The sequence below is a fragment of the Crocodylus siamensis genome, chromosome 5, assembly GCF_052110815.1.
Source record: "Crocodylus siamensis isolate JL-2025a chromosome 5, ASM5211081v1, whole genome shotgun sequence".
In the NCBI taxonomy this organism is placed as follows: Eukaryota; Metazoa; Chordata; order Crocodylia; family Crocodylidae; genus Crocodylus; species Crocodylus siamensis.
The window spans coordinates 199,821,916-199,894,004 of NC_143399.1; the positions used below are offsets into that span (position 1 = coordinate 199,821,916).

The 72,089-nt window shown below is 44.5% G+C and overlaps 1 protein-coding gene across 1 annotated transcript; it reads left to right on the forward strand.

Annotated features, from left to right (window-relative positions):
- The first annotated feature begins 24,614 nt into the window (after positions 1-24,614).
- AQP1 (aquaporin 1 (Colton blood group)) lies at positions 24,615-51,269 on the forward strand. Its single transcript, XM_090047839.1, has 5 exons — positions 24,615-24,632; positions 25,909-26,374; positions 46,042-46,206; positions 47,751-47,831; positions 49,463-51,269. The coding sequence occupies exons 2-5, from the start codon at positions 25,985-25,987 to the stop codon at positions 49,640-49,642; spliced, it is 816 nt and encodes a 271-aa protein (XP_089903965.1). The 5' UTR covers positions 24,615-24,632; positions 25,909-25,984; the 3' UTR covers positions 49,643-51,269.
- Positions 51,270-72,089: the final 20,820 nt, after the last annotated feature.

A 72,089-nucleotide genomic window follows, 5' to 3' on the forward strand; every position in this document is an offset into this window, starting at 1 on the left:
TAGTAGCCCACATGGAAAGAAGAACTGCAGAGTCTACCTTCATAGATATCAGGAAGGAGAATATTTTATTCTCTTATTTTATTTATTAAAAATAGCCTTTTTTTCCTGCGGTGTTTGAACAGCGAAAGTAAAGCAAGTCCACGCATGAGCTACAACGATGTTTACTTTCCCTGTTGTTTTGGTTCAGATAGTCTTTCTGATTCACAGTTCAACAGGCAAGCCTCTCGTCCAAATGTGAATATACTAAGTCTTATACCTAATCGGGATTCTCTACATCGTTTGGAATTTGAACAAAACCCAATATACACAAATGATGCTTCCTCTGGAAAGTCTCCAAAGCTGATTCTGATGAAAATGACTTTTCCTTCCACAAGGACAAGTGACAACATGTGGTTCTTTCCGATTCCCATTGAGATGTGTTTTAGTTTCTCTAATCATGATTTGTGAGTGGTCCTCATTAGAAAACAGAATAGGATCCAGATGTCATATGAAGGTAGAGGTTATCTAGGAACATATTGTTCCTTTCCAAGGAGAAAACATATGGGTCAAGATCCAATTTTGCCTCTGAGATGGGTCCAGTTTAACTGCCCTTTGTTCCAAGCTAAAGCAGCCACGCTCAAGGGAGTCACTTGTGGAGGGGCACAGCTTACCTGTTATCTCACTGAGGATCCTTGCTGTGTCTTCAGAGGCAGATCCAGCTGCACCCTGCAGAGTCACTGGGCTTGCTAATGTTTTAATGGACAGCTGCAACCTATACTACCCAGGAGGCCCATAGCTCTCCCATACTCTCAATGAAGAGCCTCACTACAGACTAACACCCGGTGTTGTGATCCAGCTTGATTCTGACGGCTAGGAGGGGAGAGCTCCTGTTTGGATTCAGGACCTAAGTAAGGGGAAGTCTGTCTGAAGCAGTGTGTTAATTTGACAGGCAGGAGCACTGACTTCAGTGTTAGGGAGAGTCTTCCATCATCTTGGATTAGTTTAGCTTTTAAGTCACTTGACTGAAATATGGTTGATCTGGGTTTTAGACCCTTCTCAGCCTCAGCAGTGATGTAGATGCACCTGTAGTGAGTGGCTAAATGCTAGTAGGCATGGTCCTAATTTGCCTATCACATTGGGATTACCCAGGGCTACTTGGCCAGATCCTGCCCCTGTTATCATAGTTTAGACCAGAATCTACTAGTTACTTATAATGGTATAATTCTGGAGGAATGACTTATGATGATGCCACTCCAGATTTGCAGCAGTGCACATGATGCATCTGGCATTAAATAGTCACTGAGTAAGTGACTCCAGATTGTTAGTAGGCAACCTTACCATTTCTGTAATGCTCCTTTCACAACAAGGAAGCTCATGTGTGTATAATATTCAGCATTATCCAGCCCTGTTAACATTGATAAGGGCAAAGTAGTCCACATGGGGAAAAAATAACCCTATTTATACATAGTTGGTGATGGACTCTGAATTAGCCATCACCACTCAGGACAGTGACCTTGCAGTCATTGGGGAAAACTCTAAAATGTCAGCTCAATGTGCGGCAGTGATAAGCGAAGCACATACGATGTTTGGGATAATCAAAAACAAGAAGGGAAAACAAAAGAGAAAGCAGCATTATGGCATCATATCATAGACTCATAGAAGTCGGGTCGGAAGGGACCTTGTAGATCTTCAAGCCCGACCCCCCGCCTGGGCAGGAGAAAAGACTGGACTCAGATGAGTCCAGCCAGGTAGTCATCAAGCCTCTTCTTAAAGACCCCCAGGGTAGGAGCCAGCACCTCTTCCCTTGGAAGTTAGTTCCAGCTCCTGGCCGTCCTGACAGTGAAGTAGTTCTTGCAGATGTCTAATCTAAACCTACTCTCCAATAATTTGTGTCCATTGTTCCTTGATATGCCAGGGGAAACAGTGTCTCCCCTAAACCCTTCTGGTCCCCCCTAGTGAGTTATAGACTGTCACCAGGTCCCCCCTCAGCCTTCTCTTGTGAAGGCTGAACAGGTTCAGGTCCCGCAGTCTTTCATTGTAGGGTCTGCCCTGTTGTCCCCTGATCATGCAGGTGACCCTCCTCTGGACCCTTTCAATGTTGTCCACGTCCCTCCTGAAGTGCGGTGCCCAGAACTGGACGCAGTACTCCAGCTGCGGCCTGACCAGTGTCGCATAGAGGGGGAGGATCACCTCCCTGGCTCTACTTGAGATGCACCTGTGGATGCATGACAAGGTGCGGTTAGCCCTGCCAACTGTGACCTCGCATTGTCGGCCCATGTTCATCTTGGAGTCAAATCGCTGATGAAGAAATTGAACAGCGCAGGCCCAAGAACTGAACCCTGGGGGACTCTGCTGCCCACTTCCCCCCAGGTTGAATACGGCCCATCCACCACCACCCTCTGAGTACGACCCTTGAGCCAATCTGCAATCCATCTGACTGTGTAGGCATCAATGCCACAGTCACCTAGTTTTTTAATGAGGATGGGGTGGGAGACGGTGTCAAAGGCCTTGCTGAAGTCTAGAAAGACTACATCCACGGCAACATCTGCATCCATTGCCTTTGTGACCTGATCATAAAAGGCAATCTGGTTGGTCTGACATGACCTGCCCCTAATGAAACCGTGCTGGTATAAATCCATGATGCATGCACGTCTTGGATACTGCCCACACTCTGGTCCCTCTATCTCCAAAAGGATACAGCAGAACTAGAAAAGGGACAGAGAAGGACAACAAAGACAAGTATGGATATAACTTCTAAATCAGGAAAGACTGAACAGGCTGGTCCCTTCAGCTTGGAAAGAAATAACTGACTTCTGTTAATACCTTTGTTAGGACACAGGAAATGTAAGCTCAGACCCCTAGCTCCCCCCAGGGTCTCTCATTACTAGTCTATTTATGAAGGAGGGGACTTATAATGAGTTTAATGCTATTTATTAGGTAGCTGTAGCTGTTCCTTTAGACATCTCGCTGTTCAAGCCATGAATCCTTCTAAGAAGAGAGTGGCACTCTGTAGAGACATCTTCACACAAGTTAAATTCCCCACTGAAATGAATGGAGAGTTAAGTGCTTCCTGACAACAAAGGATCCTTTACAGGATGTGTTTAAATATTGGTGATTGAAATGAATGGGGGCCCTGTGGGATTTTGCAGAGCAAAGCAGACTGAATCTCTTGGGATACATTAGATCTCCACTGAAAGTAGAGGACTATATCTCTAAGCAGAGTGTGTCCCAGGCACAGTAGGCTGGAAAAAGCAGAGACTGAGAGATGCTTCACAGCAAGGTAGCACTTAGCCATGCGACCCGTGGAAGTGTCACTTGGACGTCTTTGAGGCAAAATAGGATCTGGCCCAAGGTGTCATTGGCAGGACACCGACAAGTCTATGATCATAAAAGTCTCTATCAGTAGATCCCCTGCAGCTAGAAATGCTGTGCAATCTGGTTCATGCAAGAAGGTCACTCCCACATTTCTTATTTTTCATGATGCTTAAAAAAAAATTCTCTTTTACAGGAGGCAGAATTACCCAGTTCTCAGAGATGGCAAATGTTGGAGCTTTGAACACCGTGCAATATACACAGTCCTGATTCAGCATGGGGAGGACTGAAAGACGCCAAACCATAATTGGAGAACAGGGTTTTTCTTGTATGGGCCACTGTAAACACCATAAATAAGTGCTCAGTGTAAGACATTCAGGCCTGCCACTGATGGGAAGCACATGTGTGCAAAATACACTGGAGAAACTGTTTAAGAACATGCTATCCTAGGGGAAATATTACCCCTGTGCTCCTGCCAAAGTTATTGAGAACGTCGGTAATTGGCTGTGTATGTGCTGTCTGCACAGCTTAGACCAAACTATGCCCACCACTGTCTAGGCTGAAAATACATGTTGCTGTAAAGGACATTTATTATTAAAGTGCTGGCAATCTCCATTAATTTGCCTTTGTTCCATAGATTTTAAGGCCAGAGCAGGCTACTATCATCTGCTAATGTAAGCCACATAATTTAACCCAGCAGTTCCAGCGTCACGCCCCAATAACTTGTACTTGAGCTAAGGGATCTCACTTCATCTCTACGAAGAATCAACGGTAGCCCAAAGGTTCCTGACTCTGAGGAACAGCTGGCTCCCTTGCAAAAGATTAGGGATAATAAAGATTTCTTGGACACCCAGAATCATTCACTACTGCTTCAGAGTCCTCTAGGGAAGACAAAAAATCCACTGACAAAGGGAGACTAGGAAACAAAGAAAACCAGTTACACTCAAAAATAGAACTGAACGATCAAATTACTACCAAGAGCTATGGTGTTTGTAAAGAGTAATCTAAAAGAGCCAACTAGAGGAAAAGACTTACCAAATTAAGCATGGCTGTTCAGCTCTAACCAGACAGACCTTGGATAAGCCCAGGCAAACATCCTAGGAAGATGGACAATCCTCACTGGTGACTCCATGCTGCCAGAAGTGAATAAGGGCATGCTGCAAGGGATGGAAGAACGACAGGGCAATTTTGATGCCTTCAAGGGATGAAGGTGAAGAACATGACTACAAGACGGAGCAGGCTTTTGCGATCAACAGGACAGACTCTTTTGGCACTGCTCTACATTGACACCAATGCTGCTGCCTCAGGCACCATTGCACAGAGCCCCAAAGACCTCAGGAAATATCCAGGTTGCCTTCTTGGAAATCCTTCTTGTTCCCTTTGTCTGAGAAGAAAGAAGGTGGAGGTTAATGGAGGTGAGGAGTAGTTTAATAAGTGATGTGGTAGAAAAACACTTCTGTAGAGCACTGGGGCACTACCTATGGAAATGGGCACTTGTATGTGTCTGGTAGTCCTTCTCAGTACTATGGGTAACAATACCCTGGATGATTGATTAGCTAGGGTACCTTGAACTTTAAACTAACTAAGAAAACAGAATGTGATACTAGGCCATCATGGCAGATATACCCAGTTATGTAAACCACGGTGATGTGCGTATGAAAATCCAAGACCAAAGGGGTATGTAAGAAACACTTTTTTCATAGATTCATAGGTGGTAGGATCGGAAGGGACATCAATAGGTCATCGAGTCCAACCCTTTGCCCTGGGCAGGAAAGAGCACTGGGGTCAGACAACTCCAGCCAGGTGTTGTCCAGTCTCTTCTTGAAGACCCCCAAGACAGCACCACCCTTGGAAGCCTGTTCCAGATTCTGGCAACCCTTACCATAAAGAATTTCTTCTTGATGTCCAACTTAAATCTGCTCTCCATCAGTTTGTAGCCATTGTTCCTAGTTACTTTTTATGTCTGTATATGAATTTTAGGAGCCTAGTTAATAACCAAAAGGAGTTAGAGATGATCATGTATTGCACGAAATATGAGATGGCTAGCATTACTGAAACTTGATGTGTTTAATGCTGAAATCACAGATTCATGGAAAAGTAGGGCTGGAGGGGCCCTCACAAGGTCATCTAGTCCAACCTCTTGTGCCAGACAGGACCATCCCTGAATAAACCAGTCCAGACAAGTGACTGTCTAACCTGGTCTTGAAAGCTTCCAAGGATAGACAACCCTCAACCTCTGTAGGCAGCCTGTTTCAATGCTTAACCCCTCTCATAGTGAGCGAGTTCTTCCTAATATACAACCTACGATCCCCTTGATACAATTTAAGGCCATTTCTCCTTGTCCTGTCATCTGTGGTCCCAGAAATTAGTCTATCATCATCTGCTTTACAACCAAATTGGTATTTACAACTTGTTCCATAAGATCAGACTGGATAAAAGGGGAGGGGAGGTGGTATTTTCCATTGTACCCTTACCTGATACAGAACTGTAGGCAATTCAGATTCACAGGACCATGGATATTTTGGGATTAAAGTGAAAGTGTGGCACTGATGGATATCCATTACAAACCAACTTGTTTCACTAGAAACCAGATGAACTACTCATATACATGTGTGGTATACATGAAAAAAGCATTGTTGTCAACAGCGGCCTCAGCATCAAAGGCCGTGTGTAGATGAAATGAGGGGCATGTGCGCACGACGTTTTCAAGTGGGTTAAATGCTTTTGCACTGCTTTAATGGTGTTGGTGTTTGCACACATTGGCAGCGTACTGAGCAGTAATTCCAGCCGCTATAGCAAATTCGGCGGTGTAAATGACTTGGGGCCACACACCGGGCTCCGTGCAGCTCAGGGGCTCTGCAGGAAGCCCGTGCAGGCAGCCTGGCAGTGGACTGGGAAGGCAGGCGCAACCCAAGAAAAAAAAAAGTGGTGAGCCTGATCTTTTTTGTTTCCTTCTCCTTGGAGCCTGCCTGCCCGCCCAAGCTGCGTGGGGGCCCGGTGCTTCCCTCCTGGACTGCCCAAGCCAGGTGCCTGCAGGCGGGTGCCGCCTGAGATGGAGGGGTGCCACTGTTGCGGACAGAAGCACCGGCTCTCCCCTGCAGCCCAGGGACTGCTCCACCAGCCGGGAGCTCGCCCTCCCCTCCTTGTTGGAGAGGCAGGTAAGTGCACAGGTGCATGCACTACATGGGGGTTTAAAGGGCCTTAAACTGAAGCAGTGTTTTTAAAAGCTCACCACTTCAATTTAGGGCCCCTGTCTCATCTACACAAACCCAAAGACCTTTACTGGACATCTCAGTGACTAGCAGCAAAGTCCCCTTAGGATTTCCCCAGCTGCAGGGAACTCAATATGCTGATCCTTTAAGGACAGATCCTTTACCCGTCATATTCTGGCAGATAAAGGATATGGATCAATGACCCAGCTGGGCCTTGGAGTCTGTGAATCAATGGATATGCCCTCAAGGGCTTTATACCACTGGTGCGTTTTCCTACATATTCTGCCCAAACCTGGAAATGCGGCAGTGAGGGCAGCTCAGGATCGCGCCCCTGCTGCCAGTTTTGAGATCTCTCTCATATCACATGCGTGACAGCAGCTGCATTGGGAGACAAGGAGGGGGAATGCCCAAAGCGTCCTCGCCGATTCATTTCCAGGTCTAGGGAATGCAGGATAGGAGCGGGCAGGCAGGGATTGTTTTTCAGCAGCGTTCTCAGAACCAGGACAGAAGTAGCCGGTTAGTCTCCTTTTTCAACCCCTACCTTAACGGGTCAGTGGGAAAAGCTTCAGTGCCTTGGTGCACAGCTGGCAGTCGTGTATCCTGCCCAACTGACTAGAGAGATGTTAAATTTCCCGGGAAGGGGAACACAAGGGTTGTAAGGCGAAAATCCACGTTCTTAGATGCAAGGTGTGTCGTGCTCACATGCAGGGTGTGAAACTAGTCATCAGCTCTGGGGTAGGCAAGGAATTTTCCCCAGGACATACTGGCAGGGGCCAGATTTTCTGCCTTATTTGGGGGCCGTGGACATAATCAACCTGTTCGAGTCATCTGGGGGGATGTCATTTCATTCCCTGCGATTTCAGTCTCTCTCCTGTTCTCTGTATGTGGTCTCCTAGGACTTCAGACTTCCACCTTCCGCTGCCTCTGTGCAAAAATGAACTTTATTTTCCATGTATGGGGACTTTTTACTGTCTTTAATTTTCCCTGAGCCTGACGAAGGGCATGTGTGCTGCAAAGCTGGCAGAAAAATATTTTTTTTTTTTTTTTGCGATTTCTTGGCTGGTCCAAGAAAAGGTCTCATTTCTGAACCAAGAGTTCTGGAGTTTTGCATTGCTTTTGGCTCAGACCAACACGGCTACCAAATACATCCCTGAAACGAAAGGCTTTGCACTTTATATAGGGATACGTATGTGAGTGCAGCTTAGAACACAGTCATTTCACTTGCTATATTTAAATGGCACATGCACAGCTGAATAACTGCAGGTTTTAGACACTGATGTGCAGCTCCTGATTTTATTTCACCCTAAGATTAAATGCAATCACTCCGTGCATGTCCCTACCAGAAGCTAAGTGGAGGAGGAGGAGGTATAGGAGGGCCTTATACTAAAACAGGGGCTTACAAGATGGTGAGGGGGGAGAGGGAAGACTCTGGTAGTTTAAGGCTCCTAAAATAAAAAAAGGTATATATTTTATGGAACACCTGTTTTGTCACCTGGAGGAAAGAGGTGACTACTCAGAGGAGGAGAAAAGCTGAACTGTTTACAAAAGCATAGAGGACATACAGCCTTTGGGTTAAAATCAAGCCAAGTCCTGGTCTTGTCCTATGATTAAAAATAGCCCTGGGGGCTTAAAACACACAGAACAGTTTTTCTAACGAAGGATTAAGGGCCATGCAAAGTGTACATGTGATCCTGAACAACTTTTACAGCAGGTATGCCACAAATTAGCCCCTCGGCTTTCCCAAGTGTTACTATGATCCCTTTTCTCTGGCCCGATCTGTTGCTCTGCTTTCTGCTCCATATTCTGTGCTTGCTGCCCGATCTCCTCCTCTGCTTCTTGCCTTGTGCTCTCCTGCTCTGCTTTCTGCTCCTTGCCCTATCTGCTTCTGTGGTGTCTGTCTCCTCCCTGGTCTCCTGTGGGTCCCACGCACAGGCTGCCCAGGCAATTTCTGGGACTTGTGCCGCAGGTTTGGCCTCTCCTGGTCTAAAGGAACTAATAGGTATTTTGGAAAAGAAGCTCTGCTGGGCTGAACAGGACTCCCATATAGCAAGCAACATGATTAAACTTCAAGGGGTTGTGAACTGCAGGGAAAGGGGGTCTTGTATCCTTTGGGGCAGTGTGTAAGCCCTGCAAAACCCAGATAAACAGGACCACATTACTTACCTGGATGGAAGTGGATGGCCTCCAGCATAAGGAGCTGTGAGTTGTCTTATCAATGGTTTAAGTAGTAAAGGGGATCAGAAAATCCTGGGTACTTTATGTAGAGCAGGGGGTCAGCACTGGATCAAAAGGCAACTTTGAGGCACTTTTAATAAGTTTCCTGGCTGTACCTTAAACTACACCAAGCTGTTAAAAAAAACTTAAAAAAAAATATCACAGTGGTTTTAGTAGCCCACAGAAAAGCACATGCTTTTTTAATAATTACATCAAGCAGTTTTTGTGAATGCACACACTCGGACACACACATATATACCATTGAAAATATATGGACTATCTAATACTATGTGTCGTACTCCCAGTTTCTCCTGGCCTGGGATGCAGTGGGTTAGTCAGAAGTTGCATAACACACTTCAGAAAATAAGTGGGGAAACCAATTTTACACGTAAATGATTCAATTCTTATTTCTCCTGTTCCTCCCACACTGAGAAAATTTCTATATAATTTCTAAGATATATTTCTAATATCATTTCAAAAATACTAAAGGTAGGCAAGTTACTTTCATGTTGCCAACATCATTCATCAATACATTATAAACTCTTCAGGTGTGAAAAACAGGTAGCCACATATTAGGTACACAAAATGTACTGCCTTTTATAAGAGGTATTCTTCTATCTGTATAAAATTAATAGATAGACACGAGCAGCCAAGGTGTCTGTACAGTATTTACTGGGATTTGCGATGCAAAAAGAGAATGGAAAAAGTTGGGAGGGAGTTAAGGGGCCGGTGTGTCTATTTGTGGCTTTGCTTTTGTTGTAGTTTACATAAAGCTTTATATGCTATAAAATTAAGGACAATCAGGCTGGCTTAAACCAGGCTTTTAAACACCATGCTTTACAAAGGAGTTTACTTTATCCTGAAATATAAAGCCTCATTTTCACAAGGATGTTCTACCGAACTTTCTTTTTTTTTTCTTTAAAGACATTTCTCCTTCAGTTGAGGACTAATACTAGTAATCCACACAATATTTTATTTCAAAAGCCTCCAAAGTCACATATTGTCTGCCACTCCAGATACATATTTTGTTTGAAGCCTTGTAAGAGAAATACAACGGACGCATTCTGGCTTGTTTATCATCTCTTTTTACTCTTTAATTTACTTATATCATTTCAAGAATGCATGCTGTTTGTATTTCCCCAGGGATATATTTTAAAACAAATAAAAAGTAATTAATTAGTTTTTTTTATTGTAAACCCTGGGTTTTTTTGTGTACACTATAGGTTTAGGTCTGTAATCAATATTTTTAATGGAAAGAAAATGTATTTATTTAGCTATTTATATGCTTTCTTTATATGCTACAAGCAATGACCATTTTCAGTTCTTTAAAATAATTGGGGTTTTTTGCATTTTAAATAGAGGGGTTTAGTCTTTTTATTGTACTAACATTTAAGCTATTTTTTTCTATAAAAGCATCTCTCTTTTTTTTTTTAGCAATATCCCTTCTACCTAACCTTCCTCTCACCCAACCTCCATTTCCGTGGAAGGCTCCCCCTCCCCAAATAGACACACATACTTGTTACCACAGCCCAGCTCTCACCATTTCTTTTTGAAGCATGAATCCCAGTGAATAGTTCAGACACACACTGGCTGTTTATTTCTGGCTATTAATTTTATACGGATTTTGAAGTCTCCACATTGAACCTGTCTACTTTTGCTTAAAGCATTTTTAGTATCATAAATACATATCCTTAGCAATCTGCTTTTCACATTAGACGAGTTAATATGACATTACTGCATTGCATTTGCAAGACTAAAGTAGCTTGCCCACATTTAGAAATGTTCCTATGGAGCATGAGGTAGGCGAGAAAAGAAGAATTTAATCATTTAAGTGTAAAACTGGTTTTGTCACTCGTTTTCTGCGTCTGTTATGTAATGTGTAACTAAATTGCTGCATTTTCCATTGGTGGACGCTGGAAATGTAAGATGCTGTGTTAGATGTTTCATTAGATGCTGAAGTCTTGTGACAGGTCTATAGCAGACAATCTGCCTTATTTCTTAACCTCTTTTTATGCCTTCATTTATGCAGGTTGAAGAATGCGTATACTCTTTACGCATGCCCAAGTTAGACCTGGAATATCTTTCTGTCTCCCCGTCTAACGTTAGATCTAAGTGAACTGCAGTGCACTCTACATAGGGTTGCCATTGAAGACCAGCTGGAGCAGACCGCAGTGGCCTGCCTTTGGACATAACTCCAGGGTTTCAGTCTTCACTAGCTCCCAATAACTTCCTTGGCACAATTCAGGGTGCTGATTTTGATCTACAAGGCCCTCAATGGTATGAGTCCTAGACACCTAAGAGACCACTTTCTCCCATATGTCTCATTGCAATTCTTCAGGTCAGCCAAGAGCGACCTCCTGCAAATACCATCAAGGTGCCAAAGTCCCCTTGGCAAAAATGCATGGGAGGTTTCATCATTTGCTCCTTATCTCTGGATCTCGCTCCCTTTCGAGACCCAACAATGCTTGAGCCTGGACGTCTTTCAGAAGAGCTATAAGACCTTCCTTTTTGGGTAGGCCTTTAGCAATCAAAGTTAGGCCAAGATATTGTTTGGGAGGGGAGAGGGGGGTCTCTGTTTTATGTTGCTATTCTAGTTCTCATTTAAGTTATTTTTTGTCATTCTCTTGTTTTCTAAGCAGTCTGTTTCTCTTCCAGTAAGCCACTCTGTGCCTTGTTGGGAAGAATGGCACATACATTGATCAATGAATAAGAAAAGAACTAGTTTCTTTGAAAATGTTATGCATAAAATTCATTTTCAAATGGAAGAAGATTGATTGAAAAAGCCTGTTTTTGTGTGTTTTTCCAGGATGATGTTTTTTCAAAATCATTTAAATTGATGTTTGTATGTTAAAGTATATAAAAAAAAAGGGTTTAAAAGTAAGTCAAGGGTTCCATTTTTATCCAGTTCAGACCCTCTGCACTAAATTAATGATCCAATATTTTTTCTGAGCCTGTTTACTACTAAAACAGTTTCTAAGACAACTCACACTTCTCTATTTTGGAGACCATCCACTCCTATACAGCTGAGTAATGTGCTCCTGTTTATCTTGGTTTTGCATGCCCTTTGAGATGCAAGATCCCCTTTCCCTGCACTTCACAACCCCTGGAGTTTAGTCACCTTTCTTGCTATGAACATGCAACCAGTGTGAGAGTCCTGTTCAGCCTAGCAGGACTTTATGTCCAAATCATCTATTAAATCTTAAGATAAGTTTTATTTGGTCCTTAATCCTGTTAGCCAGTTTTCAGCCAGTGTTGGCATGGCAAAGCCAGAGTTGTAATAATCATGCTTTATATAGCAGGTCTTTGCTTTACTTTAAATATAAGGTTTTATTTCTGCTAGATCTTGCTGGAAGAAGCATCCCTTCAAACATCCCGTTTTCATGAAGACTCAATGTTGCTGTTTCATAAAATATTTTATTTCTCAAGCCTTAAACTGTGAAAGCCTCCCTGTGTCCTTCAAGCCCCTGCTGTCCTATTCAGGCCCTATAACAGAACCACAGGTGGACACCCAAGTCATTTTCTATGACTAGTCTATTTATACCTACCACCATGTTCAGTGTATGACACATAATTTTTCAGCATATTTTCACAAAGCCTTTTCATTTTTTCCAGAACCAGCCCTTACGCAGAATTTTGTAACTTCTGGTGCCAAGTAATTGCTCAATACAGGCAACAATGCTCATTTCTGTTCTTTGTTTATGCCACATAAAGTGCCATTGGGATCTTCGTTGCTTGGCACAAAATTTACAAATTGGCATGCCCCCAGCTAAATTTTCTGGAGTTATCAATGGACTATGTGGCACATCCTGGACTGGTGACATAACTCAGCACAGAGATCCAAGCAATTTTGGCTTCTATCCTAAGAAGACCATTTTACAGGTCATTGTAGTCCTAATGCAACTACGGCAAACTCCTCATGGTCTTCAAACAGCTTCTCCTTCATATAAGAGTTCTTGCCGTCACCATTAATATGTCCTCCTTTATGTGGTCAATGTGAAACTGGCTTAGTTGGCTCTATATCTGTTGACCGTTTAAAACCTCTACTCCCCTCCTCAGCATCACTGTCAAGGTCTGTCAACACTTCACCTCCCAACTATGGAAAAAAGCTCAGGTCTGCTCCCTCTGTGCCCACATGACTGTCAATGTGCAGGTTCTCAGGGGCATCTAGTGTCGCCACTGCCCCTTTCTTTGGTCATCTAGTCTCTCCTTCCTTCAGCATATTTAGGTTAGATATTAGGAAGAATTTTCTCACAAGGAGGGTACAAGTTACCCAAAGAGGTGGTGGGCTGCCCATCCTTGGAGGTTTTGAAGACCTGGCTAAACAAAGCCTTGGCTGGGATGATCTAGTTGGGGCTGGTCCTACTTTAAGCAGGGGGTTGGACTGGATGTGACCTCCTGCGGTCCCTTCCAACCCTCATTGTCAATGATTCTGTGAATATCCTTAGTTCAAACCAATCAATGCTCCCCCTGTGCCCACATAGATGCTCTCCCCCAACACTGATTCACCTGTGGAGCAGCCTCTTCCTTCAGATCTTCAGAGTGTGCTCTGGGGTCTGATGGGTCAAGGTCAACACTATGGTCCTTCCCTACCTGAGTGTCTCTGGTGTATCAAACGATGGGTGGGACAAGGTGGGCTGTCCTCTCTTTCTTCCTCAGAACTTCTTCAGAGGTGCTGCTCTCTTTGCAGGTGCTTGAGCACCTCCTGGGGGAAAGTGCTCCAAGGGAAGGGCTGGAGATAGGCCTAAGGATTGCATAGCCTATGGCATTGCAGTTAGAGCCCTGGGTTTGGAAGCCAGAGGGATGTAGCTGCAAACAGGAGCAAAGGGGACCTCGAGTCTCAGCCTCCTGCTTCCTGGAAGATTGCCCTAATCACTAGGGGCTCCTAAATTCACGCAGGGAGCCTGCTGGAAGACGCTGGAAATTCAGCGTGTCGGAGCATGGCAATTGATGCACTCCAGCAGCCTTGTGTGTCATGTGTATCAATGTTCATAGATTTCATAGACTGCATAGATATTAGGGCTGGAAGATCATCAGGTCCAACCCCTGCCCCAGGATCAGGAAGTCAGCTAGGGTCAAAGGATCCCAGCAAGATAAGCGTCCAAATGTTTCTTGAAAGTCTCCAAAGCAGGTGCTTGCACCACCTCTGTGGGGAGTCTATTCCAGGCCTTGGGGATTCAGACAGTAAAGAAGTGTTTCCTTATGTCCAGCCTGAAATGGTCTTGCAGGAGTTTGTGACCATTGGACTTTGTCGTCCCTTGGGGCGCTTTGGTGAACAGATGTTCCCTCAGGTCCTGATGCACACCCTGATAAGTTTATAGGTGGCCACCAGGTCACCCCTGAGCCTGCGCTTTTCCAGGCTGAAGAGTCCCATGGCTCTCAGCCTCTTCTCATATTGCCACACATCCCTGCACTGACAAAACGGAGGTGGGGCACTTTAAAATAAAACATGTGTAATGAGCTTTAGTGCAAAGCACACTTCCACCATTTTTTCAGTGCAGGGACATGCGGCAACGCTAATACACATGTTGCATGGGTGCCTTTAATTAGCACGCCTCGCTAGTTAAAACACCTGGTGCCGTGTTAGGGAGCATGTGTACACATGCCCTGGGCTTTTGGGTTAAAGCATGGGAGGGCTCACCAGTGTCTAACACAAACTAATCATGGGATTTGGCCAGGCTACAACTTTAGGACTTACCTGGCTTTGTGAATCCAGCTCTATTGGACAAGTTCGGTGGGTGCTGGGCGCGCGGACGTTTGTGTATCCACCCTGCACTCAGATCAGGATCACACACTGTTCACGGATGCCAAAAGCAGCATGTGTGCAGCTGAGTCACTGTCACCAGGACATGTGGAGTGGAGCAGCCCAAAATGTTTGGTGCGATGTACATGATGATGTACATCAGAGCAAATTTCCTGTTTAACGATAGGGAATTCTGAGCAGTGAGGCAGATCGGTGATGGCAAGAGAGGGGCTTGGCATCTGTCCTCGTCAGGATAAATATCACCCTCAAAAATGAACCCTTCCTCTCACCACTACAGGGATTATTACCACGTGTGACAGGATGCCTGCTGGCCTCTGAACAGAGAGTAAAACAAGACGGCTGTACGAGCAGGGCTGATCTGCTGCCCATCAAATGTGAATGAAGACTTGCAATGGCTTGCATAAGAGCAGAATCAGGCCCCTAATCAATAAGTTATTTATTGCTGTTCTTTACCAGGCAGCCACCGGCTTCCTCCCTCCCACGTCCCTTGTTAATGGAGGGCAGAATCCCAAGGACTCCCCAAGGCTGGGTTGTGAGATGAGGAGGCGAGATTTCTAGTGAAGGAGTTGGCAGATTCAGGCCAAAGGTTTCCCTAGAGACTTGTCACCTGCCCCTAGCCACAGGGGAGGGAAGAAAAAGGCAGAAGAGCTGGGGAGAGAGGCACTGAGTACTGGCTTTGGGGTTTCGGCGTCTGAGAATGTGTCCCGTGGGAGCAGAACTGATTGCATCAAGTACAGAGGATCATCAGAGATTAAACCATGCTCTGCAAACATCTGACGTAACAAAGCCTTCTTCGGTAATTCAAGCCTTCTAATAATGGCTGGATTGTCAGGGGAAGAGAAGATGAAGTGGTGTTGGATGACTTGCTATATTCCAAAAAATCCACCTGGATAATAGGAGTCAGTGGACCTGAATAAACTTTACAGTATGCCTTCAGTATGGCGATCAGCCACTTGAATGCAAATACTGGGTCCAAGTACTTTGTAGGAGCACTGGTCTGTAGTAGGGTGCAGATGGAGCAGCAGAACGCAAAGCTGGGCTTTTGCAAAACTCCAGGATGGCTGTTGCTAATAATGAGAAAGGGGAGAAGAAAGAAAAGGAGACAATGACGATGATAATGACAATGAGAACAGAGATATTTCGGTTAGGGTAGTGCCTAAAGACTCCAATCAGGGTCAAGGTCCCATTGTGGCGGGCACTGCGTATGAATAGATAAGGACACAATCCCTGCTGCAGAGAGCTTCCCATCTGAAAGGCAGAGGTACAAGCAAAGGGATGGGAGTGGGAAACGAGCCACTGGGCAAATGAACCTGGCACTGACTGCCACAGTTATAGGCAGGCTTGATTTAAGTTAGCAGTTTAAGGGTGGATGATTCAACCACCTATCATTTTGATAATCAGACTTGTCAGCATTCAATTATACTACAACTACCAATAACTATAACAACTCTATATAATGAATACACACCATCTCACATTAATAAGCTCATACTTCATTATTGGCATTATTTTCTATAATTTCATGTATAGTAATATTGGTAAAGTTATTTAACATGGTGATTTTAAATATCAGTTATACTATAGTATGGTTTAGTAACATGCCATGTATAATAGAGGAATTACTCATAAACATCTTACTTGTTTAGCCTCACTTGCCATTGGCCAATTGTCTGCACTTGGTCTGTAAAATGTTCTTGATGATGATTGCTTGGTAGGAAAGGAGGAGAAGGCCTCTCCAGTTCATTAATAATCAGGCCATATAGCAGAGTATTTGATATGGGTCCAGAAACATTTCCCAGCCCCATGTGGCCAGAGAAATTGTCTAGGTGGGAAATTCAGCCTCCAGTCCTTAGCCAGCATCTAGTTGACAGTTTTACCTGCAGCTCCAGCTGCACCCTACTACAGACCAGTGTGCCTGAAAAGTACTTGGAGCCAGTACTTGCATTCAAGTGGCTAACCCCCATACTCAGTTTTACTCTGCAGGCCTGAAAGAGCCCATCTTGTTCAGAGAGCGGTTTTTAAAACTTGGGTCATGGACAGGCATTATAGCTGCCTACAGACATTAACAAAAAAGTGCTTTACTGGAAGAAGCAGTGTGTTAGTTCCACCCAGGTCTGTAGCATCTCTATAGATTGGGTGCTTTGGCAGGGTTTTTTGGCACTTTTATCTAAAAGCTGATTCAATCATCTCTTAGATAAAAGCACCAAAAAAGCCCCACTAAAGCGCCTGATCTATACAGATGTTGGGCGAGCCGGGTCCAACTAACATGATGCCTCTTCTGGGAGTCCACTGGGCTTGGCATGGGAGCACACCGAATATAAAGTAAAGCACCATTTTGTTTTTAATGTCTGTAAGCAGCCTATATTTCTAGTGGGAGAACTGCTGCTCTCCCAGTAGACGCTACAAGCGTTGGTCCAGTTTCTCCCAGGGGAAACATGCCCCTTCCAGGAGAAAGATTTTCCAGGTGTCAACTTTCTTGCAAGAGTCAATCCCTGTACACTCCCCGCCTAGTCTGGTCCAGGAGCGGAGGGGAGGGGAATAGCAGCTGCCAATCCCTGCCTCTTTCCAAAATTGGTGACTGATCAGTTTGGGGAGCAGGGCATGAGCTTTGCCCCTCTATTCCCTTACACCCTTTGTGCCGCTGTTATTCAACCTATGTGCCACAAAGTGACTCAGAGGCAAGCCTGGGTCTGAATTCACAGTGTTCTGACCCTCTGTCCTGTACTTAATCCAAAGTCAGTCTACATGTTGATCTGCATTGGCATTGAATGTTGACTTGCACTGCTATACCTTGATTTGACTGAAGCTTTGCACTATAAGGCGCATTCTCCTGAAAGTCTTTGTCCTTTTTAAACTCCCCAGGTACTTCCCAGCATGTGTTCGTCTGTTTTTTTCCTTTTATTTTTTTATGCACATTCTGGGAATGTAGTGATCATAATGAGAACAATGCATAAATTATTTATATTCCTGTATATTCAGTAATAAACACATTACAATATTAGTGTTTGTACCAGGGATGGTTGCAGACACTCTAACAGCCTGATGGAGCCTGGAAGCTTGAAAAAACTGCATTTTAAAAAACCACATACGCTCAGAGGTATGAAAGCAGTTTGGATCTGCAAGAGGAGTAGCAGCATTGAGGGGAAATTAGCAACTGAGGCATTCTGATTTCTCAGTAGGGAGGAAATAAGGAAGGAAGGTAAGGCTGAAGAAACTTATATCAAAAGTGCTGGGCTTATGGTCTGATTCATCTCTGCTGAGGTCAATGGGAATCCCCTCATTGGCATTATTAAAGGTTATACAGGCCGTGTCTACATGAGATGCTGACTGTGCAGTTGATACTGTGCAGCTGTTTAGTACTTGCATACCCAAGTACTAAATGATTGTGCAGTAACTGGTGTTACTGCGCAGTAGCATCCCTGCATGGCTTCTTGGTGATGCTGACCACGCAGTAGCTTGTTACTACTGTGCGGTAGTGTCATGTCCCAGTTCATGCCATGCGGCGCTAGTGCCATGCATCGTATCTCGTGTAGATGTGACTACGGTGTCCTTTAGAAAGGACCACCCTCAGTGAATTTTTATCACACCTCTATGCTGAGACTAGTGCCGGAGGGCAAAATAAAAGGAACTAAATTGGGAATATTCGCTTATTGGTGAGATTAAAATAGAGTATGACCAGCAGTAAATGGCTAAATGAGTTAATGTGGGAACAACAGGAACTTTTGGTATTTCCTATTTCCCTAAGGGAGAGTTGAAATCTAATATAAGTAGGTATCTTTTGTTTTGTAAGTGGGGTATCTCAGGCAATTTCTGCCACAACCATGTTGCTCCTTTCACCGTGGCAAGCTCTCATGATGGATGTTGTGGGTTTACAAATTTGTGTTTCTTAGGCACTAAAGGTAAAAACAGTAAATCATGATCCTAAAACTGCTGCAGTGGTGAAGGGAATGCAAGTGTTATCGATGCTGCATCGCCGAATCAATCCTCCGCTGCAAAAATGATATTATTTTACATAGAGATGCTATCCCAAGATGCAATGACCCCTAGAGAGTTCACACTGATTGCTATTCTCAGGGAGGGCAGGGGGGGAGTGAGCGGGGGACTTGGTTATGGCACTTATCACACTTTTAATGAATTGGCTCCTATGCTGCTGGTCTTGCTGGTGTCATCATGTTCTCATTAAGAGATATAGTAGGGAGTATTAAAGAGTCCATCCCATGCGGGAATGTACTATTGGCTTCCGATGAATAGAGCTTCAAAGACGTGGTGGAGCTATACAGAGGGAGGGAGGGAGGCAGAGGAGCTCTAAGGAAAAAGAGAAAGACAGGAGCTAAAGGAGAAGTGGGGACAGAGAAAAGGGATGTGGTAAACCATAAAATGGACACAAAGGGCCCAATCCTGCAGGGCACTGGTTTTTTCTGGTGGGGGGAGTCACAAGAAAAGAAGGGTGCTCAGCGTGAACCAGGATTGCAGTTTCACATGAGCAAAGTATCCTGAATGCCAGGGCACTGCCATGTACAGTGCGCCTTCGCACAGAGCCTGTCTAACGGTTCACAGGGGCTGCCATGGCTGTGGGGTTGACTGGTGGTCATAAAAGCACTGAGCAGGCAAGAGGCAAAGTGGAGGTACGCAGGCAGGCAGTTGCCAGTTCCTGGCCCTGAATATACACATCCCCACAGCATGGGAAGAGCGTGGAGTGGGAGGAGAGCTGCTGGTCTGGGCAATCCTCATGATGTGTAGGGTGCCGGGGGCCCTAGAGGTGGCTGCAGAGTGCATCTGGATGTCTTATGTGGCGTGTCCCTTTGACCACTCCATTAAGAAGAACAAGGATCTTGAAAGTTGAGCACCGGGCCGCCACTCAGCAGTGATTGGTACTTGAAGGCTGCTATTAAACCCACTCAGTTTTCTCTTTTATGGACTAAATAAGCCCAGTTCCTTCAGTCTCTCCTCATATCTCAAATCTCCGAGTAGGGCCTAAAATCAGGTTCTCCAGCCAGCTTGGCCAGTGCTCTAACCATTAGGATATTGGGCTATAGGTTGGGGAAATCCTCATCCTTCTGGAGAAAGTTGGTCAGTTCCTCCCAAGTGATGCAGTGGGGAAATGAAATTCAATAAGACAATGGCTTGGTAAATACGATTGCTTCAAAAAAAGATGATTTATACCTTTGAATGCAGGGAGATGGAAAGTTTTAAAGGGCAACGCAGCGTAAGCAATGCACACACACTGGCGTGGTCTTTAGGGAAAGGGACCGGGCTTTCTCTTATATCGGTTGCAGTCTAGTGCACGGCGGGGATTAGATTTTCATTCTCACTCATTCCCTGAGCATGGCCTTCGGTATATTCATCTGTGTTGCTTATCTACTGCAGCGTATTTCTTGGGACCCTGGCCCTCTTAAGTGGCCTGCATTTACAGTCAGGCAAGAAATAGTTGTGGGGTCGTCTTTCCCCACTGGATGGGGTGGGTTTGAACACCTCTTTTTTCCTGTGTGCTCTTCCACTCCCTGACCAGTCCACGATGGAGACGAGAAGGTAACCACAGGTGACAGCCTGTTATGCCCTTTCCTGGCTGCAGCCTACTCCATTGCCCCAGATAAATTGGCCTAGAGACCCAGATAAATTGGCCTAGAGACCTGGCAGAGTGCGGATGAATTTATGATTGGAACAAAGTCCAGCTTGAAGTTCGTCTTCTAGGCTTGGAGGGGGGCATGAGATACGCTAAAGGGCTCATGAAGTTGATTTCTTAGTGGAGGGTGCATGACCTGTGAAAAGGGATTTAGAGGATGGCTCTCCGCATGTAAGTCCGCAGGCAGTAACACTTGCTCTTTTGTGTGGGAGGACAAAAGTGAAAAAGCTATGATATAGCTAATGGATGCACGTCTCCTGACTCATATCAGGATTGCTTCATTTCTGTCAGGTTAATCATGAGAGGACATTCTGAATAAAGAAAGTATACAGTCCTGGTCAGGCCCAGCCCCACTGTTTTAATAGCCCACACAGGTATGCAGCATGGCCATTTTCCCACACGTTCTGAAAAGCAACCCCGAATCAAATCCCTATGACCCTTTCCAAGCGATTCGGCTTTTAAGTCCCTCAGACGCTTTGGGACAAGTAACTTACTTTGCAGTCATTCTGTGCACATACATACTGGACCAGATTCCTCATGGGTGTAAAAAACGCTCAGCTCTGTTGACTTTGAGTTGCACATATGGCTGCCCATAGAAATTCAGCTCATTTTCTATTCCCTGCTCATGTTTTGATGAGTCAAAAGCCAGTGATGGTGGCGAGGGCCGTGACCCCCATGAAATATAAAAGATGAGTAACGGTGTCAGAGGAATGCACCTGTAAAGAGGATCTTGTTGCCAAGCATCAAGGGGGCCTAACTGTAAAAATAAACAAAGGCCTTGAAAACAGATCACATCCTTCTAAGCAGAATGACAAATGTGTGGTTTTTTGCATCCTGCTTTGTTTTTGATGGAGTTATGAAATACCTGCGCGTGAACCAATCATATGAGTTCCCTGCTAGTTTTTGGCTCATCAAGCCGTGATGCGCAGCCTTTGTTGCCAGATCACTGGATGACTCAGGGACCGACATCTGGCCTGAGAGCCCTTTCAGCTGCGGTTGCAGAAGACTGCAAGTTGTTACCAGTTTCAGCTGGTTGAAGTTGCTTTCAGCTGGTCCCCTGACGCTTTCTGTCCAAGTGTCACAGTCACCAATTCTTGCCACATCAAAAAACGCACTTCAATAGATATTCCAGGGCAGTCACTGAGGGTGCATTCGTTGTCCACCCACCTTTCTCCCTCTTTCTTCCCTGCATGACCTGCAGTGTCCACCTATCATCGCTGTTAAGTGCTGCAGATTCATGTGGGCAATGACATGCAAAGCAGAAAATTCAGCGGTGACCATAAATGAAGGACAAGAGCAAGGAGAGGAAAGGAGAGGAGGGATGTGGAATAGAAATATTCAGGTGCCCCTGCCACCCCACGCTGCCAGTCCTCTCAGCCATGGGACTGGACTCAAACTCTTTGTAGGCCAAAACTTGCCCAGAAGCCTAGTGGTTAGGGCACTTGCCCAAGGCATGGGAGTATGGCCTTGAAGCCCCCTCACCCAGAGGGAATTTGAACTTGCATGGGTTGTTTCCTAGTATACTGCCTTTGCCACCAAGCCACAGGCTTTGTATCATCCAGTCTGCTGCTGGCTGAAACGTTTGCTCCAGTTCCATCCAAACAGTAGTTCAGCCATTTCCAAGAACAAATTTGAGTGGAAAATGTGCTCTGCCCATTTTTAGATGAAAAAAAAAATGGAAGTTGCTTCACTGAGAAGGTCTGGTACCATCGTGCTTTGAAGCACGGCTCAAAATTTGGGGCAGCTGTTACCTTGCTCTCTATAGTGCGCCTAAGAAAAACACTGGAGTTTAGCCAAATTATAGCCTGCGAAAACTGTAGAGTCTGTCTGGTCAGCAGAGCGTTGTTAAGATTTGGTAGCGATTTTCTTAGCTATGTCTGTACTGAACCTGCTCCATTCGGGGCCTGCAAGAGCTGTGAAACGAGGCTGAGATTGTCACTCCCAAGCTGTCTGACTTCTCCTTGCTGTTGCCCAGGCAGGATGGATGAGGAGGAAGGTAGTTTTTACGTGTGTAATAATATACTAGTTATGTCCTACAGACCTTCCTTTCACAGAGTTCGTCGGGCATCTGATCCGAGTCTGGGGCTACCTATGCGTGAACTTTGATAACTCTTCCCTTGCTACCTTGCCATACTCTCAACCAGGAGATCTATACCATTGTTTCCTCAGCCAGTCCTACCACTTCCCAGGGATAACCAGAGCCCAGCGGTCAATGCATATTTCCCCTGCTCCTTGACTTTGACCCTCCCCTCATTTGGCTGGAAAATTTCCATAGTTGCAACGCTGTCAACAGCAGAAAACAAGTTTAGCATCACTTAAATGAGAAGGGCCCGGGATTGTTTCTTACTCAAGTGGTAGGGAAATGGGAAAAAAATTAGGCTGGCTGAACAAAGCCTATCTTGTAACCAGTGCACTCATCTGTTCTCTGAAGGTGCGGTCCAGCCATTTCTGTTTTGACAAAAGTGAGGTTAACTCTGCAGCCACCCCATATTCCAGCCCATAAGACTGCGGCCACCCCCTATTCCAGGCCTCTCAGCTTCATCCTCCATTCACTGACCAAGAGGAGATGAACATCTTGCTGGGGTCATTAGATGAACATCTTGCTGGGGTCATTTGACCCCAGTACTCTTTCCTGCCATGGCAGGGTGTCGGACTTGACGATCTGCTCAGGTCCCTTCCGACCCTAGAAACTATGAAACTATGTAACTATGAAGGGTCTCCAACTCACTGTAGCAGGATGCATGACCCCCCCTGGACTAGAGGGACCCCATGGAGTTGGCTGAAGTTGGATTCACAGGTGATGGATACTTGTGAATGGCACTTTCCTGGACTAACGATACCATTAAAGGTCCAAGGCCTGGCATCCTCTCTCAGACATAGCTCCCACTAACCAAAAAGAGCTGCTAGAGAAATGATTTGAGGTTACCTGCCTTTCGCTTCTCTCTCTATCCTGCTTTTATGTTGCTCTGCTCAGTCGTCTTGCTCTAAGTGTTGGTATGCAAGGGGACTACTGCCCTTCTTATTGTCCAGTTGACTCACTGTTTCCTTGTGCTCCTCCATCTCTCTGGGTATCTGTCAGGTCTCTCTTATCTTTGACGGTCAGCTTTTTGGGGCAAGGAATCATTTTTTCAGTCAATATGCGCACAGCACCTAACCACTGTGGTAATACACACAAATGAACACTTTGCTGCTAGGGTAACATAAGCAAATGAATAATAATAATGACAGTATGGTAATAGGAGCAAATTACTTTGACACTATGGCAAGACAAGCAAATTAAGAATAATATGTAACGATCATTGCATTCTTATGTATGTGCGATTTGAGGCGTATAAGAGAGGATCATAGTTTCCCATAGTCTATCAGAGTCATCTGGCAATATATTTTCCTTCCCCTTTCTGTATTTCATAATTATTCTCCTTAAATGTACCTGGTGTTTACGTTCCTGCTTGTTTGCAGTACACTAGCCGTTAGCCCAAAGAATTTACAACTGGAGTGCAAGATAAGAGAAATAATGTGGATATGGACAGAGAGATAAAGGAGGCCAATGTAACAATGAGACAATAGCTGTAACTGTATTTTTCTAACTCTAACAACTTTAGGATACAGTGTTGGCATAAAGACCCAAAATGGGAAAGTCTGCTATCTCAAGGATAGTTAAATCAGAAATTATTTTCTGTACTCTAACACTATGCTTTCACTTGGTGTGTGGTGTGGTTTAATTTGATTTCTCTCTCGTGTACCATCTTGCTCATTATTGTAACGAGAACTGGCTTTTATTTTCTTATTTTGCTGGTACGGATGCCCTGTACACGTGCTTTAGGCAGCACTAGGAAAGATAGTCTGTTCCTACATAAATCCAGAACATCTGCTGACCAGAAAGAATGGGGACACACACCGAGGGACTGTAGACAGGATGACATCTGGATTTTTATTGAAACAATTTTCAGCTTCTTATCTGGAATCAGATTTAAAAGAGCTCAGTATGTTTTTTAAAATATCCTCCTGGCTGTCTAACGTTTTCCGTGTGTATATTTGTTCGACATGATTTCTTTCTTCCTGTCCTTTTGTCGTCCTTTCTTATCTGCTGTTACTGCTGTCGGGGAAGCTTTGAATGGAGTTTAGCCGCGGCTGAGAAGGGAACGCTGCATTCTGAAAAAGGAAAATTAGGCAGATTTAAAATGCCAGTAATGCTCCAAGGATCCTTCAACCCCCTGTGGATCTGGAGCAGCTCAAACAGGAACTTAGAAGTCAGTGTTTGAAGAAGGGAGGGTCTTTGACTCAGGGAAGACTTTAGAGTCCACGTCGATCTGACAGTGGAAGTTAAACCAGTAGGCTTACGTAGGTCTTAATGTGATAAGAGCCGAGGCTCCGAGACCCTTTGCACTTAAAGATGTTTTCACACTATACATGCAAAACCAAGCATGCCATTTCCTTTCTCTGGCCAGCGGTGTATACCCACAGCAGCAGAAGCCAGTCTCCCTGGTGACAGCAAGGACAGCTGACCCTGGAAGAGGACAGTTAACAAAAAGTATGTATTATACTTTCATTGTAGGGTTTGGGCTAGACACCCCCCACGGGGCTTGCTTACAGCTACCTGGAGAGTCAAGGGAGGAGGTAGGGGAAGCCCTGACGCTCTGGCTGGGTGTAAAAAAGGACCAGAATGACAGCAATGGAAAAGAAATAGCTGGTTTCACAGCTGCCTCGTCAAGTTACAAAGAGGTTTCCCGGGGGCTCGGTGAATGGCTGCGGCGAGTACAGACGGCCTGCAACTGCTTACACAAAATCTCCCTCGAGTGTATTTGCATCGGGGACATGCACGAAACGACGCGTGCGGAGCTTCTAGCTGCGCTGGGAAAAGTCAGAGGCATTTGGTTGGCGGCGGAGCGCGCGAAGAGAGTTATTTCTGCTCGCCCTGCTGCGTGTCTGTAAAACCTTAAAATTGCCTTGATGGAGCGAGTCCAGAATCTCACGGGGTTACTGAGGTCACAACCTGTCTGGACGAGCGTTAACGAAGACACGTCTATAAAGCCACTGACCGACCGACAGACTGTTTGTTTGCCTTTGTCATAACATTATACAAATATTAACAACAAAAAAGGCACGTGGCCCCACAAAGGGTTTGGCATGAAAGCATTCATCACGGTGGATTAGACTTCCGGCTTTTTAAAACTTTTCTAGGTAGATGGCTAGCTAGCTGACAGACAGACCGATAGAAAGAAAGGCAGACTTTGGAATCGGAAAGTAATTAAAGAGTCCGAACAGAGCTGGCAGAGAGCACTGCCTACCTGGAGTCAAATGAAACACAATGTGATATTTCCAGTCTCCTGAGTGTACTTTTAGCTGTCAGTTGTATTTACTACTTCAGATGTCACCAGCCTCTGCTAAAGTGGAGGCAGAATAATACACAGGCTTGCACAGATCCCAGGGTTTTTCCTTTTAGTTTAGTCCCGGGAGAGAAGGAGAGAGAGAGAACTCCTGCACCACCCGTCCGTCTGTCCGACGTGCCTGCTGACTGACTGTAGGGAGGGCAAATGAGTTAGGATAAAATTCCTAAGTGCTCTTTTATAGGGAGTTTTAAAAAGCCTCTCAAAAACAGCAGCAGAGATCGAAGCCTGTGAAGGGAGGGGAAGGTAGGGGGAAAAAAAAAGGGGAAGAAAAAACTTTGGCATGCATGCAGTGTCTTACATCAATCTAGCAGTCAGCATCTATGTAGACGTTCTTTCCTCCCTTTGTGCAACACCCCTTTCCTCCTACAGACCACCCAAAGCCCTATAAATAAACCAAGAACACTGTTTTTTCTCCAGATTGCTCCTCAGACCTCAAAGGGAAAATATCAAGCAGGGGAAGAGAGAGAGAGAGAGAGAGGGAGAGAGTGAGACGATGGCTAGCGAATTCAAAAAGAAAGCCTTCTGGAGGGCAGTGGTGGCTGAGTTTTTTGCCATGAGCCTCTTTATTTTCATCAGCATCGGCTCGGCGCTGGGCTTCAATTTCCCCCTAGGCTCCAATACGACAGTCACCGCCACTCAAGACAACGTGAAGGTCTCGCTGGCGTTTGGGCTAGCCATTGCCACCATGGCACAAAGCGTGGGCCACATCAGCGGTGCCCACCTGAACCCAGCGGTGACCCTGGGCCTTCTCCTGAGCTGCCAGATCAGCCTCTTTAAGGCGCTCATGTACATTATTGCGCAGTGCCTGGGGGCGGTGGTAGCCACAGCGATTCTTTCTGGAGTCACCTCGTCTCTCCCGAACAACTCCCTTGGACTCAATGCGGTAAGTGGCAAAACTTTCCTTCCCTTCCCTCTTTCTAGCAGGAATAAACCTGCCACCTACTGCCAAGGGCAAGCGGAGGGTGGGGGACTTGTCTGTAATGCTGGTGAATGTTGCTGCTCCTAATACAACAATACTCAGGGCTCCATCCAATGCCACCGGCGTCCATAAGACCCTTTGCCTTGACTTCACTGCTTAAGGGTCACAACGCTGTCCCGTACCAGGATACTTGACCCCAGTACTACCGAAAGTTAAGGGTTGCTGCTTCTGTGAGACAGAGATGAAAGAGGAAAGCCCTTTCCCTTCTGAAATATAATGGCACATTGTTGATGGTCTGCATCAGGTTTGTGCTTGGGTCTGAGGTAAGGCTGAGATGATCAAAACTGGCTCAAGGATTTAGGTAGCTGATGCCTGTAACATTTTTTTGGCAGCTGGGTAGCCAACTCCCTGAAGGGTTATGCTCTGCATGGCTTGCTCTTGCGATGCTATGTGATGTGCATATATGGATATATTTTTTATTGCATGCTCGCAAGCCTGTGAAGGTGCTTCATTAACTGTCCATCTAGTCTGATGATGACGGATGCAAAATAAGCATGTCAGCACACGTCCGCTCGCAGAGAAGAGAGACAGAGAAGGGGGACGAAAGAGATGTGTCAAAGGGAGCCCTGTGTTCAAAACTATACACGTTGCAGTGGGCAGGGACCAGAATATTTCTCTGTACTGACATGAAAACTTTTTGTGCAGTGAAAACTTTTTGTGCTTTTGTGCTTTCAAGGAGCTAGGGAAATGTTGAGCTCTGTACTGGGACAAGCTAGTGAGACAACTGTCTATAATAGTGGGGCTGCTTTCAGGGCTTTTCCAACCAGATGTTTGTGGCTCAGGGGCTGTCACTGCATTAAAGCTGTCCGGACTGCAGCTGCCTCTCCTTAAAAATGTTGGCATTTATCCACAGTGGCAACCAAACGGATACCTATCATTTGGCACAGATGAGGCTATTTTCCAGCTGAGGCTATTTTCAGTGTCAAGTCTCATAGCACAAACTTCTGATGAGAGGGAGAGGATTATTACAACTGGAACTTCCCTTATGATCAGCTCCCTCACCTGGTGCTGGACATTGCATTTCTTTCAAGTCTTCTGGATATTCTGTGTCTTTTAAGGATTCAGTTTTTAGATGAAATTCAGCATCCCATTTAATTCCTTAGGTCTGCAGGCTGAGAGTCAGATCAGAAGGGCTCTTTCGCTACCAGTTGCTCACTGGTACCAAGAGTTACAGGCACAAGGGGAAAAATAGGCCAATGAGTATCAAATCAATAAAAATGTGCTTTAGGAAGCTCTGAAGTCCTAGCTACCTCCAGAGGGATACAAGTTGCAAGTGGGTATAACTGGTCTTCATAAACCAATGTGATAATGATAGTTGCTTGTTTGCCTCTCTAAAATCTGTGTATACAGAAGATCTGATCTATACGATCTATCCAGATTTCGAGGATGGTTCTGGGTCTGATCCATCACCTCCTGGAGTCAATGCAGGGATTTGCATGGACTCTAGAAGGGATGGCAGAGGGAACCACTCATCAGTAAAACAGACCGCAAGGGACATCTCCATCCCAGGGGTCCCCTGCAAATACCTGAGAGCTGGCAGGGCAAACCCACAGCTATGGCATATTGGTTCAATCTAAATCACCGAGCCCTGAACCTGAAGTCCATAGGATGCCATATGACCACACCCAAACCCTTTTGCTCCTGTGACAACATTTCAAATCATAATTACACTTGTGTAGAGCAATAAGGGATACTCCCTCCATGTGGCCTTTCCACTATTCTACCATATTCGACCCAAATCTGGGTCCACTGCTCCCAAAATCTGGGACCCTTTTTTTCCCTAGCCAAGCAGTTATTGTATTCCTATTGCTCCCCAGCCATTTGAGATTTGACTTAACCTGTCTCTATATAAGAAGACTTGGAGGAAAATCTTGGCCCAGCTGAAGTTAATAGGAGCATTGGCATCAGTGGGGATGGGACATTACGCACTGTGGACCTTACGTATTGCACTCGACACATAGGAGGGAAGCCTATTTTCATCCTTACCAGAACTCAGTGGAAGTCAGTGGGATGACACTTTTCAGGGGGAAAAAATCCCTCGTGGTGGGGGAGAAGGTGGGGGAAACGGTACTTTGTAGGCTCTAGCCCATTGTATATAGTACAAAGTTTGCATCAGATCAGGACTTCTGGTCCACCTGCTGCTAATGTAGCTGTATCAAGTGCTGTCCTGAGGCTGGGTATCGATGATTGTCACCGTCAGATATTCAAAAGAAATGGTTTTCCGTTCAGCTCGAAATGTTCTGGCTAGCGGAGCTGTGGGGGGATCTCCCTGGAGATGGGGAGGGCAGCAGCTGTTGTTTTCCCTGCAGGAGAAATAGAGAGGAAAACAAGTTTATTCACTTCCCACTGGAAAGGCCAGCGTGGCTGGGTTCGGCGCTGGAGAAAACAGCAGAGCAGCTGCCGTGTCCGGCAGGTTTGCATGTTAGGGCACAGGGGAAGATCACGGCTCCAGCCAGCAGCGCGCTGGATCCCTCGGATAAGCAGCAGCAATATAGATTTGCCTTTGTAGCGTGCGGGAGTGCAACAGGGAACGGACGGGACTCCCGTTCCTGCCGGCAGCTTCAGGAACTTGTGCTCACGGGGGGAAGTGAAGGCACCTTCATCTTAAAGAAAGAGATGAGATTTAAGGAGGTCTGCAGTGTGTGGAAGGAAAAGCCGTGCCCCGTAGCTGATGCTGTGCTTTCTTCTGTAACTCCTCAGTAGTTTATTAGGGAAGTATTTCACAGTGTTATGAGGCAAGAAAAGGTCAGTCCAATTTGCATACGCTCACACAGCCTTCTATGTACATTTGGCTTCAGACTTGTCTTGCATGCACCAGGGTGCTGACTTCCCACAATAAACCATCAAAGTACATTCGATGACACCAAGAGTAAGAAAGATGGAGAGAAAAGGGGAGAAGGGATAGATTTGTTGGTCCTTTAAAATGTAGAATATGGGCGTCATGCCAACAGGGAAAGGTTTGATCCAAACCCAGCTGGAGTCAATGGAAATAGTCTATTGACTACCAGAAGCTTTGAATCAGGCATTTGGTGCTAACGTGAGAAAGAGCTTGGGTGGACATATTTCTAAAACTCTCAGCTTTGAACATGGTATTAAGGCAGGAAAAGTATGGCTTGCTTTTCTTGATAATCAGAGTCTTGCACCATACCTGTTGGCTGGACCTGATGGTCTTGCAGCCCCTGACAATCTGTGAATCTTGCAATCTATATTTCTTTATGGCAAAACTATAAAAGCAGAGTTCATCCAAAACTAGATGCATTGGCTTGTCAGCATCGCTGCCTATACTATATTAAGACAGACGGATGAGGTCCGGATATGTAAAGCAAGATTTAGTTACACTGTTCTGCCTACAAAAAGGGTCAGGAAAGCACTTAGGTTGACGAGAGGCAGGCTAGAGGCAACTGCTCCAGCAAAAGGTATTTGCTGTTGGACAGTGGTTATCTCAAGACTTTTATCAGACTAGAAACATATGTTGAGTAAATTTGCTTAGTTCAGTTTCATCGCAGGGCTAATATAAGATTAGGAAAAAATGTTATGAGCTGCCTTATGATTGCATCATGTCACATGCCTTTTAAGTGGCTTTGCGTACCGATCCAGTTGCTGTCTCAAGAGAGCCAGCAGGCTCCTTTGTGGGTCTAGAAGAAGTTCTTCAGGAGTGGAAATGGAGTGAGAAATCTGCTCTAAAGTCAAGAATAAAAAAAGGCTTAAGTAGAGCAGAATTTCAGGCAAGGAAAATAGACAGAAAAAAGCTAGACTTCATTAGCCTAAATACAGGAACAAAACCAAGAATAATAAATACAATGAATCCTGTTTTAAAAGGCCACTCAATGGACCGATAACAATCAGCTGCATAAAGGAAGTGGGTTTTTTAGCAAAGCCAAGACAGAATTGCTGCCAGCCTGTTTGGGCATATTTGGGGTCCCACTCTTAAGGCAGGAGGCTGTGCAAATAAAGGGGTCCCCTTGGCTGCTTGCTGGTCCTTGAGCATGCTTTGGACTTTCTCATGGGCAGCCTCTGTGCCACACCCCGGTGTGAGCCACAGGCTGATCAGCACTGGTACAAGCTCAGAGGCAAAGTAGGTTTTGCATTCGCTGGTTAGGCTTGGAGAGCATTTCAGCTCCCTGTAGAATGGCAGGGAGAAGGGCATTTTGCTGCCTTGAGCAGGATCAGTGTTTGGCATTGATCCTGCCCTCTCTCCCCATCCCTTTGATACTACAGAACAAATCCACCCACATGTGGTAAACCAGGGAGGAAAGACTGAGTCCTTTCCCTACTGGTGGCTGAATAGCCACAGGGCTACTATGTGGCCACTGATGCAGCCTGCAGCTTGCTCTTAGCTGTCATCTTGGCTGGTCATCTATTTTGTGAGCCCTTAGCATACTCCATTTCTTTGGAAAAGGGGGATTGGAAAGGTCTGTTGCCCATGGTGGTTAGGGACCCCTTGCCAATCCTCCCTGCACAGCAGGATTTCAGCTGGGCCTGGGACAGAAATTCGATAAACCAGTTTGACCAAAACAGTTCAGTCTGATATGACATCCAACCAGGTGAATCTGCAACCAGTTTGGGCCATTTTGAAACTGGTTTCAGTGCACTGAACTTCTGTTCTGTTACACATTTAAACCAGTTTCCAATCATGTAAGCTGGTTTATGTGTATCCTCTGTCCCTAGCCCTGGTGGCTAGGGGCAGGGGGAAGAGAAGTGTGCGCCTATGAGGGGGGGTTTTTAACCTCTATCACTAAGTTTTAGATGTGACATGCAGCAGGAATATAAAATGTTGCCTCTATTTCTCCTTTCATCTTTGCTGACCTTCAGCAAAGCTGAGTCTTGGTATGCTTAGCCCTTCGGTAGGGAATGGCCATTGACATTGCTGATATTTCCAGGCTGACAGGAAGTAAGGAAATCTTCCTGTTCTTCAGAGGGTCCCCCAGGGATGCTGGGTATCTCCAGGTAGAGAAAGCAGCAGAAATGCTAATGCTTCATTATAAGAAGTGGCTTAGTGTCTGGGAATATGACTAAGAAGCTTTGCCATAGTGATTCAGTGTTTCCCTTTGCGATTACCCTCTTTCATTATGCCCACGCCCTCAGTTTATGATCCCATCCAATCTTAAACTAAACAACGTCTGGTTGGATGGTAAGGCCTTCCAAAGAAAACCGGGTGGTTCAGGAAATCTTGGTGGTGATTGAGGAGGTGACACTTTTTCCTCTGAGTCAGCCTGGTCTTATGGAGCATTGTGGTTTTGTGAGTGCTGCTTGATGGATGAGAAATAAAACCAAGATCTTGACCTCATAATAGTCATTAAAGATTCGATGCTGCTTTTTGCAAGGCTAAGTTTAGTTCTTGTGCCTTGTTCAAATTTCAGCATAGATGATTATAAGCTATATAGTCACATCTCCCCTGGTTTCAGTTAGGCGCAGGGTTATCCTTCTGCCCTAGCCTGCTGCTTAGTGATGCTCTGTGTTATTAAATACACGCTGTAGCTTCTGCATTGCTCCCCAGAGATAAGTTAAATTCAGTAGTGGCCAGTTTGTCCTTTTTGTACTTTTTGTAGAGAGCTTTGAGATACTTGGAGATGAAGAGCTGTGCAGCATTATTCTTATTTTATAGATTTCCATCGTTTAACAGAGTCTCATGAGAGAATAGCGGCAAACAACACCATTAGGCAGAGGCAATGTGGTGACTTCAATAAGAGACGGTAGGCAGGAAAATGACCTGTTTGGAAATTGCAGCGGTGCTTCGATGTTAGCAACTTGTTTAGATAGTGAGGTGAGCTTGGCAGTCTGGATGAGACATATAACTAAGGTCCTGTGGTTACTGAATGTCATCTACTCCAATCTGGAAGAGCAGGGCTGTTTATTCTGGACACGTTACCTATTTGCAGTTTTGTTAGAGATTCAATCGGGGAAGTTTACCTCTACTTTCTTTCCTAAACAAATTGCCAGGGGTTTCTGAATGTGGAATGGATGCTACCTTGCATCTCGGCAATCTCCCGGCTTCTTGCGGTGGGGGAAGTTAATAAATAATATTTTGTGAAACATGCTTACCTCTTGCGAGGAGAAAGGGGCTATTTTACCAATAAAGTGTTCAAAGAGCTTTCTAGATGAGATTCCTGCTAGGTATATGCCCGGTGTCTACATTGCCATGGCTTGACTGGAGGTGTTGAGGCAGAAGAGCAGCAGTAAGATTACAAAAAGACTCGGGCTGTCTGCTTAAATGGACACGCTTGCTAAATGCCTGGCCCTCACTGTGTACAGGGGAGTAGAGCCAATGTGAACACTATTCAGGGATTGTTCTTTTCTTCCCAGTGAAAAACTAGAACTTTTGTTTTTTTTATTAAACTTTGCGAAAGAAATAGCTATCTGTTGTTTGGCCAGCTCCCGCGCCGAGAGACATTAGCTAGCAAGTGTGGGGAAACTTGTGCTTGCCACCACCCTTCCATCTTTGTGAACAGACATTGAATGCTGCTTTCCAAGATCTGTAAGTTGGCAACTTTTAGTTATACATACAGTCCTTGGTTGTAGGGATGAAACAACTCCGGTTTTCATGTCTGAATTTAGATTCGCAATGGTTAGAGGTGCTTATCCTTAATCAGGATCCAAATCTGGAACTGGGAGTAAATAGGGGGTCTTTATAGGGAGGGGAAAGATGACAGCATGAAGGTAGGCAAACAGTGGGGAATGTGAGCTAAGAAGACCTGCATCTGTTTTCATGTGCAAAAACTTTGTTTGAGGCAATAGAGGTGTGCCTATATTTTCCAACAGATATTCTGGTCATTCGGGTAGAAGATGGAAGGAGAGGCCATGTTACTAGAGTCCCATCAGATTCACTCAGAGAAGTTTTTCTTCATTTCCATCCTTAGAAAAAAGGTCTAGGTGTTTCTGAGTGCAGAATAGCTGCTGCCTTCATTCTCAGGAAGGAAAAGTGTTTAAAGGATCAATGAATCTTAGAAAAGGTAAGATGCAGATCTCTCTTGAAAAAAGTTCTATAAAGAGAAATCTGCCACAACTGACTTGTGTTGTTTAAGCTCACTAAGATAGCTCATAAATATTGGAGGAAAACAGATATTGGAGATAGCTCATAAATATTGGAGGAAAACAGATCCAGAATATTTCCTTTTGCCTCTAGAAGAAGTTTCCTGCTTTTTTTACAGGGTGGAATAGCAGCATTTGCTTTTTCACTCTCTGGGATAATTGGAGGCACCAGATAAGCAGTAAACCTCATGAAAATACATTGTCTGACTTAAAATCCAAGGTTTAAATATCATCGTCATCGTCATTTATTGTATGAGTCCTTTTCCGAGGCTTAAAAAAAAATCATCAGGATTCAGTGACGCAGAATTTCATAACTGTCCAACTATTTTTATGTTTTGCAACTGATTTTTGCACTGTTTCCTTCTGCTCCCTTGTCTGCCTTTATCCCCCTGATATCTCATTTAGACTTACATGTAGGTAATCCAGGGCAGAGGCCATCTAGTTGCTCCCCGTTTGTACAGCACCCAACACAATGAGACTCTTATCCGAGACTGAGTCTCCTGCGTGCTCGCACAATAATGACAACAGCAGCATTGGGAGTTAAGAGATGTACTCTGGATTAATACAAGCATGAAAGGGAGCAGAATACAGCACTGTGTGTTTACAAAATCAAGCCTTAATGTAAAAGAAATGAATTCATTGGCATTCAGGACTGAATCCAGACCCGATCACATTAAGCAGATGCGACTCCACTGAGGTCAAAGATGTCTGAGGTTAGGACCTCATAATATCCAGTTAGATCAAATATACAGGGCCTGTTGTCCATCCTGGAGGAAAAGTTATAGATGCTTGGGGGAAAGAGATATCTGATCTTCAAGGGTTTTCTTTGATACAGGGATGGTAGTTTGTAATGCAGCACTTGGGAGAGGCAGCATGACTACGAAATGCTACTCAGGCTTGATTTTCACCACGAAAACAAACACACCCATGGACCAGTCAGTCTTTCCCAGGTCCTTATCCCCTCCTGGCTAGGAGCACAACTCCTTCGCTGAAGTCATTAGCTGTTCCTCATATATTTCAGAGGGAGAGTGAGTGAGAGAGTTAATGCTGACTGAAGCAACAGAACAAATGACCATGCAAACTTTTATAGTGACACATAAGTGTGACGGGAACCCCATGAGCCTAATTACTGTAGGTGCATGATTTATGCTATCCACTTGGGTTCCCTCCAAATTCATCAAGCTTTAGTTCTTCTCCAGCCTTGTATCTGGAGGAGTATGGACCACTCTTAAGAGCGTACAGAGCTAACTTAACCTCCGATTTGCCTCTTCTAGATCTTACGATGACAGGCTGAGAGACATGGGACTCTTTAGCCTGGAAAAGCGCAGGGTCAGGGGTGATCTGATGGCTACCTATAAGTTTCTCAGGGGTGACCACCAGGATCTGGGGGAACGATTGTTCACCAGAGCGCCCCGAGGGATGACGAGGTCGAACGGTCACAAACTCCTGCAAGACCATTTCAGGCTGGACATAAGGAAGAATTTCTTTACTGTCCGAGCCCCAAGGTCTGGAACAGCCTGCTAGCGGAGGTGGTTCAAGCACCTACATTGAACACCTTCAAGAGGAAATTGGATGCTTACCTTGCTGGGATCCTATGACCCCAGCTGACTTCCTGCCCTTTGGGCAGGGGGCTGGACTGGATGATCTCCCGAGGTCCCTTCCAGCCCTGATATCTATGAAATCTATGAAAGAAATAGATCCATCAGTAGACAAAGTGGATTCTTTTAGTTATTGCTAAAGATCCCAGAGTGAAAATCCTAGTGGCAGGAGTGTAACCTGTGGGATTGTCTCTCCCACTCATGTGTTTCCACCTGACATGGGGTGTCTTCTTCTAAGAACCAGAGGGTATTGCATCCTCCATGCCTGGCCAGTCCATGGCCTCTCCCTTGCAGTCAACATGTTCAGGGAAATGAAGGTCTTAAGCCCTCTTGGAAGGGCTCAAATGTCTGCTGATACTTATGTTCACACAATTGCTAATGAAGTCAGTGAGAACTATGGAGATGCATTTGGATAAAGGGCCAATGCCTGACCCTTATGTAAACCAGTGCTATCCACAGCAGACTCACATGGCAGATATGAGTGACATTCCTGAATGCACTTGTGGAAGACGCTCAGCTATTTATGGTAATGTGACCCATATGAGAATCAGGCTGACTAGTCTAGACCAGAAAGAAACCACTTAGATGCTAAGGAAGACAGGATATGACCCTTAGATCCTCTTCTTTTGTAGTTTCTTTTATGACGAACAGGGAAGAGAAATGATAGAGTAGACGTCGCTGTCTTTTTCCAGAGGCCTCATCTGAATATTGGTGCCCCCATTTAACTCTACGGTAAAAAAGGCAGCTTACAAGTCATTTAGATCTATGGAAACATTGGTTTTATGGTACCATGAAAAAAGCAGTTTAAAAGTATATGCCACCTTGAATTCAGGAAGTCTTTGACTATCCCATTAATTCCAGAAAAGGCTTGTAGAAGTTTTGTTGGAGTTTTAATTTAGAAATATAAAACAGATCTTATTTTAATGCTGTTGACAGCCAACCATATTGGCTGGGCAAAGTCAGACAACTATTCCAGTGTCTGTGTATAAGGAGAGATTTTTGCAGACTCAGAAAGCAGTTAGACCGTCCATTCCCCCTGAAAGTCAACTGCTCTCTTAGTTACTAATAAAGGAGATAATAAATAGCACATCAGTATAAACAAATGCTCTGAAAGTGCTTCTAAAGAGGAGCTGTTTCCCTGATTTTAAGCTGGTAAAGAAACAACAGCCCCCACAAAAACTCTACTTTATTTCCCGCCAGCAAGATCAAAAATTGTTTCTCAAGAAAACTTTCCCACAGACATATAAAAAGGTGAAGTATTAATGTGACTCTTCAACAAACGGGTTGTCTCCAGCTGGCGACGTTTAATGAAAGAGTTGAAGAGAGATTGACATTTACTGTCTGTCACTGGGCTCATACGTTAGCTTTACACACTTTGGTTTAATATAAATGGAGCTATCATTCTTCTCTTTATAGCATGCAGGGCTTGTCTCACACAAAAGCAACGTCTAGCTTTTCAGTAGACTATGGACAGAGGTGGGAGGATGTGGTCAGGTCTTTTTGTTGAAGGGTGTCTCCTGTCCAGAGATGCTGGATAATTGGCTGTGCTGGCATCTATAAGTTTTTAACTTGTATCTAGTAAGAGAAAGGGTCTAGCATAGTATGGGGAGCTCTGCCCTTATTATCAGTTCTGTCACTGAGTCTGATCTGAAGTCCATGGATGTTTTCCAAGGACTTCCCCTAACTCCATAGGACTGTACAGAAGGCCCCTGTTGTATGATTTTGGATAGCAACTGCCTTAAACCTCTCTTTGCCTCAATTTACATATCAACTAATGATGGCTCTTAAACACCGTATAATATAAAAGGCAGACAAGGTTCTTTGGATAAACCTGATATCTTTTATTAGGCCAACAATGTTGGTCATCCCCATACTCTGCTAGACCATTTCTCCTACTAGACACAGGTTCTATGGGTAAAACTGATATCTTTTATTAGACCAACATTGCTGGTTTAATAAAAGATATCAGATTTACCCAAAGAACCTTGTCTGCCCATGCCCTTAGACCAACATGGCTACAACTACACCCATGAAATATAAAAGAAACTATTTAAGCTGAAGGACAACATTGGCATAAGAACAAATAGATATAAACTGGCTAGGAAGAAATGTAGGATGGAAATTTGGAGCTTTCTAACTAGCTGAGCAGTGAGGGTCCAAAATAGCCCTTCAGTCAAAGTAGTGGGAACAAAAATACCCCCCTAATTTTGGTGTAGCTTTATTAATTCATGAAAGGGGTTGGTTGCCAATCATAGCCATGGACTGGTCTTGATGTCCTAAGAGATTCCCTCCAACCTTATGATATATCTAGGTCTTGATCCAAGAAAACTCTTGATTCTAGAAACCCTTCCAACCTTATGATATATCCTAGGTCTTGATCCGAGAAAGCACATGCAAATAATATATTACAAAGTTGTGTCTCCAATAGTTGCATGGCTCATTTCACTATAGCATCTGAATAGGTCTTGATCCAAGAAAGTGCATGCAAATAATATATTACAAGGATGTCTCTCTGATAGTTGCATGACTCATTTCACTATAGCATCTGAATACTTCCCAATCTTTAACATAATCTGTGCTTATTCTCCTGCCCATCTCGGTGCAGCAGATCCACCATTTTGCAGAGGGACAGAGAAGCTTTGTGACTTGTCCGAAGTCAGACAAGGCACCTATGGCAGAGCAGAGAATTGAAATAATTTCTCATAGCTCCTGCTGGACCATCTTCCATCTTGCTGACTTTGCTGCAGCTATTTACATGACTGCACTTGTGAACCTATAAAATCACTGCTGAATGGGACTCTTCCCTCCAGACCCTCATCTTCCAGAGCACTTAAGCACATACTCATCTTTGGTCATGGGAGCAGTGCCTTCCTCCCAGAGTTTCTCAAATGCCTTTAAATAATGAATGTCTGGACCACAAGGATTATTTTTCTTTTCATGGAATTGCCCTCTTTTCTGAAATAAATTACAACCACAGTCCCATGGTGGATAGAAACATGATGTAAAGGCAGTGTACCACCCATATGCAACTGGAAGTGCATGGTGAGTTTGGGTAGGCTGAGTATAATTATCTGAGTTAGTGCTACCCTAATGAGGCAGGCTGAGGAGAGTTATTCTGCATCCGAATGGACAAAATAGTAGAGGGACTTTGAAGCTGAGCAGCAGAAATAATTATAGAGAGTCTGGCTGGAAAGATTGATTTTTGTTTTATATGTACATATGCTGTACCGTTTAGCTAAACAATAGCTACCAGTTATGATAATGGCCCATTGACTTTTGCAGGTTAGGAGAGAAGAAAGGGATCACTTAGGGTGATGCAGAGTTATCCACAGGAAAAATAAGATAACATGAAGGAGGGGAGAGTTCAAGCTCAGTATTAGGAAATCTGTCAGATAGATTTCTCCCAGAGGGTGCGGGGTGAAGCCAGATCACTTGAAGTATCTCAAACTAGACTGCATGAAATAAAAAGTAAGAAATGAATTTTAGAAACAGGCCTGGACAGGCGGGGAGGTTGACTGGATGCTTTCACAGTGGGTAGGCCCAGTGTTAGTTATCGCAGGCGTCTTGAAATTAAAATATTGAAAATGAGTTCACTGCAGTACAAAAAGCATTGTTATTATGTGTGATCTGTGTTGCACTATTACCCAAAAGGTGCAGTCGCTCTGTGCACACATGCAGGGATAGGCAGTGCTTTGACCTAGAAACATAGTACAAGAAAAGTTTTGGGGAGGGAAGAGTTTCAGTGGGGGATAGCACTATAGAAGATATTTTTAACTCCACACCCTTATCCCATGCAAACCAGCTCAATGATTGCATACATGTAAAAATATAGGATAGCTGCTGCTGGATGGAGGAATAGCAATTGCAATAATTAGCAACATGGCTGGAAAAATGTCTCTTTATAAGACCGGTGATGGTAGGATTTGATTGAATACATGACGCAATTAAGAAAACTCCTGTACTGCTTAGGGGAAAACTTGACTGCAATTGCTGGGATGTTTTAATGTTAATGGTAACATGGAGGCTACTGTTGATTAAAAAATTACTTTCCATGCTAGATGAAAAAGTGCCAGCATAGCTCTCAGTGAAATGTGTTCAAGATACAGAGAAGACTGATGCTTCCCTGTTGCTAGTATGAGACATGTATTTTCCAAGAGTAACCCTGGTTGTATCAAAGTGAAGTGAACCCTCGAAAAGATCATACAGGTCTAAGAGGATGCTGGATGACAGATGAAAGGATGTAGAGTTTCACACAATGAAACCGCTTCGCGTAACAAATGGCTTTGCCCAAATAACTGGAACCATGTTTTGACCTGATAAACTTTTATTCCGAATAGGAAAAGTATGAAGCCACTGGAAAAGTACACAGCAGGGTTTACCTTGGGCCAGTTTAATATCCTGTCTTCTGGTTCTGTTTTGAAGTCAGGCAATTAATGAAAATCTTGCACCGACAAAACAGAAGGAAAGAAAACATACCAGGAATTGCCCACATTCCTGCTTACAGTTATGGAAATGGGTCAGCTGAATATGCCAGGCAAGAGGGACTGCAAAAAGGAAGCATTAACAGCTCCATTCACAGATAAATCAGAGTGAGGCACTGCATCTCTTAGATAGGGAGACTAGCAGTTGTGGTTGCCATTCATTTCCCAGCAGTGCCTAGGCAAGGAATGCTGCTTTCCCTGTGACAAGCTGGGGAGACTGCTGATAGACCAATGTGTCTGTGCTACAGGTTGCAAAGCACTTAATGATCCTTGTTAAATTGCATCACCTGCGTGCTGGAGCTCCTTCCCAGGCTTTGATGGGGGCTTTGTGGGATGAGCTGTGAGTGATGCCATCTAAAATGACCATTCAAATAGACCTGCAAAAACAAACAGTCATTTCTGGAGTTTAGCTAAGGCAAGTCAGCAACAGACTAAGATGGGACTATCCCACGTCCCTGCTGCTGAAGTTAAGAATGATTTACGTAAGGGGTCACCATTTCCCATGATGCAATAAATGAGTCAGATAATGCTGGAAAGGGAGAGGTGTGCTGTGCCGTGGCGCTGCTAAATCATGTTCCAGCAATGGGTTGCAGGGCATTTGACACAGGCAGTGGGTAAATAAGCAGTTAGGATGCTCATACAGATCAGGATTACCCAAGGTGTAGGCACCCGAACAAAACTGTCCCTCTCTCTAACACACCATAATGCAATCAAGGGGCTCTCACGGAAGAGCCATAGCTTTCATTATGTCTTTCTGGTGTTAGGAAGCTGCCGTTATCAAAATGAGCATTTTCCTGGTTGCTGCAAGGGTGAGTTTGTGCCACCTGAATGGCAACAAATGACTTTAAAGCCATGTTGAGGAGGCAATAGGGGATTTCTCTGAAGGGATGGAGAAATTTGGGGTGCTACCCTCTCCCTAGATGTATCTGAAGCATCTGGAGACATGTTTAGGGTCCCTGGAGGCCTGTTCTAACAGGTATGAGGGCACACCTGTTGGCCACCATCATCATCAAAGTTCCCCAGAGCTTCACAGCTTATAAAGGTAGCACAGCTAAGGCACCCCTTTCTGTACCTAGAAGCATGCAAGGGAGTGATTGATATATCCAGTCTCCTTTCACCCCCCAGGCTGAATGACAAGACACCTGGGTCAACTAGGAGCAGTCTTTGGCACAGGTCTGGTGCAAAGGTCAAGCTCATATCCCTGATATCTTAATTGCTCTAGCACCAGACTCATTTGGTTTGTTATTTTGTTGATGCTGACAGATGGTTTGCCAGGCTTGAGGGGCTAATGGAAAATCCAACATGGTGATCTCCAGTTTTTATGGGTATTGTCAATGCTATTTCTCATGACATAGTTATTAAAGATAGTAGGTTTTTTTCCAGGCTATATTATTGTATGCTACTGGGTTAAGAATAAGGCACAGGACAGTCTCATGCTGTGCTTAGACCCCCAGCTCCTGGAGGCAGATGGTTAGACAAATACTTAAGACTAAATTTCAAAATAAAGCCAGTCATTTACCTTTAGGGTTGCAAAGAAAACCATAAAAAGCATGCCCTGAGACTAACCAGTGTAGCTGTGTCTGCCCAAGAGAGCTGAGAGCATGAAAAAAGTAGATCCAAGACCTCATGCATCTTAATGAGGTGTTCATTGGGGAGCCCAAAAACACCTTAGCAGAGGACCGCTCAGAAGAGGGTAGTAGATTTGGCCTGAAGTGAATACTGGAAGGATATATCTGGCTTCATTTTAGCAGAAGGTTGAGGGCTGTTGTTATGTGTCTAGGGCAGGAGCTCCCAAACTGGGGCATATGAACCCATGGGGGTACACAAGACATATCTGGGGGGGTACACACGAGAAATTGTGTAATGGCAGATTTAATTTTCATTATAATGAAACGGGGATTTAAGGGGTTAAAATATAAACTATATGCTGGTAGGGGTGTATGAGCAGCTGGCAAGTCTGGAACTGGGTATGCAATAAGAAAAAGTTTGGGAACCCTTAGTCTAGGGCATTGGATTGCTTGAAGTCAGCTTTATACTATTGTAGTGACACTATGGTTTCTACTGACAGACAGACAAATATAGATAAATAGGTAAAGAGATCCCTATAGCACCACATTTACTTACATTAGGCCAAGCAAATATAAAGACAGGACAGGCCTTCCAATGTTTGCCCCTAGCTTGTAGTGTTTTGGAACAAGGCCCAGACTCCTTGCTAGTTCAGTAGAAATTTATGTCCTTGTCAAACCGTATATAATTACATCTGACAAAACCGGGCTAGAGGGAAAGCAAGAACTTTCCTATGACATTTCCAGGTTTTCTTTGATGCCCCAGAGCACACCAACAAGTGCTGATTAACATAGGGAATGACCTTGGTCTCATTTTGATCATGGGTTATCTTTTATCAGGCAATGGGAAGGGAAGGAAAAACCCAATTCCCATCTCTCTAAGATAAGAATCAGGATTGTTTTTTACTCTATATTTTTTAAAAAATAGCTGAGTTCCTTTGAAGTGACAGGAAAGTTTGGTGGTTGTTCAGCTATTAATGGTTTCAACCACTGGGGCCAAAATGTTCAAACTTTGATGTGAAAGTAGAATTCGGAAACCAGCTAAATCCCCCATGGATTATCAGTGGTATTGTGTTAACAGTGGGTTTGCCCACGATTGTCCTTACTTGAGTGCCTGCATGTCACTTGGACGTATGTCCAGCTGGCCCCTAAGTTTGGACATTCTGCCTGGGAAATAAAATATATAGGTGGGGTAGCCAAAGGGTCTGAGGTCTAGGTGTTTAGCTACCAACCACCTAATGATTTCAATGGATATCGTTAAAATCTAAGGGCCAGATCTGAATCAACCTGTAGGGTGTTTCCACTTAGGTGTTACAATGCCTAAAAGGTAAGAGGCAATCTTAATTGGCAGGATTAGGTACCTTGGCTTCTCATATGTGGCTTCCGAAGGCTGATCCACATGGCCAGGTCTCTTATCTACAGCTAACTAATAGCAACACTAGACATAGGGTGCGTCTGAGTTCCTGCTCCTGTTCAGCTTGAAATGTCTGACTCCAGACTACAAGGAAATGTTTGGGCAGGTTGGGATCCAGATGACTCAGAGGGAAGATGTTGGCCTTAACCAGACGCCTTAACTGACAACAGCTGTGAGTTTAGTACGAGGTGCAGCACTAGCTAGTTACTGATGAATGATATTTGAATGGTAGTGACAGTAATACCTTCTTTTTGTCAAGTAGCAACAGCATTAAACCAGGCACGAAGGAGTCCTGGGGTCTAGGCCATGACAAGCTTCAAACCCACATCAACTACTTTCCCAGAACCTCCCTTACCACATGGCTGTAGGCTAGGTTATTTGGGCACCCTCCTGTCTTGTTGAAGGTGTCCCTGGAGAGCTGAGAGTTGAAGATGCAAAGGTCCGGAAAGACAGTAAGCAAGTAGCAGATTAACTCTATGGCCTAGTGTTTAAAACAAAGCTTGTTGCCCAGGGGTCAACTTGGCTTCTGACCTCTACTATTGCTGAACAGATTCAATTAGGGCTGCTCTTTGTGACGTAGGCATGTAATTTCTGACCAAGTCTTGTTTGGGTGATTTAAAGGTTCGTTAGATCTTGCTGCATTTGACTTAGAAGCTCCATTGTTTTTGCAATGCATAAAGTGATTAGTTCATGGTTTCCTAGTCGTGAGGGTCGGAAGGGACCTCAGTAGATCATCGAGTCCAATCCCATGCCCTGGGCAGGAAAAAGCATTGGGATCAGACAACCGCAACCAGATGCTTGTCCAGTCTCCTCTAAAGACCCACAAGATCTTTATTTTTAAAGGGCGGATTTGAAGGAGAAGAGTGCATACCCCTTTTCGGAATATCTGGGGAAGAAACTATAGCTATAGCAGACTGGTGTGTGTGGTGCAGGGGTTTATTATGGATACCCAGGCTATGGAGATTTAACCTCCAAACCACTCATACATATTCAGTTCAGGCTGGTACTTACCAGATGTTACTACTATTCATGGTGCTTGATTGTTTCAGTCCACTTTTCACAGGATGGATATCTACACTGCAACCCTTGCCCCCCATATAATTACATTTGATGTTGGTTAGTGATTGTGGGTAAGCAAATGGTTTTTAACCCTAGAACTACTGATCTAGCACTTTCATGAGTGACCTGTAAATATATATAGATTATAATGAGTTGGATCCTGAGCTGCTGGAAATTGATGTAGTTTCACTGACATTAATGGAGCTATGGTGATTTACACTGGGTAAGGATACAATACTGCGTATTTGTCTTAGTGCTTTTCTAGACAGGCACTCATATAAAAAAAATACTTACTAAAAGAGGCAAAAACAGGAAAGCAACTAGTAAAGGATGAAAGTCAGGGGGTTTGGATGAAAGTCCAAAAGTTTGGTTACTTATCTGAAGTTATACAGCTGTTTGTCTGCAGGAAATTAGGCGGGAAATCTCATGAGCAGCATGATTGCTTGTGTTTTTCTTCTTCTAAACAAGTTACAATATTGTTTAAATATGTTATTCTCATATACAGCCCTGCACACTTAGTGCAGGCGCGGTGGCAGATGAGATAATCTACTGATTATATTGGCATTGGGTTTAATCTATGTAGAGCATGTTTATTCTTGTTAGGGACATAGCAACATAGAAACACTGTACTGGAGGAGGCCACTTGAATCATGGAGTCAAGTCCTGTGAATTTGCTGGAAACCAGTTTTCCAAAAGGGGTCCGCAAAGACATCTAGTCTGATTCCTCTTGCATGACCACATGGGTAAAGGGCAAGAGAGACAAAAGCACAACTTAATGATATTTTGACACGACAGTGGCAGGAAAGTACATTCATAGGATCATAGGGCTGGAAGGCAGCTCATGAGGTTATGTAGTCTAGGCCCCTGCTCAAGACAAAATCGTGCCTAAATCATCCCAGCCGAATGTCTGTCTAACTTGGTAGCGGCGGTAGTTCACCCCTCGGTGAAAGAGATCTAGGCTACCGCTGTTTAGTTTCCATTTGCTTCCAATTAACTGACAAGTCCTTACTCCCTTTGTAACTTGCTGTCATTTGTTCTTTTGTCTTAAGCTACATTTTGCATTATTTTTCAGGTCGCTGCTGGTTTGTTGAGCGCTAGTTTCCCAAGAGGCTTCTAAAACAAAGAGCAGAATATCAGTTTCGAATTCCTTAGCAATGTCCTTAAAATGGATGGCTTGATATAATTCCTACTGATTTTGGGTGGGCGCAGATCCATTGCTTTTAATGAGATGGTCCTATATACCAGTGCAAGTGAGATTTGTATGTTTAGAGCCATGTGTGTTGGTTCAGTGGCAGAACCTGTTTTACTTCAGTAAGCAGGAAGTGCTTACATGGATGAATGGTGCCACCTTAGTTGGGGGGGCATGTGCCCCCCCCAGCGACCAGTCAGTGCCTGGGGTGGGGAGGTCCCCCCATGGCCAATCTTGCTGACTGGGAAGCAGTTGCGGTGCTCCTGGAAGTGGCCGTGGTGCTACATGTGGTGCTCCCCCTTGCCGGCTGGCGCTCGCAGCGCGACACCGGCGCTCCTGCCTGCCCCTCCGCCCATCACCTAAGCGGGAAATGCAGCTGGTCAGGGGTGCACCAGCACTCTCGGGAGTGCACATGCATCTCCCATGCATCCCCCTAAGTGTTGCCACTGAGTGCTTATATATTTATCACGTGGATGTTCTTTTTGCCATGTGGATGCCCGCTTTACTGGATAAACCTCTAGATGGCAAATGTTGTGTTCCCTCTGGGCACATCTACATGTGTATTAATGTGCTGTGGTTATGGCACACTAAGTTTAGTACCTGTATAATAGATGCTAAATAAGTGAGCAGTAACCAGTGCTACTATGCAGTAGTGCCAACACTTGCCTTTTAAGTGGTGCTAACCTACAGTAGACTAATTCTACTGAACATTAGCACAATAGCACGGCATTTGCCGTGATGCACTAATGCACAGTACAATTAATTTACTGCGTATTTAGCATCTTGTGTAGTTGCGCCCACTGCCTCTCATATGCACACCAATTACATTCTCATTGCAGAAAATTGCCATTGGCTGTATTACTATGAGCTACAGTGTCAACGTGGCTGCTTGTATTTGTAGCTTTATATTATTATCTGCTAAAGGTGCCATTCACACTTGATGAGTGTGAATACTTCAACTCTGGGGTTTTAATAGATTTCATAGACATTAAAGCTAGAAGGGACCTCGGAAGATTGAGTCCAGCCCCCCGCCCCAGGGGCAGGAAGTTAGCTAGGGTCAAAGGATCCCAACAAGATAGGCATCCAAATGTTTCTTAAAAGAGCTCAGTTTTACTAGTGTTCGGTCAAATACAACTAATGGGAGGGAAGATGTTGCCTGACAGGCCTGGCATTTATAGTTAGTGATCTAACGACTATAAGGACTTTTAACTCCTGCCTCCTCTTGTTTCCGTACAGCTTGCAAATGGAATCAATGTAGGACAGGGGCTGGGTATTGAGATCATCGCCACGCTGCAGCTGGTGTTGTGTGTCCTGGCTACTACAGACCGGAGAAGGAACGATGTCACAGGATCGGCACCTCTGGCCATCGGGCTCTCTGTTGCCTTAGGGCATCTTCTTGCTGTAAGTTTTAAATGTCATTGTATAATAGACGCTCAGTGATGTCCTATATCATTGGACTTGGGAGAATGTTTCCAGGAATGACCGGTTCATTCTGATCGTGATTACAATGCCATCAATTCCCACCTACTTACAGAAATACTTGGCTCATAGCAACTGCCCCCTCATCCCCTTGAATATCCATTATCATTGTTTCACATGACTGTTATAGGTTCATCAGCTCTGCCAGTTGAAGACTGAACATATTATCTGTGAAACGCACACTTATGAGGATACTGCACTCTTAGGAAGCATGGGCGGTATGGTTGTTTAAGACAGTGTGTTGAGACATTATTATAACATTGTAAAGGTTTAAGGAGGGAGGTCCAAAGCCTATTTCTTTTCCAAATGCAGTAGCCATCCTGTTAGACTTCTTTGAAGACCGAACCCAGGATCTTCAGAGATGAAAGCCACCAGCTATAGACCATTTCTGCTTCTTTTTATACCCAGATTATTTTCTTTTAACACAGACATATTAACTCTGATTTCCCCTACAGTATTGTCTCAGATTCTGTATATTGAGTTTTCTTTTTCTTTTTCTTCAGCCTCTTCCTCCAAGGACAGCCCCTTTTCCCTGGTTTGTCAGCCCATGACTGACACTCACTCATCCATATCAACATTTTGGAGAAAGACTAAATTATAGCAAATTAGCTAAAACAAGGAACTAGCTTTTCTGAAGCCAAGCCATACTGTGCCTTCCTTCTATGAAAGTCTCTTAATCCTCACACTAGTCTAGCATCATCTCTCATGTGGCCTGTCCTTTTTTAATATAACCTAGATGTTAAACACTTGGGATCCAGATAATGGAAAAATTCTGTTCTACTGAATAGGCACCTGTGTTGAGTGTCTAAATTCAGTCCTGTTCCACCCTGCTCTGGTCCCTGAAAAGCAAAGTGTCTTCCTACATCAACCACTTTTATCTTAGCTGCAAACCTGAAATACACAACTTAGCGAGAAAGAAGAAGATTCATTTACCTCTTGCTATTCAGGCCCATAGTTCCTGGGATAGGATCCGGCCTGATGCCTTTATGGACTTTGTAAGTTGTCATAGATGATTTTGGAACAATTTACACATATTAAATTATGTCCTTAAGAGAGACTACCATAAACCAAAGAGTCAGGTGGTATCATCATGAGGTTCATATCAGCATTGGTCCAGTTAAATCTACATGGATTTGCAGGAATTGGAGGTGAAATCATAGCTCTATTGAAGTTAGTGGCAAAGTTCCCATTGATATCAGTGGGGACAGCATTTCACTTGTGTTTCATTATGGATGGTTCTCTTCTGCTTTCAATGGACGGATTCAGCCTTCTTTTTTATTCCATTCCATCCAAGACTTGTTAGAAAATTCCAACCCGAATTGCATTTTGTCACTTACGGACCGACCGTGAATCACAAAATACACCTTTCACTCTATTTCACTATTGAGTTTTGCATTTGTGGGACACCTTGTATTCTGGATATCTTCCTTAACAGCAATTTTTTTTTGTGTGTGTGTGTCTTATAGATTGATTACACTGGTTGTGGCATTAACCCAGCAAGATCTTTTGGTTCAGCTTTGATTGCCAATAACTTCACTAATCACTGGGTAAGTTAAACAGGTTTTATTGCAGACTGAAATTTATGTTACAGACACCATCCTTAAATCATGGTCATGATTATTATTCAAGTACATCCCAGCCCATGGATGAGAGATGATATAAAATAGTGGCATAGGAAACATGCATTTTAAAACAGATATTATCCATAGCACCGAGCCAATAATGTGGTCTTCAAGTTGTATTTCTGAGTTGTCGCTTATGAGCACAGTAAATACTGAGATTTAGGCTCATGACAGCACATAAACACATGAATAACTTTAAGTAACTGAAGTTACTTTGAAGTCATTAGGGCTATACATATGTTTAACTGCTAAGCAACTGCTTAAATGCTTTCTGGCAGTAGGACTTTGAAAATACTGTATATTTCAGAGATCTTTGCTACAACTTAGAATGGCGAATACTACCAGTGTAACACCAGGGCTTGGAGCCCATGGCAATTGCTCCCCACTGGGGCAGTGGTGACTTCTGGTTGCTGTTGCATGGCTAGTGCAATTGTGTGGCAGCAGTTGGAGCCTCTCTTTGCCTCACACCCTCCTCAAACTGGTGCCCAGGGCAGCTCTCCCAGGTGCCCTGCTCTAGTTAGGGGCACCAGTGAACCCCATCAGAATTGTTAATGTCCAAAGCACTTTCAATAAAATCATTCACTTGAACTAACATGATGAGGGTGCTGTTCCTTCACTAGATACATGCTGAGATAAATGCATTTGGATGAGAACTTACCATTTGATTTCTTCCAGTGCTACTGCAAATGACTTTGAAGCTCACTTTCCAGGAACATTTGTGCTACTAAAAGTTGCTTGCACAAATAAATGCTTTTGAAAAGAAAATAGATGCACTATAACCCAAAGTGGGGGGCAGGCAGTGCTATCACAGAGGACGCCAGGTCTTGGGTCCCAACTGGACCAAGGCACTCTGTACAGCTTTCATTCAGTCAGGGGTTTCTGATCACCACTGTGCTCAACATTTTCTGTGGGCCCCTCCTAAGGGATTTTGCGGGAGTTTGTGGATTGCCTATCTTTCTCCATTGACTTGAAAGACAACCTACATGTACAGCCCTGTTTCTGTAACTCACCTGCCTGGGAACGAGTGCATCATTTTTATACATACCGAAGTTGTAGGATCCTCTGGATTTCACCTCTAATCCCTAATAGGCATCTTGGGTAAAATTTCTGAAACAGCCAAAAGCCTATTGAGTATCAGTGGGATACAATGTTTATGTCTCTGGTGCCTTTGTAAATGTTATCCCAACGTAAATATGGCATGGCTTTTAGAGACAGTGAGCTCATGCATCTCCCATGACCTCACTGACAATCAGACCACATTTAATTAGATACGTGCATCATGTTTTCTATGCAGTTGCTTTAATTTGTGTTTTCAACGGTCATGACGTTAGTTGGCCAAAGTGACCCTCCCCAAAAAATGCACAGCAAGGCAGTATCACTGTGAGGATTAGTACTAAAGAGTCCCCACCTCCCAGACTGAACAAGAACCTAGGGAGCTTTCTCAATCAAATTGAATACGTGAGCATATGGCAAATACAGGGTGTTTTCAAGAATAGGTCTAGAATGAATGACTGATTGATTAAGCAGTGAAAGAGGTGCCTGATGTTACATTTCAGATCTTCTGGGTCGGGCCAGTCATTGGAGGAGTGAGTGCTGCCCTTGTCTATGACTTCATCCTGGCTCCCCGAACCAGTGAACTGACTGACCGTGTGAAGGTGTGGACCAGTGGCCAAGCAGAAGAGTATGACCTGGATGGCGATGAGGTTAACTCCCGGGTGGAGATGAAGCCAAAATAAAGAAGAATTATAGATAGAAATGTATTGATTTCTGGAAAAAAAAAATGTATCAGTATTAAGGACTCTTTGTAAACAAACAAGGAGTACTTTACAGTGGTTTTTAATTCACTACAGTTTTCTATTTTTTTTTCTTTCCCAATCTTTCAGGGCATTTTTACCTGGGGCTCTCAAGTGTGAAGGAGCTAAAATCATTAGGCACCTATGTGTGAGCTAGAGGGTCAGGTTCAAGTTGTAACCCCCCTAGCTTATGGCATCTTATTCAAAGTGATCATTTGGATATACCGCAACAGTGTTCATATGACCAGTCTTAGTGCTGTGAGATTAGACTGCTTGGAAACATAGCTATGTATAACTAAAATGGGGATTTTACTAAGCAGAAAGTATTGCTGTAAAATAGAGTATTGATATAATGCGCATGACGATCATGTGAAGAATTTCCCCAGCTGCCGGCCCAAATAAAATGATGGCGAAATAAAGGCCTTTCAACCAGTTAGAAATTATTTGGAATGAGCCTGAGTTGTCAAATTGTATGTGATTCCCAACACACCATAGCATATATGGTCCTGAGCAACATGGCATCTCCAAGTACCAGATACATTTACATCTTCCAGCCTTGAGTTTTCCCTGTACATGCCTATGCACTCTCTTTGGCACTAGCAGATACAACATGAAATTCAAATGCTCTGATTCTAGGGGATTAGTCACTACAAACCAAACCATCAAGTAAAGATAATGAACAAGATCAAACTGATGACATGTAAAAAAAGGATTTGTCTCTTCCTGTGGCTGCTCTGCTTTTGTTAATCTTGCATATATAACTGTGCATCTTAAAACAAAACAGAAAATAACATTCCTTGTTTTAGTAGGTAAGATTGGGAAATTCAGGGTCAATGGCATTCAAAGTAGAGTATATATAAACAGTATATATTCTAAACGGGCACAAAAATAAATGTGTGCGCTTAAACAAATATTGGGGGTCATTTCTTGTTATAAATATATATATATATATATTTTATACAGATAGATGAATAGACTGTTTTGTAAGAAAATAAGAGAGGAAAATACATCAAAAGGACAGTAATAAATGGTAGACAAAATAAATGACACTGGAAATGCAGAGAAAATGAACACTTAAAAAGGTGAAAAGACTATTTTCTGTTTTTGTTTTTTGTGCTACTTTATATGGCCTGAGAAATACATAGCTGTAGATGGTCTTGTATACTAACCAAAGTATATAGTCTAAGCAGATATGTGCTGATAAAACCTATCCTAAACTGGAAGTATTACCTTTATGTGAGAAATTAGGCCTGGGGGGAATCGGTGTACGAGATCGCACAAAGTCAGTTCACCCAAGCAACTCAGTGGATATTATTTTTTCTTCATGGTCCTGTTAAAGGAACAGTATTAATCCAGTTGTCAAAAATGATTGAGATGGATATGAATATATATCAGGCAGTTTTAACACATGTACAGTACAGAAAACTGAAAATCAAACAGAGATGGAATACCATTTTCTCTCTTGTGTACATTTGGTATATTATCCAATGTATTGTCTTTGTAAATACAGCATGGTTGCATTTTGGATTGGTTTAAAAATAAACAAAATCAGTTGTGCTAACACACTTAATGATGGTGATTCTTGATTTTTTTTTAACCTGCCATTCGACACAATATGATTTTGCATAGCCTCGTTGGATTCCTTACCAGTGGAACGGGAATGATAATATTCCTGTTCTTGGCCTTAGCTGTCTTGTCCATTTAAACCTCCAGGTCCGAGTACAAGGGGCTCTTTAGCCATGATTTGATCATAGATTTATGATGCCTGGGAGTGGTGCCTTCTCCATGCCACGTGAGACTGTGTGAGCTCTTGCCTAGACAGAAGGCAGGGTAGTTGGGTCCTTGCAGAGCTCCTGAGCATGGAAAGTTTGCAGTGCTTCTTATGACCGGGTCCAGATCTAAGAAAGAGCCTGCGGATGCTACTGAATAATAAAAATAGTAACAATATAAATATGCAGCATAAAAGTATTCAAGTGAAGCATGTAATACCTGTGGGGGAGATGTAGAAATTATTGGGGGCTTCTATAAGGAACATAGCAAAAGGAGGCCAGCAATGGGAACAGATTTGGCTCTCTATCCCAGTATCCCTGGCCAGAATAGCTGGGTAAGATGCCCAGTGTAAGTGGCTCTAACAGGCTTGTAGTACTTGATCTGGCAAGGGAGAAGCTAAGAAGTAAGAACCAACTTGTTCTTTGGTTCACCCCTTGCTCAATGGGACTCTCAACCTACATTCTTGCCCCCAGTGTTAGCCCCCAGTGTCTAAACCTCTCTGAGATCACAACCGAGTGTTTCTGCTTGACGCGCAATGTGCCTAGCACATGCTGGACCTCAGGACCTCATCTAGTCCAGCCCCCTGCTCAAGGCAAGAGCATCCCTATCCAAACCACCCCATAGAATTGGTTGTCTAACCCCAAGTTTCTCAGCCTGTGGGTCACGGCCCAAAATTGGGTTGCAAGAATATATGGAAGGGGTGTGAACAAATGCTGAATATAGATTCTCCTTTAAAAGAGAAAACCATGGGAAACTGTGGTTTTTCCCTGGCAGGTTGTCAGAGTGCCAGCCTGCAAGCGGCTGCTCTCCCCACCCCCTCCAGTGGCGGGGTTTGGGCCTGGGGATGAGGGACAGCGGGTCAGGAGTGAGGTGCACTAACCAGGAACCTCTGGGCTTTAGTTCCTGTAGGAGCATCAGCACAACCCAGGCAAATTGCCCAGCTTTAATATAATAATCCTATTAAATAATTTTAGTTGGAAAAATACACAGATTACTTTGCCCATTATTATCATGATTTTCATTGCAAAGGATTCATTGGTAGCACATCAAAACCACATGAACTATAGCAGTGTTGTTCAGACAGTCCTACGAATGCATACATACGTACATTCATTCAAATCCTGAATTTGGACTTATTTTAACACTACTGTAATGCCTTTCAGAAGCAAAGTGGGCACAAGATCCTCAGGCTAAAATTGTGTCTTTTGGAAGGCAAAACATGCCACACTCAAATTGTCCTTGTATCCTGAACTGAGAACTACACTTTCTAAACAATACAAGACTGTAATTACTAATAATTTCCCGTTCCACAAATGGGAACGGGATTACACTCAGCAAAAACACTAACAAACTAACAATATGACGCCTTGCTGGAGGATAAATGGTGTGATAGTCAGTAGTAGGTACTGTGTATATTGGGATATATTAGGTATGTAAACATATTAATATAAGGTCAGGAAAGCAGTCTTTCAGGGCTCCACACAGAGCAAGTGGCAAAAATATTTTTAAATTAATGGATGGCAGCTGAGGTCCCAGAGGACTAGAGAAACAATCGTATATTAAAAAAAGGGGGGGGGGAAGGAGATCCCTAATCATTATAGACTAGTCAACATGAATCTAATACCTAAGAAGTTATTTGGATAATTTATAAAATATTGGATTTATAAATATCTTGAAGATAAAAGGGTTTTTATCCATATACTGTAATAACCAATATGGAGTGTAAATCCTTACAAGGCAACTTGATTTCCTTCTTTGAACGGGCTTGATGACTATAGAAAATTTGGTGGAAATAATATATCTGGAATTTGATAGAGCTTTGAGCACAGTCCTGTGTGCTATTCTCATAAATAAATTAGAGAAATGTAAGCTCCACAAAATTATCATAACATGGATTAATTATTCTTTGAATAACCGTAAGCAAAGAGTATCTATTAATGGGTGGATTTCAGACTGGCAGGATGTTTCAAGTGGGTCTCCAAAGATGTCTGTGCTGGGAGCTATTTTCTTAATGACTCGGATGGAGGAACAGAGTATATTCTGACCAAATGTGCAGAAGACGTAGACTAGGAGGGGTTGCAAATGCTTTGGAAGACAGACTTACAATTCAAAGAGATCTTGATAATTTGAAGAACCTAGCTATGGAAGACAGTTCAACACAGGGAAATGTGAAGTGCTATATACTGGGAAATACAATCAAATCCAAATCTACAAAATGGGGAGAGGCCAGGTGGGAAAAGGCAGTAAGATAGAGAAGGATCTGGGGTTATAGTGGATCACACATTCAGCAGGAGTCAACAATGCGATGGAGTTGCTGGTTTCATAACCAAAAATATTCAATGAAAAGCAGGGGAGATAGTCCTACCATTCTCCTTGGCACTGATTAGGCCTCAACTGAAGTGTAATGACCTCCTGCTCCTGCAGCTAGGAGTGTAGTCTGCATCCAGACTGTTGCTTCAGCTTGCCAGGCCCTGGTTTTGGGTGTCACGCACTACCGCCACGTGTGCCACCCTATGTTTTTTTTGCCATGGGTTTTTTTGACCCTGGGATGTCCCAGAGTCAACCCCTCCCCCCCGCTCCCCGCCCATGCTGCAAGGTAGCAGTGTGGGGTATGCCTGCATGTATACGGTGTGGCCCTGCCAATGGTTCTGCAGTGATACACACCACATATCTGCACGTGTCTGTATGCGGCCGTTGTCTCCCATCCTCTCTGATCTTCCCTGCCCTGCATTTGCATTTTCACAGACCTGCATTTTGCATATTGGCTTCTGCTTCTGCTCCACCCTGAAGAGCACACACGCACCGGCAGACTCTCCCTATGTCTGAAGAAGGGTGTTTGTGCCTGAAAGCGTCCAAAGAATGATTTTTCCAGCTATTTGGTTGGTCTAATAAAGGCTATCGCATTTACCCAAAGAACCTTTCCTGCCGACATCCTTAGACCAGCATGGCTATAACAAGCACTCCCAAAACATGGGGCTTCATAGTGATTTAAGTCAGCTTTGAAACCGATAATGGAACTCTTCTGCATCAATAAAGCCACTCACCCACACACAACCCAGGAGGTTCCCAGAGAGAGATCTTCACTCTCACTTGCTCAGACATCACTCTACTTGTAACCAGACAGTTGCATACTTGAACAGGAGCATTAACGAGTCTCTGAAAAAAATACAAATCTCTGCAGCTAGGAGTCATTTAAAGTTAATTTTATATTTGTCACTCAGGTTTGCATAGCCTTAAAGTGCCTACAAGTAGGGAAAGAAGGAATTTGAAACAGTGTGAAAAGAGACAATAAGGCAAGAGGTCCCCATTGTCTTCATATATAAGCAAGCTGCACTGGCTGTTCCTCAGCTACTGTTCCCAGATTATTATTATTTTTTAAAATTCAAACAACACAGCAAAGTGAGTGAACAGCTTCTGGTAGTATTTTGGCAAGTTCCCTTCTTGTTCTGGCTGAAACTGGGAAGCGAGGGAAGCAAAAGGAGACAAGGAAATGGCAGTAAACCCAACTCTTAGCTTGACTTTATTGAATTCTAGATTATAAGCTCATGGGGCTGCCCTGTGCATCTACTAAAAAGGATGAGACAGAAAGGAGCAATCAGCCTTCCCCCTTCTTATAGGGATGAAACCTAGCTAGCTGAGCATAACACGTATGGAAATATAATCTCCTTTCTTGTTTCAGTGCAGAAACCAAGATAAAGGAATACAGGGGTAGCCTCAGTTATATTTCAGTATCATATTTCTTCTCTGTGGTTCAGTAGGCTCACATATTATCTTGTGGAAAGACTTTATCATCCTCCTACACAACCATGGGCAAATGCTATCGTTGCACACCAAACGGAGGCGAGTAAACAAATGCCTCAGCTGTGTTAATCAGTCATTTGCTGTTTCTTTCTGAAACACGGAGGCTCTGAGGTTAATATTGCTCTCTGGAAGAGAAAGGAGGTTGGGGTCCGGATCCAGTGAAATGACATGGCATGAGCCCCTTCTAAAGGACTGACCTACCAAGTAGTCATAGGACACTACCCTTCTGACATGAGACCCCTTACTGGTGGGGTAAGGGCTTTTTTGATCAGCAGGAACCCCCTTGCTGACATTATGAACTCTCTTGCCCCCAACAGTCATATGACACCAGTTCCACCTATCATTTAGTACCTAACACTCTTCTACTACCACCAATGGCAGTCCTACAGGCCTTACAGGTGAGAGAAAAATTTACCTGGGATGCTTTATTTCAGGCACGATTGCTTCTCAAACAGTGGGTTGGATTAGATGATCTCCTGAGGTCTCTTCCTGCCTTCTTTTTCTATGATTTTATTGTAAGATGGCACCATGCTTGGACAAGATAAAAGCAGGGGTGAAGAAGGGATTGCTGAAGCTGAACTCAAGTGAGGCAGCTCATGGAGCTGGGTGGAAGGAAGCATTCTCAATAGTTTGCAGCTGCAGCACAGCCCCCTTTGGTAGAAGGAATAGACCCACAAATTCAAGCAATAGTTCTTGAGTATCCTTGATTCCTTATGGTCTCCCAGACCAGCATCTACACATGCCTTATTTGCTCACATACCACATGCACATTTCCTCCCAAAGTTAACCCCCCAAAATTGGGATGCATATCTTAAGCAGGAAATCTGATTTTTTTTTTGCCCAGAATAGAAGCACCCTGCTTTTCATTTCTGCTCCACTTGCTCTCTCCACATCTCCCCCACCAGCAGTGGCATTTCTATTCAGACAGCTGAGGGAGGCAATAGAGTTAATGGCTCATGTTCCTTTGCTCCACAGGTGTTAATGAACATCTCTCCTTTTTAACTGTCTTGATGTTTCGCTAATCAAGCTAACCTTTCTTCAAGTAATTTTGCCATGTGCTAGATACTCCTTCCTGGTCTCTATCTTCCTATTTCACAGCCCTACAAACTGTTTTCAAAATTGCAGATCCATCCAGTCTTTAGCCGCAGCTACACCTTTTGCCTACACAGAAAAGAGAGAATGAACTAAAAATTAGACTCTGCCCTTGCCCTATACAGCCATAATGCTGGCAAATCTTTTCCCCACCCCTCACTCCTTCATTATGACTTTCACAATTTTTGTCTGATTTGAGCTTGTGTGGTATGTGAGAAAATATGGTAATACTTTTATCAGTTAGCCTAGTGGGCTAACACACTTCATCTCATTCTCATGGATAATTTGACCTCAGTTACTCATGCCATTGGTAACTCTTGGCTAAACTACAGCAGTGCAATGTAGCTGGGCATGTAAATGTTAGTGGTTAGGAAACCCTGAAGCACACAGCAGCAACACTGGCTTCCACAACTATGTTAGGCTTGTCCTCTATTCTCTACACTGGATTCCCAAAGACTACTGAGTTGTTCCTAGGCTGCAATTCTTATCTTTAAGGACCTTATCTAAATGACTCAGGGTCTGGAATGAAGGCTGTATTCAATAATGTTGTTTCCCTAGTCCATAGGAGTCTCTACCATAAGAGTAAAACTAATTAGACTTTTCCTGCAGATGGTATGAGACTGCAAATGAGTAAACCCAGGAGAAAAGGACTGTTATCCTCTTCATTTCCTTCTACTTTGTAAGGTGTTTTCTGCAAATCTTGACCTCCCTAATATAAAAATGAGGTAATATGTATCAATATTTAACCCCCACCTCCACACCCTATCTACCAAAACAAGACGCATGCTCTACATTTCTTCTTCTGGGGAATGGATGCGAAAACAAACAGCACACAATAAGACAGTCAGGCTAAGCAATACACTGTTAGGAGGAACTAAGAATTTACTATGGTAAGTCCACTGTAAAAACCGGCTTAGGTCCAAAGACCATCTAGCTTTCAGCTCATGCCTCTCATCTCGTGTACATCTTAAAGAGTTTTGCAAAGGAAGTCATTGTTGTTATTCCCATTTTTCAGAAAATAAAACTGAGGCAAAGGGATGCAACATAACTTGTTAAAGGCCAGCCAGCAGGCCAGCAACACAGAGCCAGGAAGTGAACCCAGATCTTGTGAGCCTGACTCCTGAGAACTATCCACAGGTTCACATTGTTTCCTTGTGTGAAAAGAACAATATGCAGAGGCCAGTGATCTCACATTTTAATTCAAACTCCTTACAGCATGTAGCAACACTTCTGAAGTTAAGTCTAATCACCCAATGAAAACTCATCTTTTCCTCTGCAAAATATTTGACTTCCCTTACCAGCTATGGCTAAGTACAGATGTTCAAAAACCCCTGGTGGATGCACTCTATTGCAATTAAAGTGCTATAAAGTAGCGTGGGAGTAAACCAAACAGATGCTCACTGTTCGGTGTGGGGGGAGAGGGGGAGGAGGTTGGGGGGGAGTCTTGGAACCTGTCTGTATTGGCCAAGGCCAGAGGTGGTGCTCCTGTTTGCTTCCCAGGAGGCTGCCAGAGAGACCTCTCTCCCCAGCCCTGCCCCCTGCCAGCTGACAACTGACAGCAGAGGCTGGGGGCAGAGGGGAGGAGGAGTGTGCCTCTGTGCTTGCAGCTCCTGGCTGCAGCTGTCAAAAGGCTGGGGCAGAGGGGGAGGGAGGCCCCATGCCATGCGCTCCCTGGATTGGGTCTTGCGGAGGCTAGGCCAAGTCCCTCCCTCCCCTGCCCCATCTTAACATCTTGACAGCTCAGGAGCTACAAGCATGGGGCTACCTGCCCTGGCTTTTAGCTGCTCCAGGAACTGGGTTGGGGAGGGAACCCCCCTTCCAAATGGACCCAGAGAACCCCACCCCCCAAGATCTGACCCAGAAATCTGGAGGGCGGGGACTCACATGGCATATGGCCTCCCTCCCCCCAGCCCCAGTTCCCAGCAAAGCCAAAAGCTGGGTCAGTCAGCTGTATTCTGCAGCTGCTTGCTGCAGATGCCAGGAGGCTTGGGAAGTAGGGTCATGGGGGAAGGAAACCCCCCTCCTCCTGCTGCGTGAACATTGCTTAGCCTCTACAGAGCCCCAAGCCAGCAAGGTGTGGGGGCCTGTGCAGCAGGGGAGGGTTCTGTTCACCCCCCTCCTGTCTTCCTGGCAACTGGTACCAGAAGCTGCAGCACAGGGCTGCCTGTCTGGCTTTTTTCTATGCCAGGAGCTGTGGCCAGCATTCAACAGAGCTTCCCTGCCATGCAGACTTTGTTCAGCCCCCCCCAACTCCTGAACCAGTAAGCTCTGTGTGTGTGTGGGGGGGGGGGTCCATTCCCCTCCAGCTGCACAGGGAGGAGAAAGGCTTTTTGGTCTCCTCTGTGTGACACCTCAGAGGTGGGGTTGGGCTAGTGTTGTCTGCTTGGCTCAGGTTACTAAGCTTTCCAGCAAGGGCCTCCTGGGATGCTGGGAGAATGCCTCCTAGCTTAACTAAGGTCGGATGTGCTCCAGATATTTGATAAAATACACTAACCTAAAGTGCTTTACTTTGATACCACATCCATCCAGGGCTAACTTAGATTCGGTTCTACAATTTTTCAAGTGCTTTATGTGTCACGAACATCTGTATTTTTTATGACTGTAAAGGGCTTTCTACATGATTAACTTGTGTTAAGTGTAACATCTGTACCTAGCTGTCAGGGGTAGGTGCTGTAAGGTCTAGGCCCCTCTGTCTTGGCATCTTCCCAGTGAATGACATCAAGATGTGGAAGGGGTGACACTATCGCCCAGCCATGCTCTGGTGTTATTTTCTCACCCACCATGACTTTGATCTTCCTTCAGTTAGGGAGTTGGTTTCACTGGGTGAAATGTTGGGGCCTGATAGAGGAATTTCTTCATGGGGCCCCTCCTCCCCTACACCCCACCCTTACCCCTTCCTTAATGTTATTCAGTGTTCTTTTCTCAGGTGCAAGCCCTTGTGCCACATACGACTGACCTATCTGGGCCACCTGGAATCTGGCAGGCCCTTCTGATGGGCCTCAATCAAGTCCCTCAGTGGGGTGACCCAGATTTTGACTAGCAGTTCAACTTGAGCTCATCTCATCTCCTATCATGAATCAACTGACAGGGTGGCAATGTGAACGCAAGTCAGTTCTTTTTAACAGTCCCAAAATGACTCCTAGTGGGGGTGGTGCAGGCACCTACCATGGAGATCTTCAAAAGGATACTGGACGCACACCTTGCTGGGGTTATTTGACCACAGCAGCCTTTTTTTCCCAGACCAGGGAGGCTGGACCCAATGATCTCACAAGGTTCCTTCCAGCCCTAAACTTCTGTGAACTTCTGTGAATAACCATCAATTCAACAGTTATGCATTGTCTTTGGGGTGAATTTCCCACTCTCCCAATCAATTCCCTTCTTTAACATTTCTGATGGGAACCAAAATCAAAAGATCAACTTCAGTCTCTTCGTTCATCTGGGGTGGAGCCCCCCCACTATTAATCTATCTTACAATCCCAAAATGAGAAAATCAGTTTGAAAAACAAAAACGTCCACCAGCCAGCTTTACGCCCCCGCTCATGGCAGGCTCATGATTCTAAGCCAGCTACCACTTGTTTCTCTGGGCACCTACTTCAATCCAGAACTTTGACCTTCTTTGGCATGCTGCCCCCAGCACTTTCTCAGTAATCCTTAGACTGATTGGTGGTCCTCTGACCACCCTTGCTTGGAGATGTACACCCTCTCACCACAGTTGGCTCCAGGCAGGTGCCAGCAGGGGAGTTCTCCAGCATCTCTTGTGCTGTGATGCTGAAATCTCTCCTTGGCTGTTCCTCTCTGGGGCTGGAAGTACCACTCTAGGCTCTGCTGCTGTCAATCCAGACTGAGAACTGTCTCCGGAAGCATGGAGTGGTGCTCTGGTCCCCAGCAGCATTCCCTGTCCCACCTGAGGTAAGTGGGAGAGAAAGGTCACCTCCAGGTCTTCTTCCATTCCCAAGGCCTCTCCTTTCCCACTGGCCTAGGTAGCTGGGAAAATAATCTGTGATTTGGATAATGTGCATTTCTTTGGCAACAACACACAGCACTGGCTTTTGTCTCGCTTAGGATAAATCACATACCTACAGAGGCTCATCTTTTCTTTAATTTGTTCCATAAGCTGATTCTGATTTCTGTGAACATACTAGCTGAATAATTTGTTCAATTTCTTGCTGATAGGATGTTCACTAACTGATCACTATTTTTTATTAGCTCTTCATGGTGTGCAATTTGTCACATGGTACTGATATTCTTTTATGAGTCAGCTGAAACTTTTTACACAGAGGAAGGAGGAAAAATGAGCAGCAAAGAGTGAAAAAAAACCCTTTAATGAACAACAAATAATAAATAGTGAGCAGACTTGTTTGCATAAGAATGTCGAATTTGCATAAAGAACACGAGCGTGTCTTGGAACAGTCATTTTCCAAACATTTGTGTGTACAAAATATCAGTCAAAGGAAAGCGTTTGAATGGCTCAGACTCAAATTTCATACGAAGCCAGCAAAGCTGATTTCAAGAGCTTTCAGGAACAAGCAGCATTAAAAACAAATTCCCAGAGCTTTCCATCACCTCAGCTACCAGAAAGGAGGCTTCAGCAAACAGATCAAACATTCATTCTCCTACAGAACTAAAGCAGACAGTTCCACAGTAACTGAAAACCACAGCTTCCATCCAAAGACACTGTGTATTGTCAGCGCAAACAAATCACAAACTTTCCTTGGTGGTGACAAATAGTGGGGCTGAGCTCAGGCCAGGGTACTTTTGCAAAAAAAGAAGCCCAAAAGAACACAGTTTACGTCACATAATTTGCCTGACCTCCATAAATGGTGGGTGTTTTCTACAACTGCATCCAAAAAGGTCAGTAGATTTTTTTGTTTTACCTTCAGTAGGAATTCTCTGTGAGGAAGAAGGATTGTTATCAACCATTTACTTCAAGATCTGAAAGCATTCTGTTACATAATTATCTGTTAAATAGAGTGGAACCAGTCCTGAGCTTCATATAAAGGGACCCAAATCAGAACTGCGCCCATTTATGTAAGTGGAGAGTCCCGGTGCATACATCAGAGGGTGTAAAACGGGCGTAAATGACAAGTGCATAAAAGGCTTCACCAGCAGGAAGATTGGATAATACTTCTTGAGAACATTCTGAGGACCTGATATTTGCCTGAATTTAACTCCACTTGGTGTCTAGGAGCTACACATGATGAATATCAGGAAAAATCAGAAAAGGTCCCAGTAATGGCATATTTGATTACCATATTTAACAGAAGTAGAAGGTCCTCCTGTTTGGGCAGCCTGTCTAACTATTGCCTGCCATGTCTTGATGTAATACTTTGTTGGAAAAGGACGCGCACGGGAAGTTGCCTTATATGTGTGGCCCTGTTATCTGGGCCAAGATATACGGCTCCACCTTCCCCTACTCTGTGTCCATCTCCACCCATGGATCTTAACAACATCGGCTGGTTATCAGAGCCCAGCCAGGGTTTACCTGGTTCTTACTTCTCCTTGGTGCTCAGGTGTTCAGCAAAAAAAGATTGCCAGTCCTTTGGCTTGTTAGTCAGATTATAATATAAAACAAATGCAACAACTTAGAGTGGGGCTGGCACACTCTGTTAAGTTCCCCCTTTTCTTAAGACTTCTCTTTCAGGACAGAACCTTGTCACAGCCTTTCCATGTGTCCAGAGGGAGCAGAGTATGACAGCAAGTGTTGGGGGTAGGGCTGCAGGGAGCTGAATTGGGGCGGGGGAGAGATAAGCAAAGAGCAAAGGGGCTACCTGACTCCCAAAGATTTATTTTCGCTGGTGTAGCAGGGGGAGGGGGACAAATTCAAGGCAAATCTCTAATTACTAAATTCTATACATGGAAATTTATAATACATTTATAAATTTGCCATATATAGAAACTAATTATTGGGGGTTGCCTTATAATTAGGGTCATCTTATATTTGAGTAAATACAGTATAATTAGCTCCAGTGACCTGGATGCAGTTAAACACCCTTGACAAAGTGCTACTTGATGCACCCATCAATAGATTCAAGGAACCTCTTGATAGACTCCAGGCACTACTTGGTAAATGCCTGCACTTGGTTTTTACTCCTTTTTTATACTATAGAGCAGTTCTTCTGTTGCAAAGAACTCAGAAAGACCCCAGCGGGTAGAATGCTTTTAACACTCTCTGAAATCCCTGGGATTATCTTGTAAATCATGTTTATAAATTTAACAGTTAACCGTTGGTGGCTCTGCTCTCAGCATGGAGCTGCTGTTTCAGTTTCATCAAGACCATACATCTGGGGGAAGCACACTTCCCCTGGTCACATGGTCTCTGTTTAATTGAGGACCTGGGCTTCTTGTGCAGCACAGAGCCCCCAGGTAATGAGACCATGTAGCCATTGTCTCTCTGCAATTAAGCTGCTCAGAGCAGTTGCTCTCAGTGTGGAAGGGAGACCACTAGAGTTTTGGAGGGTGGGAAGGGGTAGGGAGGCTGGGAGCTGTGCATCCTGGGGTGCCGGAGGAACGGAAGTAAAGCATTTTACCTCCCCTAACAATACCCTAGAACTACATGGGTAAAACATTTGAGAGATAAACTTGTTTCTAAGTGGCTTATCTTTAAAACATTATGAGGGGGCTTACACCCTTTTTGAGGGCCTTTATAGTGGTTTAAAGGTACCCTGTAACATGGCCCAGTAGCCCTTGTACTGTGTGATTCATCCCTTATGATCTAGAATGCTATTTGGTCAACAATTCATGCTGGAAATTGAAACAACAAAACCCTTTCTTGTAAGATTTCCTGAACTTCCTGATTTGTCACATTCAAAAATATATAATGAATGGCTTGTATTATGCCATTTCCGTTTTTCTGTTGCTATTCTTGTCTGGAAGCAGGATTAAGAAATGCATGAGAACTGACTGATACTGTGACCCTATTTGGTCTTTTAGACATTACTTGTTCCCCACGTCTCTATTCCCTTTCTCTTCTTTCTCTATTACACCCGCCCTTTCTGGTTATTCTTCTGAGATGGGCTGGTACCATTTAGAGATGGTCCTCCACAAATATCTTTAACCAGTGATAAGCACCAAGGGAGCATAGGCAAGCTTGCAAACAGAAGGGTGGAGGAACTGGAGAATGGATTCATTTGCTTTCCTATTTAAAACAAAAGAGAAGTTTCCTCATAGCTCAGGAGGCAGGCAACGGCACTTGCAAAAGGGCTCACATTAAGTGCAATTGCTGGAAGCTTCAATCCTTAATTTTTTTTTTTTTTCCTGAAAAGTATATTGAGCACTAGCTGGTAGCTAGTCAGACCTTTGAGCGGATGTAGCTACAAACACAACAGGCGGCAGCACACACTTACTTGTCCTTGGGGAGCTCTAACTTTTTAATGCTGTACCATTTCATTTCATTATTTTAATCAGAAAGCAGCTCAGCATCATTTAATGGAGCCTCTCCAGCTTAATTTTCCAGCTTCTATTCCTTAAGATGTAGCTTTTCAGGCCCCTCATGAGATTGCTAATGGTGGTAGAAACAGGTTCAATTTCTCCGTCCCTGGAGGACAGGTGACATTAAAATGACAAGCACGCCATGTTGGTTGTACCGTATGAAAAGTGGTGAAGATGTCACATCAACTCTGGGCCCATATTTTCTCATTTGGAGCCTGTCCTATGTATAGTAAACTACCATAATAAACTGTAGACATGCCTTACAGTGGGAGTCAATTCCTTAGCGGCAGCTGAAGGCCTCTGCACTACAGAAGTGGTGTAGAAGCATATACATGTCAATGAGATTCAGATTTTGCACTTCAGAATCATGCTCTGTAATTGGCCTTAGCTGCCAAAAAGTGTCTAAGTTGAGGCCAGGCACCTACATTTTAGACACTGTGGGTGTGTCTACATGGGATACTTTAAGGCACATTAGGTTAAATTTAAGATGCATTAGGGCATGCATCTTAATACACTTTAAAATGGTAATTTTGGGATAATAGTGCCTAAATTTGATACCTGTAAATACAGGTGCGATTAGTTAAGGCACATTAATGCATATGTAGACGCATTAAAGATCATTAATGCTGTGTGTGTGGATTGACTTGGGACTAACTTTAATCCCAAGTCAGTCCACATACAGTGTTAATGCACGTGAATGCCTGCATGTGTAAACACCTACCTAAAATCGCTGAAAGAAAGAAAGACAGACTTTGACTTTTAAGAGAGGTTTATTCTGGGGAGAGTGACAAACGGGGTGCAGTAAAGACCCTACAGGTTGGCCCAAAAGTCTGGGCCTCAAGGACAAAGCCTGGGCTCATGGCCTGCAAGGCCTGCCTGAACAGTCTAGTCCATGATCGTTTTAACAAGTATACATTGCATCAAATTAAATAAACAAGGGGTGGGGTGGATGGCGGCAAATGAGACAGGCAAGTGGGCCCATGAGGCCAGGCATGAGCAATGAGACCCATTTCCCACAGGGCCTGACCTCACACTTTAGACAAAAAAATGAACAAAGAAATATATACATATACATATCTACAGCGGGGATGGTCGGGGGGCCTCAGGACATCGGAGCAGGTGGTGGCGTCAGAGCGCAAGGAGCAGGCATCCCTGCTCAACCTGGCACAGTCCCCCCTCGATAGCCCAGCACTCCTCAAAGGTGGGCACTGTCTGTCGGAAATCCGCATGCTCGAATCTGAGCGAGAGGCAGGCCCGCGCCAACAGGCGGAAAAGCTGCAGGGCATCATCCATCCTGGTCCTGGTGAGCCGGTTTCAGTGGCTCTTCAGCGTGGCCATCTTGGCCTGGACCACCAGGAAGATGGCCAGGCCAACTGTGCTCTGCTCAGCTGCCCAGTGCGGGAAAGAGCTCCAAAAATTCCCAGCTCAGTGCCTGAGGCAGTGCCTCGAGGGCAGCAAAAAGTGGTCGCAGCCAGGGGCAGGTAAGGAAGGCATGAAAAACGTTGAAAGCAAGAAAGAAAAAGAGCAACCACTGTATTTGAAAATGTGCTCAGTCTTGCAATTGCCAATGAAACTGTCATCATTTTAATGTATGGTAGAGGAACATTAGCCAAAAATGAATCGGTGTTTTGACCTGTAAAGCAAGAGCCTCAAACTTCCTTGTCATTTTCCTAAAGAGAAATAAATATTCTACAAATAATTGAAATTGTTATAGATCAAGGACAGTCCTGAGGTAAAATAGTAAACCGATGTTCAAAACACCTGGATTGCATTCACAGGTCTGCTGCAGATGTCTGTCACATGGCCTGGGACAAGTTGCTTTATCTACTCCAGAGCCAGTTTCCCCATCTGTGAAATTGGGGACAGTTGTACTTCATAAGAGTGCCAATGACAATATATGTATTAATGCTTGGGAAGTCAGGATATAAAATGGAGAGACAGCCTTGTAACAAAATAAAAACATGTTGTAGTTGCATCAAACAAAACCTTTTTTTCTGTGGTACCCATTATTATCCCCAGTGAGAAACTGTCTGCTGGATGATGTAGGAGTATAGTGTACTTGATATCCTAGGATGTTGCACAGTGGATCCGTCTAAGGTTTGATGTGCCCCCCAGCAGTGCAGTTGTTACTGCGCTGTCATTTAGTACTTGCTTTAGGAAGTACTAAATGTTGGTGCAGTAACAGACGTTACTGTGCCGTCCCAGTGATGCACGGTTGTTTTAGCTGCTACGTCACCGTAGTGAGGTAGCTCATTGCTACAGTGATGTAGCATTGGCATCATGGTTTCTGCCTGCTGATACTCTGTCACCGTAGTGATGAGCTTCATCACTGAGTGACAAGCAATGTAGCGTGTTGTTACAGTGACACAGAGTCACATGTAGACACACCCGGTGTTGCTCAGCCTTTTGGCCCTGTGGCTCAGACAAGTGGCACAGGACCAGTCTGTGGGTTGGATTGAGCTCCATGTGCTAGGACCAACCCCTATGCTGCTTCTGCCCAGCTAGATGATCTGGATAGGACTCTGCATGGCCTCAGTTGGGCCCCATGTGCTGGGATAGGGCCCTGGGCCTGTGTATGCAGGAATGAGTCCTAGCCCCTCCCCAGACCAGCTCTGCATGCCAGAATTAGGCCCTGTGCTTTGCCCTTCATCATGCACTGGGATCAGGCCCTGGGGAACCATGCAGTGGGATTGGACTCCATTCATCTGTGCTGCTTCCACCCAGCGCTGTGGGCCAGGATTGGGCCCTGGGGCCAAAACCACCCCATCCTGGCCCTGTGCTCTGGGATCAGGCCTCCACATGCTGGGATCAGGCTGGCACTGCCCCCGCCTGGTCCCATGTGACAGGATTGAGCCCTGGGGTCTGGCATCACCCCTGAGCCCCCTCCCACCAGTACCCAAATTATCACTAGGGTTTGAAAGGAAGTGGCCAGAGCTGCATACTGTGAAGGGCCTAATCCTGTTGGTGTGTTGCTTGGCTTGCAATGATAACACCTGATGGAGCAGGTGCCTCAGGATACTTAGGCAGCAGTCTGCTCACGGCTTGGACCCCAGTTGCACACGCTTGGACTAGGGAAGTTTGGAGTATGCACATAGGTAGAACTGCAAGTACCTAGAGACCTTTGAAGTCAGGTAGAAAATTGTCCAGCCACTTAGATGGCACCTGAACAAAGGCTTTTGTATCACAGTTTTAGACTCAGGCACTTCAGCTCTGTCTCAGTCCACCATTAAGGCTGCCTATACATGTGCCTTTACAGGTGGGAAAGAGGCTTTTAATTAGAGTGGTTCCTGGAGAACTGCTCTAATTAAAACATCACAGCATCATGTGTATTACCACCCCATGTGTTTAAAAATGGCTGCAGGCTGCTCTAATTAAAGCTCATTCAACAAGCTTTAGATAAAGCGCCCCCATGGCCATTTTGAAAACCAGGGGGAACTTAATACACATGACTCTGGAGTGTTCTAATTAGAAAGTGGAGCAGATACAATTAGTCGAATCAGAAGGCATCTATAGGCAGCTTAGGTGCCTAAGTCCTTAATTAAATCTAGTCCTCCATTAAAAAAATCCTTTGTCTGGCTAGTTATTGTGATATGGATTTCTTTTGATTAACAATAACCTTTTCCTGTCTTAAAAAATTGCTTAACCAGTTAAATATGGCTGAGTTGTATTGTTAAAGAACCTTGACTTCAGTTTCATTATAAATAATAAATGTTTCCTACGTCCGTTCAAATATCATCATTGTACTTTAATAATGGATAAATGAGTAAATACCGTGGACATTCAGCTGCACAGGTTTATGCCAAAGATAGAGCAAGCAAAACGATTTCACACCCAGGGGCTTAGATTCCCTTGGGATCTGACATGTGTAATGCAGCTGAACTTAGGAGTTGCAACATGTGGAACTTGTCATTAATGAGCAGTTTCTGGGAACAGTTGGTAGCCGTGTCGCAGAAGGCAAAGTGTAAACACATTGCTGGCATTTTCAAAGCGTTGTGCACCGGGGGTCGAACAGTGACATCAGGTAACAGTCTGGTATGTGTGTGTGCGTGCGTGCGCACATGTGGCTGGGACTTGTATTCGGGTCAGAAAACTACAAAAAAGAAATCCTAACCAGCTGTAGCCTCTGATTGTGTCCTGGTCTTACTCAGCTTAAGGAGGAATCTGCTTTCTTCAGCCCTTCTTCTCAACCAGCTGAAAGTTTATCCAGGTCTGGGTTTTGTAAGGAGACTGACTTCTATTACACACACACGCACACATGCACACACACACACACACACACACACACTCTTTCTTATTCTTTTCTTGCCCTTTGTGGAGCTCTATCAGTGCGGGGAAGGTTTGAACTTCCCGCACAATCCCATGAACCTGGGGTTGGAGGTGTATGACAAAAAGGACACCATTCACAACACAGCTGTGAGAGCTGACCATGCTGGGTGCTGCCCCTGATAATTAACCTTGAACCCAAGGCTTTGTCTAGTTTTCAGTTTGCAAATTCATCAGCCAAGATGCCAGGTTTTCTCTTGCAAATAAATCCCCCGGCTTTTCAGTGTTCAAAAGTAAAGTAAATTTGGATGCCTTGGTGAGTGTTAAACACCAGGGAATAGATTCCAGGCGAGAGAGCTCAGCTGCTGAAAGAGAAGCCTCTGCTATTATAACACATGAACAGATGACAAGATGTGAAAGGCAACTCTACCCTTGTAGAAAACTGCTTTCCTTCAAAAAAAAAAAAAATTAATTGAAAAGCCATTTTCCACTGAAAACAGTTTCAATGGGATTTTGCAGTGGTTATAATGGAAACACAGGAAGCTGGCAACCTTTTCATATATATTTTAATTTCTATTTGTTCTGGTTTGTTGGGGAAAAGGGATTTTTCTGTCTTGCTAAAGTTTTCGGGACTTCAGCCCAGTCCTCATAGAAGGAATCCCGGACCTTTCAAGGCCCAGAACAGGCCAAAGCCCTGGGGTTTGGGCTTTCTCCTGGGATGTGGGAGACCAAACTTCAAGCCTGCGTTCCTAGAAGGTGAAACAGCCTCATCAGCAGATTTGAGAGACACTCTTGCTTAAATGGCTGAGAATCAGTCAGTTAGGACACTCAAGCCCTCGGACTGAATGTGTCAGATAAAAGGCCTGATGCACCCAGGGCGAGTGTCTTAACCAGCGGGATGTTGCATTTTCAGCAGTCACTTCTGCTGTCTGGCTGCGATCATCAATTCCTTCCTAGACCTAAGAAGCCTGTCCTGTCCAAACAACCACAAAAATGTTCAGCTTTGACAGCCCCCGCCTCCCACTTTGCCACAAGTTCCCCCACTAGCTTTAGCCCTATGATAATAGTCACTTATTGTGTAAGACAGGATTCCCTGCAAGGACGGGTATTGCGGCTTTGTGCTAGCCGGTTCTGCAGCAAACATCTGTATTGACACAGATGCTGAATCATGACTCTTCAGCTACTGCAATCTGAAAGCCTGAAAATACAATGACTGCTGAAAGGCAGCCTGTTGCTTGTTCAGCTCCGAATAAAGCGATCCCTGGAAGACTGCTGGTAAAAGAAAACACAAAGCAACCTGGGGCTTTAAAAATAGATGTTGACGGCCGGAGCTGCACAACCAGCTGGGCTCCATAGAGAAAACGCTGGCTAAGGTTTTAAGGTCACGCTGGCTCTGTGGGAAATAAGGAGGCCATGGTGTGTGTTTGAACTGGAGATGGGAGGGGGGTGGGGAGAAAGAGCTATGCTAGGAGCTGCTTTACTGACTCCATCATTACTGTGCTTTCTCTCCTATCAGCTCCCTTTAGCTCAATGTCTCCAATGGAAATGCCTCTGCTGCACAAAGGAAAAACAATTTTAATTGCACCCCATCTCCTCCCTTCTTTGCCTCTGCTCTCGGTAACTTTGGCATTGCCCACAGTTTGAAATCCCTTTCCCTTCTCCGCTTTACTTTGCCTTCAGTCTTTGATTGTCGCCATCGTGTTGCCTGCATAGCTTGCTGGCCCAATCCCATCCTTGCTAAAGTTCTCGAGTGAAAACCTGACTCTGCTGAAGTCAATGGCATAGCGATTAGACCCCCCCCAACCCCCCCGCCACATCTTTGTATGTATTAAGTACCTTCCACTATTGCCCACTGTACATGCATGCATAAGGCAGTTCAAAGGGGCAGGTGCTCCTAGTACACCCTGGTTGTCTGAAGCAAGGCAAGATTTTACCTGCACCTACCAGTCTTCCTCTCTCTGAGCCATGCTATTTCCTCTTATTTTCTTCCTTTCAGGCCTGTCATTCATTGTAGAAAGGGGAAGGCAGTGCTTGTCCACCCCAGAAGACTTCGTTGACCCTTTTTTTTTACCATGGGAAAAAGTCTAGCCCGCCACATGCCACCATTCCACAGCTGCAGCAAAGTGTCATCCCTTAACCCACCCTTTTCTGACATCTCTTCCACCCATCTGCTTATTTCAGGATGCAAATGGAGATTATCCCCTTTGATTTTTAAATTATTCTGTGGATATCTTTCCTGTCTACATCTAATTTTTTGTGATACTCGTCTCACTGGGCATGTCTACATGTGCACATTTACTGCACAATAACCAAAAATTACTGTGCAGTACAGGCATGTGTCAACACATGCAGACTTGTATTGTATGGTAAATATGGTGACTTATGCGGACTTGGGTGTAAATTTGATCCCTGCACCATGTGGCTATCAAATTTATGCCCGATTAGTTACTGTGCAGTAATGCACATGTAAACGCCTTACTGTGCAGGAACACTGACTATCTTTAGTCTCAAGTCGGTCCGCACACAGCGTTACTGCACTTTAGAGCTGCGTGTGTAGATGCCGGCCTAAAAACCGCTTACTGCGCAGTAAGTTACTGTGCTGTAAATGCACATATAGACACATTTACTGTTCCCTCTTATACTCTTCTTCTCTCCTAATGCATTCATATTATTCCATGCCTCAAATGCCTCTATACAAATGCTTGTAGTATGGGCAACAAGCAGAAGAAACTCACCGTCCTGCTGGCTGACACCAGCCCGGACATAGTGGGGATTACGGAAATGTGGTGGGATGAAACGCATGATTGGGCGGTCAATGTCAAAGGCTATAGGCTGTACAGGAGGGACAGGATAGGAAAGAGAGGTGGGGGTGTGGCACTCTATATTAAGGAGGAATACACATCCTCGTTAATTAGCAAGGAGTCAGGGGAGGGGCACTCTGAAGTGCTTTGGGTTAGAGTACAAGGCAGTCGAGGGGAAAGGGACTTAACGGTGGGAGTCTACTACAGACCTCCCAACCAGGGAGAAGAGCTTGACCAGGAATTCTTGGGTCAGCTCACAGAGGTAGTGAAGGCTAAGGATGTGGTAGACATGGGGGACCTGAATTTCCAGGACATCTGCTGGGAAGAGCAGTCAGCCAGGTCTGAACGCTCACGTAGGTTCTTGGCCAGAGTGCAGGACCTCCATCTAACCCAGGAGGTGCACAACCCCACCGGGGGAGACGCCTTGTTGGACCTAGTGCTGGCCACGGGTGATGACCTGGTGAGGGGGCTGCGGGTGCTTGACCACCTGGGCGACAGCGATCATCGCCTGCTGGAATTCACCATCCAACGCAAGATGGCAAAGGCATGCAGTAAGGCAGCAGCCCTAGATTTTAGGAGGGCAGACTTCAATGAGCTAAAAAGGATAGTTGGAGAAGTGCTGAGGTCCCGGAGGGGAGGGGAGCCAGGTGTCCAAGGAGAGTGGTTGCTCCTTAAGGAGACGATCCTCCAAGCCCAAAGGAAGGTAATCCCAATGAGGATCAAAGGGAGCAGGAGGGCACACAAGCCTCCGTGGCTCACCAAAAGCATCCGAGAATGTCTCCTTGCTAAAAAGGAGGTGTATACCCAATGGAAAGAAGGGGTCATCACAAGGGAGGACTATTCTGTAGTTGCTCGGGGATTCATAGATTTCATAGACATTAGGGCTGGAAGGGACCTTGGGAGATCATCGAGTCCAGCCCCCTGCCCAAAGGGCAGGAAGTCAGCTGGGTTCATAGGATCCCAGCAAGATAAGCATCCAATTTACTCTTGATGTAGGGGGGTAGTTAGGAAGGCCAAGGCAGAGATGGAACTGGGGCTAGCTTCCCAGATTAAGGACAATAAGAAGTCCTTTTTCAAATACGTAGGGGGTAAAAAGAAGGTCCCGGGTAATGTGGGGCGCTTGCAGGACGCCATGGGAAACTTGGTCGTCACACCAGACAGCAAAGCTAACATGCTAACGATTTCTTTGCCTCCGTCTTCCTAAGTAGGGACCAGAACAGCCATCTCCCTGCTGG

Bases quoted from the DNA above. Each gene is read 5' to 3' on its own strand.
- AQP1 (XM_090047839.1), top strand. From the start codon at position 25,985: ATGGCTAGCGAATTCAAAAAGAAAGCCTTCTGGAGGGCAGTGGTGGCT. The intron at 26,375-46,041 runs GTAAGTGGCAAA...GTTTCCGTACAG, and splicing joins ACTCCCTTGGACTCAATGCG to CTTGCAAATGGAATCAATGT. The intron at 46,207-47,750 runs GTAAGTTTTAAA...TGTGTCTTATAG, and splicing joins CCTTAGGGCATCTTCTTGCT to ATTGATTACACTGGTTGTGG.